At 37.4% G+C, this 72,089-nt stretch overlaps 3 protein-coding genes and 1 long non-coding RNA gene across 11 annotated transcripts; 3 read left to right on the forward strand and 1 right to left on the reverse strand.

Annotated features, from left to right (window-relative positions):
- Positions 1-16,762: 16,762 nt before the first annotated feature.
- LOC132644330 (uncharacterized) lies at positions 16,763-17,452 on the forward strand. Its single transcript, XM_060360918.1, has one exon. The coding sequence runs from the start codon at positions 16,763-16,765 to the stop codon at positions 17,450-17,452; it is 690 nt and encodes a 229-aa protein (XP_060216901.1).
- A 7,645-nt stretch (positions 17,453-25,097) lies between these two features.
- On the reverse strand, positions 25,098-47,551 carry LOC132645258 (GDP-Man:Man(3)GlcNAc(2)-PP-Dol alpha-1,2-mannosyltransferase-like). 8 transcript variants are annotated; one of them, XM_060362150.1, is made up of 10 exons: positions 47,411-47,551; positions 45,664-45,895; positions 42,882-43,038; positions 34,546-34,942; positions 27,767-28,062; positions 26,843-27,029; positions 26,367-26,435; positions 26,064-26,257; positions 25,679-25,788; positions 25,098-25,592 (listed from the first exon to the last, which is right to left on the reverse strand). In XM_060362150.1, exons 4-10 carry the CDS (start codon positions 34,849-34,851, stop codon positions 25,348-25,350), a joined length of 1,407 nt encoding a protein of 468 aa, XP_060218133.1. In that variant the 5' UTR covers positions 34,852-34,942; positions 42,882-43,038; positions 45,664-45,895; positions 47,411-47,551; the 3' UTR covers positions 25,098-25,347. The 8 variants fall into 8 exon arrangements, with proteins under 8 accessions (XP_060218133.1, XP_060218128.1, XP_060218136.1 ...); XM_060362145.1 differs by having other exon boundaries at positions 34,546-34,987; positions 47,411-47,550; XM_060362153.1 differs by having other exon boundaries at positions 27,767-28,053; positions 34,546-34,987; positions 47,411-47,549.
- On the forward strand, positions 35,810-37,882 carry LOC132644331 (uncharacterized). Its single transcript, XM_060360919.1, has 2 exons — positions 35,810-37,643; positions 37,707-37,882. The coding sequence occupies exons 1-2, from the start codon at positions 35,810-35,812 to the stop codon at positions 37,880-37,882; spliced, it is 2,010 nt and encodes a 669-aa protein (XP_060216902.1).
- Positions 47,552-67,814: 20,263 nt separating the features above from the next.
- LOC132645259 (uncharacterized) lies at positions 67,815-69,088 on the forward strand. Its single transcript, XR_009584057.1, has 3 exons — positions 67,815-67,951; positions 68,093-68,205; positions 68,675-69,088. It is a non-coding gene; the product is annotated as an uncharacterized LOC132645259 (long non-coding RNA).
- Positions 69,089-72,089: the final 3,001 nt, after the last annotated feature.

Genomic DNA, 72,089 nt, shown 5'->3' on the forward strand with positions numbered 1-72,089 from the left:
ATTTGAAACTTTACATAGGCCATCGTTTTCTGAAAATGGACCTAAGTTGTTTTTCTCCCCTATTTATTATAATATCTATTTCATAATTAGAAAATTTATAGTTTTAAAGAACTTCTTAAACTGTCTTAAAGAACAAATTATTTGGTATTGGAGCAAAGTGTGCATTAATATCTGACTCCAACTAGTCTGAGAAAGGGTTAAGTCAAATTGGTAAATTTTATCTTAGATTCCTATTGTGCTGGAAATGAGCAGGAGTGCTTATTTTTTCAGATATTTGCTTCAGATAGCTTTTTTGAACTGACGGAATTCACAAGTGAAGAGATCTTCGGAAGAAAATGCCGGTATGAGTTGAATATTGCTTTATATATCTGTAACTAAAATATATGGAGAGCATTGATACATCTCTTCAGTTCGATCGAGGAAGGTAGATATTTGGACTTGGAGCATAAGGCTCAAAACTACTCTTGTAATAATTGCAGAAATTAGAAAAATAAAATAAGCATTGCCTTTAATCTAGGTAGAGACTTAAATAGTTCCAGCCTATTGGAGGGCAGGCTTATGCCACTTGCCCAACCACATTTTTTGTTTTTTGTTTTTACGCTTTCCTTCTTTCTAGTGACCGCTCCAGAGACACCACGCCTCCTTTTGATGATCATTTCAAAGGTACCGTTCCACTTGCATGATCATTGCAGCGACGCCATGCCTCTTTTCTGGCCAGAACTTTTCCTGCATGATTCCTTTGATCAAGAATTTTCTGGCAAGACTCCGATGATTAGAACTTCTCTGATTATTTCCTTGAAAGCTTTTTCAGCAACCGCTACTACTTCGGCGGCTAATTACTTTTCTATGTTTGAGAAAAGAAAATCTCAAGCTGGTTTCTCTACTTTGAATAGTGTTAGATTATTACTAGAATATTAGAATAGTTAAGTTCTAAGGTTTTGTATAATGTCCCAGGTTGGACAAATATCATATGTTCTTGTGTTGATGCCTATAAGTAGGTTTGTCTTGTATTGCTTGCATTGTCAAATCTCCAAGAAATCTCTTCCTTTTGGTTTATTTCTGAGACTAGTAAGTAATACACTGCCTATCTATGCAAAGAAACAATGAAATATGATAATACGCTGTTTTATGGTTTTGCTCTGTGATTTTCTCCCACCGTGTGCATTTGAGCTAATAAGATTTCCAATTCTTCAGATTTCTTCAGGGACCTGAAATAGATCAAGCAACAGTTCAAAAGATACAAGATGCCATAAAAGAACAAAAAGAAAATAGTGTGCAATTAATTAGTTATACAAAGAGCGGTAATCAAGTTCACTTTGTATTTTTCAGAAGTGAAATGCAATGGAACATGCATTTTGTCTATTAACTAGAATTTACTTCACGTTCTGGAATTTATTTTCAGGGAAGAAGTTCTGGAATTTATTTCACTTGCAACCTATATATGCGTGATCCGAAGGTGATCTTTGTGTTTACTTTCCTTTAACATGCTGTAAGAAATTGACAATTTTTTTTGTTTGCTGATATATGCACTTTACATTTGCAGGGAGAACTACAATATTTCATCGGTGTTCAGTTAGATGGAAGTGATCATCTGGAACCACTAAGAAACCGCCTCTCAGAACAAACTAAACAACGAAGTGCTAAGTTGGTAAATTTTCTATCACTTGTCTTTGAGGAATCCGTACCATGGATGCTATCGTCAACAACTAGTAATTAGCATATGTTCTACCTGGGATGGCTAGGCTCTTTTCTTTCTTTATTTTCTCTATTGTGATAGCCATTCCATTTCTAGTCAATGTAGTAATGAATAAGAAAATTGACCCCATTTAGTGAATATTTGTAAAGCGAATTGTGGAAAGAAGAACACAAGTCTTTTGACGCGACAAAAATGCAGATTATTTCATTTTTCTTCCCTTTAATGAATCTGAATTATGCAAATGCATCCTCTCAGAGAACAGTAAAATTACACATTATCACCTAATTAAATGCTAGAAATTTTAAAAGCTTGCATATGTAATGTTACGGGCTGCCTTCATTGTGCCTTGGCGCCCATAACCCCTGCGCGGCCCGAGCGGGCCAAGCGAGTGTCAGCCGCGCAGGCAGTGTCAGCCGCACAGGCAGCGTCCGCCCCACAAGCAGCGTCAGCCCCACATGCAGTGTTAGCCACGCAGGCAACGTGCGCTGACAAGGGGTTCCAACAGGCGGGGCTCAACAAGCATCTAGATATGCATCATTGCATATCCTAAGAGTGCCAGAGAAGTTTAGCAAGGATCTGGGATGAGCCCACGGTTCGTCAAAGGACGAGCGGCCCCGTGCGAGCTTGAGTGTCAGTCTCGGGCATTTTCGAGCTATGGATGGAATCTTGGGATTTCGGGTGAACACACCCTTCCTAGGATGTTATGGAATGTTCTTACCAAGTTTGGCATCATTTGAACATCATTTACCTAAGGGCTTTACTTAGCCATGAAGCAGTGTCAGTGTCAAAGCTTCTGAAGGTTATATCTCGTTCCACGAGCATAAGGATGGGATGAAACTTCATGGAGGAGTGAAGGAAGTCAAGATAAAGAGTTAGGAACAGACGGCGCTTCATTTGGAGTTCGAATAATTGAGAAAGGCCAAGTGTGATTCTCGGGCAGAATCATCTCTACTGGGGAAACTTGGGTGTTTCTTTTTAAAGCATATATAAGGGGGGCACAGGTGTCTCAGCTCAGCCAGCCTCCCCCGTCCGTGCCACCATCAAGTCGCACCAAGTGAGCGACCTTGAAAGGAAACCTTAAGGGCTTGCCTAGGTATCCCCATTGGATCTTAGGTACCCATACGAGTTACGCAACTCTATGGGCGGCGCTCGACCACAGGCCAACATAGGGCGCCCAACGAGGGCCGGAGGCTTGACGTATGGACCGATCATGCCCTGCGGGCTATCCTTAGGAATGATAAATCCCTCAGTGCCGATTGAATACTCGAGGCACCTCTCTTAAGAGTCTCGTGTGTTGACTTGTGAGCTTGGCTTAGGTTTAGCCTCACGAGCAAGGGTCCGTTGGCTTAGATGTGCAGTCGTAGGGCGACGCTGAACCATGCAGGATGGAAGTATGTCGCGAGGGCTATGTTTAGCAATGCCTCAACATAGACATACTACAAAGGACACACATGACAAAAGCCAAAGATTCAAGAGTTGCCCTACTCGGGCGCCGCACCGGCCACGTGTACAGGCACCAAGCCAGTGTCAAGCTTGAGAATTGGACTGTGCGCGCACCAACGACGCTCAGCGCCAGGCGAGGGACTGTCGTGTCCGTAGCTAACCCCAAGTGTGCGTGCAGACAAAGTCCCAACATATAAAACATGCCATAGGGGCATACTAGTAAGGCAAGGCCAAGGCCTTAACATCAACCCAGCGACACTGCTGAAGCTAAGCCTCCGAAGCCACAGCCACAAGGTCGTGCCATGAGTCCTAGGACTATCATTAGGCTGGCTCGTAGTCCGCCTGGACTACAGGCGCCGCACGGGCCATTAGTGTGCCATTGACACGAAGAAGGAGGCGGCCCGTGACAGTTGGTATCAGAGCACAGAGATCATATCATCAGTGCATTTTTGAATGTCAGTGCAGAGTTCGTATCAAGGCAGGAAGCGATGTTCTTAATGCCAATCAAGTCAGCTAACCAGATGCCACTGACTAAAGGGGATTGGTTGTATTCAATTTCCGTTAAAATTTTCTTCATCAACCATGAACTACATTTTTCAGAATCATGTCGTGCCACAACCGTTGTTTCCGCCATCGGTTGCATAAGATGATTTCATGTTGAAGCATCCGAATTTCATCGACGTACCTTCAAGGATGTCTTTCACACAATGAGCACTAATTTTAGAGGAATTCCATTGAGACACGTCTGGTCAGAAGGTAGCACTATTACGTTATGTTGTTGGGGATGTGTCCACATCCGTCAGTGTTACAAAAACTCTGTTGACAATCGGTTAGCAGCTTCGTTCAGCGAATCATGGACTCACTAAAACATGAGGTAGAGACGGTGAGTGCATCAAAACTTTCCCAATCAAGGTCTCTTTTCCATGTACGTGAGAGCTGCATTTTCTTCATGTGTCCTCCCGGAAGGGTGGACCTCAAGTATTGCCTGAGGGTGCATTATTGCATGTATTACTACCACAGATGCCTAGCCACCATAAAGGTCGCCAGAAATGGAAGGTGAGTCCATCAACATCCAGTGGGCTATACGCCTAGAGCAAGGGGGGCAAGCCGCAACATGTAATCGATCATCTGGGCTATGTGTTGCGAGAGGCGAGCTATCGCCAATAACCTATCATCATAGAAGGAGAGCAATCTCTAATGTTGAGCTCTAGACATTAGGTGATATTGTGCTAGAGCGGGGCGCGCCAATGAGCCACGACAACGTAAGGAAGGACCTGTGTGCAGGCTTATTTTCGGGGAGTTCATATGTCACAATCAGGTGGAACCAACCACCTCATCTGTAAAGGAATGCCAAACCAGTTAAATGGGGAGGCCGAATCAGGAAAGAGCCGAACTACACCATGTAGGGAGGCGATGCCATTGAAGAGCAGAACCACTGAGCTTGGGAAGGAACATGTCACATATTGTGTTGTTAAACCGGTACACAAAGAAACACCAAAATCAGGATGAACCACGACTCGTGGGGTTAGCGTTACATAATGCTGAATCACTGAGGTGAGGAGGCAAAGATCATTGACCAACATAAAAGTGGGGAATAACTAAGCTCTAAGTTTGAGAATGTGATCTACCCAAAGGATACCGAATAACTAGGACGGTCACACAGGTACTACACGGGAGAATCGGGTATCAAGCATGGAAGGACCAATTTGAGAACAAAGACCTATGGTCACGTATGTATTAAGCTATCTCCCTTCGATCAAAATTAAGTACTCACCAGGGCTGCGTCCCAAGAGTTCTTCTTAGTACCGTATGGTACCAAGCATACGAATCGCCGAAGAAGCCATGGTGCAGCATGGTTTTTCCAGAGGCCACATTATATGCAAATTGGGGATACAGTTGAACTTTAAACAGCCACCAGTGCTAGAGAACAAGCAAGTCGTTATGTAAACCGCAATTTGTCCACCAGAGCATTGGCTCAAATTGCAAGTTACTCTGAGTTATGATATAGGTATTTGACCTTGCTTATACACCCAACAAGGTGAGTTGCCTACAAGGAAGAAAGGGTCCCTAACAGCATGGTTGGCGGAAGCGCCACACCAAGGGATGCCCATATTGGCCATCAGGCCATCATAAAAACACAAGCCATCAGGCTATCATCACAGTATTTGGTGCCATACCAAGGGATGCTCACATGGGTCACCGTGTTGTCGTTCTCAATCTAGGTTGGCAACCGTCATCAGATCATCGGCAGACATACTGTCATTAAATAATCGACAGACATACTATCATCACATCATCGGCCAGCAGGTCGTTCTCACATCATCGCCCGCCAAGGGCTCAGCCATCATCCGTCGAGAGCTGCATCGCCTGCCAAGGGCTCAGCCATCACTCACCTAGAGCGCCATTGCTCGCCAAAGGCTCCATCGCTAGTGTGTCACCAAGAGATGAGGACATCTTGGAACATCGGCATCAGCACTTCAGTACTGCCACCACCCATGTGGAGGAGTATTCGCCCATTGCAACAACATTGGGCCCATGCATTTCCAATCGGATTTGCCATTTGCTACAATTACCATGTGGCTAGCAAGAGTGCCACCACTTAAAGTTAAGCTACCAGAGGATGCATCAGTTGCCGTGAGGATCATGGCATGGTTGACAACTAGTTCACGACGAAGTTAGCCACCAGAGGGTGCAAGCGCGGAGGCGCTTTCCAAGTGAACACCGGGAGGTGAAGTGGAGAGACACGCTTGGAAGAAACTTGAGGGAGAAATGCACGGGCACGACTCCATTTTCAAGAAGAACACACATGGGCTGCAGACCCATAGGATTTGGGGCCGCGATGTAAAACACCCCAAGAGGTCAGACTCTGGGTTGTCGTTGACGTTATGAGGCATCGAGGACGATGCCTAGCTTGAGTGGGGGAGAATGTTACGGGCTACCTTCATTGTGCCTTGGCGCCCATAACCCCTGCTCGCCCCGAGCGGGCCAAGCGAGTGTCAGCCGCGCAGGCAACGTCAGCCCCACAAGCAGTGTCAGCCGCGCAGGCAACGTGCGCTGACAAGGGGTTCCAACAGGTGGGGCTCAACAAGCATCTAGATATACATCATTGTATATCCTAATAGTGCCAAAATTTTTTAGCAAGGATCTGGATGAGCCCACGGGTCGTCAAAGGATGAGCGGCCCCGTGCGAGCTTGAGTGTCAGTCTCGGTCATTTTCGAGCTATGGATGGAATCTTGGGATTTCGGGTGACAACACCCTTCCTAGGATGTTATGGAATGTTCTTACCAAGTTTGGCGTCATTTGAACATCATTTACCTAAGGGCTTGACTTAGCCAAGAAGCAGTGTCAGTGTCAAAGCTTCTGAAGGCTATATCTCGTTCCACGAGCATAGGGATGGGATGAAACTTCATGGAGGAGTGAAGGAAGTCAAGAGAAAGAGTTAGGAATAGACGGCGCTTCATTTGGAGTTCGGATCATTGAGAAAGGCCAAGTGTGATTCTCAGGCTGAATCATGTCTACAGAGGAAACTTGGGTTTTTCTTTTTAAAGCATATATAAGAGGGGCACAGGTGTCTCAGCTCAGCCAGCCTCCCCCGTGCGTGCCACCATCAAGCCGCACCAAGTGAGCAACCTTGAGGGGCAACCTCAAGGTCCTGCCTAGGCATCCTCATTGGATCCTAGGTACCCATACGAGTTACGCAACTCTATGGGCGGCGCTCGGCCACAGGCCAGCGTTGGGTGCCCAACGAGGGACGGAGGCTTGACGTATGGACCGACCATGCCCTGCTGGCTACCCTTAGGAATAAGAAAGCCCCCCATGCCGATTTGACACTCGAGGCACCTCTCTTAAGAGTCTCGTGTGTTGACTTGTGAGCTTGTCTTAGGTTCAGCCTCGCGAGCAAGGGTCCGTTGGCCTAGACGTGCAGTCGTAGGGCGACATTGCACCATGCAGGATGGAAGTATGTCGCGAGGTCTATGTTTAGCAATGCTTCACCATAGACATACTACAAAGGACACACATGACAAACGCCAAGGATTCAGGAGTTGCCCTACTCGGGCGCCGCACCGGCCACGTGCACAGGCACCAGGCTAGTGTCAAGCTTGAGGATTGGACTATGCGCGCACCAGTGACGCTCAGCACCAGGCAAGGGACTTTCATGTCCGTAGCCAACCCCAGGTGTGCGTGCAGATAAAGACCCAACATATGAAACATGCGACAAGGGCATACTAGTAAGGCAAGGCCAAGGCCTTGACATAGACCCAGCGGCACCGCTGAAGCTAAGCCTCTGAAGCCATAGGTGCAAGGTCATGCCATGAGTCCTGGGACTATCATTAGGCTGGCTCGTAGTCTCCCTGGACTACGGGCGCCGCACAGGCCATTAGTGTGCCATTGACACGAAGAAGGAGGCGGCCCGTGACAGTAAGCATGACTTTTTCTTTTCTTTCCATCAAGACAAAATGAACTCGGATGTTCAATTGTGTCACATACTCCTCCACCACACAAATGGGCTCGCCTATATGAATCCTTTGAACAAGGATCTGCCATTTAGAATTTCAGTTTTGCCTCTTGATCAGGAATGCATCCAATGCAATCTTAAACATGCTACGTTTAGTGTTCTGTGAATACTCTTTTCATCCTGATTGAAGAGATATACTTTCTTTTGTTAATCTTAAGTCACTCCATTCCTTAATTGGCATAGTTTCTCTCCTCAAAACAACCAAAATCTTTTAAAACAATGAAACTTGTTTCATTGAAGCTTTAGCTAAAAATCTTTGTCAACAAAGTGCTTTATTTTCTGATGTTCTTACAGTTAATCTTGATATATCCTTCCTCTAAATAAGGGAACATTCTAGAGTTATTTTTCTTACCCTCATGTGCCAGCCAATTGGATTACCTCAACTGGACATGTGAATATATGACCTTCTAGCCTAACTCAATTTCAAAAGTTAGCTCATGAGGGTGAGGGTGTTTGGTATTAAGGAAAACATTTTCCAATTTTTTCATGTTTGGTTGGTCAAAATGTTTTGGGAAATAATTTTTTTTTTTTTTTTTTTTGAAAAACAAGTTCCTTAAACGTAAGGAAAATGACTTCCCGAATAGAAGTAGGGAAAACAAGTTCTATAAGTGACATTACCCCGCCTCCCCCACTCCCCACCCCTATAGTGTTTTGCTAGATTACATATAATTCTCTTGGGATAATATTTTTTGCTAACTTAACCAGCACTAGAAATTAAGTAAGAAATACACTTATTTTTTAAGAAAATATGTTCTAGGAAAACAATTTCCTTCATACCAAACACAGCCCAAGGGAGGAATTCCCAAGACCATATAAGGAGAACACAACTATTCCCTCAACAAATGTGGGACTTGACACTCCCCCACACGCCCGGGATTGAACCTTAGCGTGGATAATATAACGGGGGTGCCCAGCATTGCGAACCACAACAACAAACTGAAGGAGTAACTTAATAATATCTAAATAGTTAGCTAGGACTTGTCAAATTATTTTGTTTCTAATTGGAAAGTACAGATCTTTTTAGTTACAGTTAGTAATCAACAGACTTCTCTTGCAGGTCAAAGCTACTGCAACAAATGTGGATAAAGCAGTTCAAGAACTTCCCGATGTCAATTTGGTAAGGCATTCCTTTCACTCCGAATTGGATCTAAGATAATCTTTCTCATGGGGTATTTTGTCTAATCCTGATTATTATGCATCATTATATTTTTCATGGTTAGTGCTATGTTAAAATGTTCATACATTTTAAATTGTCAATAGAAGTTACTCCATATCAATACTATCTTTTTAGCATTTAGCATTTCATCGAGACTTTCAAAAGTTTAGATAATTAAGCTGACATGAACCCTTTAATACTTTCAGAGACCTGAGGACTTGTGGACTTTGCATTATCTACCTGTCTATCCACTGCCTCATAAGAAAGGAAGTGTTTTATGGACCGCAATACATAAGGTAAACAATCTTTTGTGTTGTCCCTATCAAATCTACTGTTTTTCCTTTGCCTTGGGAGAACTGCTGATATTTCTTTGTTGATGATTTAAGACTATATAAGCCACAAAAATGATATATTTCTTTATTTGGCAACAATTCAACTTTAAACTTGAGCTTTTACGCTTATCGAGATGATCATAACCATATTTTTTTTTTTGAAACTGGTAAATTTTTAATCCATACCACATATTATCTCCTAGCAAGTGTAAAAAGTCCAAATACTTCTCCATCCTATATATAATATTGCTATTACACCAAAAGTACAAATTTTTAATGCATTTGTTATGTACTCTAGAAATCTGTAACTTCTTCCCATCAAAGCATGCCTTGTTACTTTCCAGCCATAAGGCCCACATTATGCACTTGGGAATAGTTCTCCATATTGGTTTTAAGCTCTTTTTAACCTTCTGAGATTGTGATTACCATCAGCACACATATACCAATGATGAAGCATCAAGAACAGGAACGCAAAATGCAGCAATACGGGTAAAAAGAGAAGAAGGAACATACAATACAGATATCTCAATTCTTTTCGAGTTCTTCCGGAGTTAATTCCTTTTCGTCTGATGCTGTCACCACCTATCAGAAACTCATAGTTATTTTAAAATCAAAACACAATAAGGAAATAAAAGAAATTTTATCCTAATATGCCTCAGACAAAATACCTCGAGAGACTCTTATTTCTTTTTTACAATTTTTCGTTGTCTCATGTGATTTACCCTCCAGCTCAACCTACAACCGTTTTCATTCACATAAAAAGTATATGAATTTTGAATTTTCAAAAACAAAATCAATTAGTACATGAAAAAGCTAACTATAATCGGTTATAGAAGAATTGAAGATAGATGTACTAAAAAGAAAAATGCATAATATGGCAATAAATCTTATAACGGGGAAAAGGGCAGACCAAATAAGAAGAAAAAACTTTCCATGAAGAGATTTTATAATGAGAAGAGGAAAAGCGGGGGGTGGAATTAAAAGAGACTTTTGGATTATTTATTTAAGGATTTAGGACACAAGTTTTAAAAATTGGGTAAAAGGGACTCTATTATAATTAGGTATTAATGGGGTTATGCTCATTTTAAAAAGAAAATTTTTATACGCCCCAAAGTTTTTCTATTTACAAACAAGCCCAACATATAAAAGGTTTTATTTGGCCAAAAGGGCAACAAAAAATCCCATCTAATCAGCTCATTTCAGCGGGAGAACCAGCCCTCCCCACATTCATCTTCATCTTCTTCCATATCTTTTTCTTCTTTTTCAATCTCAACACATTCCAGCCTTCCAAATGCCTTGTTCTCTTCAAACTAGGGTTAGATTTATCTTCATTGAACAAAAATGAAATCTGCATTTGCCTTCTTCTTCATCACTAAACCAAAGATTTTTTAATTTGTGTTACTTCTCTGTTCTTGATAGTAATTTGTTAATACACTGTTTGGGAATTTGCTTCAAATGGGATAAACAGTTCATCTCAGTGATTTAAGGTAATAATTTAACGTTCTTCATCATTTTCTAAATTAAACATTCTGTTCTTCTAGATTGTTAATAAACAACGTGTAGTTCTTTATAAACAATTGCACGTTGTTTATAAACAATATGCAGTTGTTTATAAACAACTGCATGTTGTTTAAACAACTGGATGGTGTTTACACAAAGGACATGCATTGCACATGGTGTTTACATAAACATCATATATTTTTTAAAATTGTTGTGTTTACACTAAAAAACTGCACATCCTAATGTATTTAAATATGCATATGTAGTTTAAACAACCGCATGATATTTATACTAAGAGTTTGCACTGTACATGCAGGCTCCATGTAAGCAACCAAACTTTGTTTAAACAACCACATGTTGTTAACACTACGAGCCTGCATATAAATTCTCCATGTATAAATACCGAGTAGACTATAATATGGTCACAAATTCTAATATGTATCTTTGTAATATCCGCCAGGTGTTGTGACAATTAATGGGGGACAAAATACTATTAGCAGTTGATCTACATAGTGAATGGATAGAGACCAATGAGCATTATAGTTGGAAGTCGAAGGGTGGTCTTACAATACTGATACTAGTGAGGAGGGATGTTACGTATGATGAATTTGTTGATATCGTCATTACTAGGTGTAAGTTATGTTGTGCGCCGAAGGATCTCTCAATCACTTACATGCTCAGCATTGTTGCAATTGAAAAAACACATTTTTCTGAAATAAAGGATGGTGATGATTTGTTCACTTATTTAGCTGATGTTGACAAAGATGGTCGTCGTTGGGCCATTCTAAGGGTAAATGTGGTTGAAATTGGGCCAATAGAAGTTCCAGAATCTGGAGAAGCAGTTGGAGTGTTCCCTGGACTTGCTAGCAATGCAGTAGGGCATGAAGAAGCTGGAAATTTTTCTGGATTTGATTACAATACAACGGGGGTAAAAGCTACTTCAGAGTTTCTAGAATTTGATTACAATACCGTAGGGGTAGAAGGGGCAAAAGAAGATACAGATTCTCCTATTAATCTGAGCAATACACAGGGGGTTGAGGGCTCAACACAATGTAGCCACAGTCATGAAGATGGCGCAGGATTTTTCTCGGGTCTAACTTTCAAGAAGAAGCAAGAATTGAAAATCCCGTTGAACCTTGCTGCCGTGAAGAATACTTTTAGTTTTGAGCATGTAAAGAACAGAAAACAATTCTACAATGTCAAATGTGTAGATAAGAATTGCAAGTGGCCACTGCGAGCTATGAAGTTTGAGGGTACCGATAGGTTTCGTATTACCACAGACCATAATATGCACACATGTGGAGTACAACATCTTACAAGCCATCATTGACACGCAACCGCTGAAGTCGTTGCTAAACATATTGAAAATAATTTTATCGAGGGGAACAGCCTATCTACAAGAGAAATTAAGGAAACAATTCGTGTAGAATTGGGACGCAAGATTAGTTACTGGAGTGTCTGGCGGGTAGTTATATTGCAAAATCTTTGACAAGAGGAACACCAGAACACGGATATGAAGTTATAGATAAGTACCGTCATATGATTCATGCTACAAATGAAGGAAGCAAGACAGATTTGAAGATTGATTCTCGTGGTAGGTTCTTGTATTTTTTTGTATCCTATGAAGCTTGGATAAACGGATTTGCTTATACAAGAAAAGTTCTAGCTGTTGATGGAACACATTTGTTTGGAAAGTATGGCGGAGTGTTGTTGTCTGTTGTGGCGCTGGATACCGAAAATCACATATTCCCCTTGGCATTTTATGTAGTAAATTCTTAGTATGATGCCTCGTATCAGTACTTTTTTGAACAATTGCTCGAGATTGTCCCCAACACTAATGAGTTGTGCATAATTTCTGATAGACATCCATCTATAAAGAAAGAAGTTTCAAAGATTTATACTGAAGCTCATTAGGAGCTTGCATGAAGCACCTTGGTGAAAGCATCCATAAAAACTTTCACTGTGGAGATTGGATGCACCATTTTTATGATGCAGCGAAAGCATATCGGAGGGACGAGTTTAATGATCATTTTCAACAAATCAAAGATTTGGATATGAGCGTCGCCAAATATCTTGAGGATGTTGGTTTTCATAGATAGAGTAGAGCACACTTCCCAGGCAACAGGTACGTTATAAACAACCAGTTGTTATACCCTATTTTAACCGGAGTCAAAATAGTTTACAACATCCCGATAATTCCGAGGTTAATACACCTAAAGTTCATTAAAGTTATTTTTCTAAATTTAACTCCGTGTTAAGGTCTACTAACTTAAGATTCTAGGTAAGGGTTCATTTAGTCTAAAGAGAAGGTATTAAGCATCCTTTAAGACCCATTAACAATAATTAACCGATCGGACTTGTGTTAATTTAAAAAGGTTATGTGCGAGGCTGTAAAAGTTATGTCAAAGGGTGGACAATATTCAAAACTAATGCTCGGAAAATATTTTGGTTTAGATCCACTTTGGTAAGACGGACAGAAACTGAAAATGGTTTTTGTAAATACAAAGCTTCTGCATGATGAAACAAATACAACTTAGCATTAGTAATCTGAAGATCCATTTTAGATTAAAGGAAAGTATGAGTCGTTAGAAAAAGAAAACAAAGAAACAAATGGATAGTCTTTAATAGGACACTTGTATTAAACTACGACCGGCCAAATACGAATTTGGAAGACCAATTCTAAAATCAGTACAATGTGGTAAACTGTTCACTTATTCAATTCCATATGTCTAAATGTCGTGTTCAGCGTAAAAAAGGAAGTACTCTATTAATATCTAGAACAAAACCTTAAATGAAACTTAGCCTTAAATTATAGTAACTTAGGTCTTAGGAATTAGTCACGCAAATACAAATAGGGGTTAGTCACGCCAAACATATAAACAAGCATCGGAGAATGAAAATGAGATGATTAAAGCCATATTTGGCTTCCGTAGAAGAGTAAAGTTTTCAGTGATTCGCCATTTAGCTAGCCACTCTTTTTGTTTTCTGTTCAAATGAATGTCGTGAGAATGAGAGTCGAATAGGAAGACGCATGCAAAGTCCAAATGCCGCAGAATCTCAAAACGAGACTGTTCGGATCATGAGTCTTTGTGAAGACCCCATATCGCTCCGAAGTGTACATGTAAACAAAGAAAAGAAAATAAGAGGAATTAGCAAATGGAGATTTAATTCTTAACGAACTATGAAGAGTGAAATAGATGCATCCAAACAATTAATTCCAAGTTAATGTCCACCAAGTTCACCATGTTTGGTAGCACTATTACTAAACTATCACTGTAGAGGAAAAATAAGACTGAAATCATAAACGAGAATATTTCTGAGAGATCATTAATCACATCGACAACAAATGAACCTATATTCACAGTCAACAAAATTCTGAAAGAGCTACTGTATTTTTTCTTAATGCCGGTTAGTCTATGTTTTTTCTGATTGGATCCCTTCATTCATTTCCATTCCAGCCGTGGGCATATAGAAAAGGAAATTCCAGAACTGGCTATACCATGACCCAGTAAAAACTAATCCCAAAATCAGCTTCATGCCAACCATTGACAAAGCTACTCAAAACTAGAATCACGTTACCAACGTCTATATCGAACTAGTGCACAAACAACAATTTTGTTTTTCTTCTAATAAGCAAACTCAGTATTCTAACTTATCCTAATTCAGACAGCCAAGCAAATAAGTACTGAAACTCACTAGTCACATAAATTAGCGTGAACATCAATGAAGAATCCCAACAGAGATGAAACTAGTTAAGACTGCCTAAAAACCAAACCGTGAATCTGATAGAAAAGCGAAAACGAAGGAGAAGCGATATCACGTTTTATGAGTGCAATGAACTATGGAAAATATATTAAACTCGAATGGAATTAATCCTTATGCATACAAGCAAATAGTTTCCTTTATGCTAAAGATTTACCGTGAATGATTCCTGAACAAAACAGTCTTTTCTGTCCCTGACTTTAACTAATACTTCAAAGCAATTACGAAATAAAGGAGCAAGTTCATGATTTGCAAAAAAATAATTTGGAAATTCATGCAGAGTAATCCTTTTGTAAATCCTAATTTCCATACATGCAAGATAAAACCCCCATACAAGATTTCTGCAATCAGGAATTTATTTTTTCAGGACCTCATTAGTGGTTTAAAATTTGTTGTTTAACACTTAAAGAGGCGACATGTATGAGATTACCAGGGACAATAGAGTATAAGCAGCTATCGAATTAAAACCTCTCTTGGCACAGATCATTTCATGAAAACAAATTCAAGAGTCCAACTAGCTTTTAGCATATTCAAGTATTTCGTTTGTTGGCAAGTTATTTAGACAGAAGCACATCCACTGAGTCTGGCATGTTTCAAGCTCAAATTATGACTAAATCCCTTAAAGTAGACTGGATTTTAAGCTTAAACAAGACTCATGACAAGATTACACTACCACAATGAAATTTGGGCAAGGCATGTAGATTTCTTAATCATACGTCTTCTAAGCTTAAACATTTACCCTAAACATAACATGCTTGAATGCAATATACTTAAATATTAATCAAACCATGGACATTAAAGGGAAATGACGATCAGAGGCTTCAACAGGCCAACAGATAAGTAGGCAATATGTAATTTAAGCAGGTTTTGAAAAAAAAAAGATTAATCAGTTCATAAGACTGGCTGACCATTTAAAATACATACACTTAAACCTGAAGCAGATGATCCATGACTAACCTTTATTAATTAAAATCTAGAGAAACTATGCTAAGTTAAACCAATAACTATCCCAATCGGTGCGCGAGACTTTTATTTGTAGCTAAAACAGGACCAACATTATATGATTACAACTAACCTACGTCCACATTAGACGAATAAGCCATAAACATGCTAATCACTCATTAACCAACACTAATCACCCGCTAAAACACAATAATCACAAATAGTTAAAGAATTAAAGACTGAAATTAGAAGGAAAGAGGTTGGGGATTGCTGACCTTTTGCGAGTGCAGCGAAATGGGGCCTTGCTTAAAAACTCATGCGTTTGTATTTATAGGGTAGGATTAGGGTTCGCTAACATTTTTGCGGGATTTCACCATCTCCGATTATTTCAAAATCCCTTTCAAGGTCAGTCCAAATTAAGACAGAAAGCCGAATCTCTGTCACAATATTTGAACGTTAGGGACCATTCACGTGATTTGTACCCGAAATGGACCGATTTTCTCTGGTCTTTGAGGATCTGTTGTGTTTGAAGCGAGAAAAGGAATCCTTTGCCATTTCAACGACAGGACAAACGCGAGTGAGCAGACGTGAGGACAAATTTTGCGTGGAAATGGAAAGACAGGACTGTGCTCGGTTAAAGGAGACTAGGGTTTTGCTAGAAATGGAGAGGGAGAGAGAAAGTAGAGAGAGGGGTTGTGCGGCTAGGGTTTATTTTCCCTTAGTTTCAACTGATTAAAGATAAATGGGCCGGGTCAAATGAAATGGGTAATTGGCTGGTCTGATAAAATTTAAAACATGGGCTGAACGGATAGTGGGCTACGGATTGGACCGGATGAAATGAGCTGATAAAAATGGCCAAATGGTTAACTACAAAACCTTGCCAAATTGTAAATAAAATGTCCCACTCTTGTTTTGAAAATCCATTCTTTTCATATTTCTTTTGAGCTTCTAAATTAGATCAAATATATTATGTAGTAATAATGACAATAATAATAATAATAATAATAATAATAATAAAGCAGCATTAATATAATAATCTTATCATTAGTATATAAATTATAAGCAAAGTAATAATAGAGTAAAATATTACCCAAGTTATATCTTATGATCAATACATAATAAGTAAGTAACGATGTACGACGTATTAATACTTAACAATATAAATATAGTAGTAGAAATTATAGTAAAGTAAGGGCGAAAAATAACATATTTTATTTATTAATAACTTAGAAGCTCAAGAAAATGAATTGGAATAAAGGATGGACGAAATTGGGTGTCAACACCAGTGGTTGCTTAAACAAATTATATTTGATTACACTAAACAACAAGAAGTTGTTCAAGCACTTGCTGATTGTTTATAGTGCAGATTCTTAGTTAATATGTATGTATTTCTTGATGGTCTAGGTATGATGTAATGACCACCAACATTGCTGAGTCAATTAACTCAATGTTCTTGGTGGAAAGCGAATTCCCGATTACTACTCTATTCAATTCTATAAATAGGAGGTTTTCTCAAAAGTTTCACAAGAGGCGTATGGTGTTGGCCAACACATCAACCATATGTTTCCCTTCCGCTGAAAGAAAAATAAGAGAAAATGTGACGATAGGCAATACACTATTGGCCCATCAAATAAGCTTCCACACTTTTAGCATCATTGGTCACGGTGCAGTGGCTATGGTTGGTCTAAACAATAGAACATGTTCTTGTAGAGAGTTTGACTTGGACAAAATACCTTGTCCACATGTTATTGCAGCGATAAGAACCCAGTTCGGGGATGATTATGGATTAAGAGTTTATGATTTTGTTTCTCCATATTATTCAGTATGGTCATACAAACATGCATATGAAAGATCAATTCATCCAGTGTTATCTGAAGAATTTTGGGAGCTTCCTCCAGAGCTTTTGGAGAGTAAAATACCTTGTCCATATGTGGTGTGCAAGTCAGGAAGAAAGAAGAGAAAGCGGGCACCTTCATTCTTGGAGCGAGGTTCAAAGAAGAAGAAAAATAAATGTTCCATATGCAAAAGAGCTGGTCACAAAAGAACTACATGCAGTCTCAGAGAGAGACAAAATGAAGAAACAAGCAGTAGTGTAGCTTCTTAAATTCGTACTTGTAACTGAATCAATCTGTTTTGTACTTGCAACTGAATCAATGTACTATGTTGGCTGTTTTTGCTATTGGTCTTTACATGTGGATATTGTTTGTTTACAGTATAAGGTTTTTCCCTTAAAAAGTATGTAAACAACTAGTGGTTGCTTAAACAAACATTAGTTGTTTCAGAAAATATCTAATTATTTATACTGGAAAATTATTGCTCATAAAAAAAATTGGTAAGCAACTACTGATTGCTTAAACAAATAATTGTTGCTTACAATAAACAACATGATTATTCAGGAAACTCATATTTTACAATTAGAACTCCACTACGTGTGAAAAGTCAATAAACAATTGTTTAAACAAATAACGATTGCTTATAATGAACAACAAGAAGTTGTTCAAGCAACTCCTGATTGCTTATACAATAACCTTGTTGTTCAAGCAACTCCTGATTGCTTATACAATAACCTCGTATCTCGTAAAAAGTAGGTAAACAACTAGTGGTTGCTTAAACAAATAATTGTTGCTTACAATAAACAACAAGAAGTTATTCAAGCAACTTATGATTGCTTATACAATAACCTCATATCTCGTAAAAAGTAGGTAAACAACTAGGGGTTGCTTAAACAAATATTGATTGCTTATAATAAACAACTAGTGGTTGCTTAAACAAATACTGATTGCTTATAATAAGCAACAAGAAGTTGTTCAAACAACTCCTGATAGCTTATACAAGAATTTCAATTGGACATTACTTGATTGATCACAATTGAAAATTAGTTAATATAATAACTCTGTTTCTTGTAAAAACGAGTCGTTTGATAATTATTAAAACCAACTTAGTAATTTGATCACAATTGATCATCAACTGATTGACTTTACTAATAGTATAACTATAACTTATTGATCAAGTGATAATGGAATCAATGTTGTTTGATTATATGAATATCTGAACATCAACTTATTGACTTGACAACAATTCAACATCAAACGAGTCGTTCAATGAGTAATTAAACACAACTTAGTAATTTGATCACAATTGATCATCAACTGATTGACTCTACTAATAGTATAATTATAACTTATTGATCAAGTGATAATGGAATCAATGTTGTTTGATTATATGAATATTTGAACATCAACTTATTGACTTGAAACAGCTGAACATCCAACTTCCCGTTTGATGGGTTTTAAAGTAAACAACCAATAGTTGTTTGAACAACTTCTTGTTGTTTATTATAAACAATCAGTATTTGTTTAAGCAGCCACTAGTTGTTTATTATAAGAAATTAGTATTTGTTTAAGCAACCCCTAGTTATTTACCTACTTTTTACGAGATATGAGGTTATTGTATAAGCAATCGGGAGTTGCTTGAACAACTTCTTGTTGTTTATTGTAAGCAACAATTATTTGTTTAAGAAATCACTAGTTGCTTACCATTTTTTTATGAGCATATTTTCCAGTATAAATAATTAGATATTTTCTGAAACAACTAGTGTTTGTTTAAGCAACCACTAGTTGTTTACCTACTTTTTAAGGGAAAAACTTTATACTTTGTTTAAGCAATCACTGAATGTTTAAGCAACCACTGAAACTGTTAAACAACATCACGTTGTTTTAGTAAACAACCACATATAAACATCATAAAAAAGACTGAATGTTTAAGCAATCACTGAATGTTTAAGCAACCACTGAAATTGTTAAACAACATCACGTTGTTTCAGTAAACAACCATATATAAACATCATAAAAAAGACTGAATATTTAAGCAATCACTGAATGTTTAAGCAACCACTGAAACTATTAAATAACATCACGTTGTTTTAATAAACAACTATATATAAACATCATAAAAAAGACGGCCAATATAGCAAGAATTTTTTTGTATGTCCATAGCATATTCTACAAGTTATCCATAAATAGTCATCATACTTACACATCATGAAATAGTCCAACAAAAAGATCCACCACAAATTTTTCAACATACTTCCAAATCCCTAGTTTATGGTTTCATTCTTTCTAGACATCTCCACAGCACCTCTCTTGGAACTTTTTCGTAAGCCTTTTCTAGGTCGACAAACACCATGTGCAAGTCTTTCTTCTTATCCCTATACTGCTCCACCAACCTCCTCACAAGGTGAATGGCTTCCGTAGTCGAACGCCCAGGCATGAATCTGAACTGGTTCTCCGAAATAGACACTATCATCCTCATCCTTGCTTCCACCACTCTCTCCTAAACTTTCATTGTGTGACTCAACAGCTTGATACCCCTATAGTTGCAGTTTTGGATATCCCCCTTGTTCTTGTACAATGGGACCATGGTGCTCTATCTCCACTCTTCAGGCATCTTCGATGTCCTAAAAATAACATTCAACAACCGCGCAAGCCACTCCAAGCCTCCCTTGCCCACATTCTTCCAAAATTCTACCGGGATTTCATCAGGCCCGGTCGCTAAAACAAACACAAAAAATTAAGAAAAAAAGGCAGCCCGATGCACAAAGCATCCAGCGTTAGCAGGGTCCAGGGAAGGGCCGCACACCAAGATAGTCTAGCTACTATCTTTAAGTAACATGAAAAATAATTTTAGGGTATTTGATCACTATCATATGCTAGTTACTTTGTATAAGATGTTTGTAGGAGGCCATATGCATCTTAAAGATTTCTCATTTTGAGAAAGGCCTAAGATATATTCAAATATTACCTGACAGGCCTGGAACTCTAACATTTTCTGGTTCGCCATGCATGTTCTATCGAGAAAGCAATAATTTGCAAAGCTGTCGTTGAGAAATTCAAGAAAAGCATTTTTTTTCAGGTACTTGCAGCTCCCAATTGCTTAAACAACAAGTTTCTGCTTCCTAACAACAAAATATGGGTTTTACTGATGGTTCTTCTAATGCAAGAGAGGACAATTCTATGTGATTATGCGGAGACCTAAGGCACGGAGAGGAATTGTGTAAGGCAAAGGTCACAAATAAATGGCAACCAGTTGTTGGTGCTTAGGCTGCTTTTTTCTTCAAGCGACTAACTCAACATTGAGCAAGGAGTAAATTTCTTAGGATGCATGATCAAAAAGGGAGGAGGATCACTAGACACAATTGAGCAGTAGGAGTGTCTACTCACATTTGTTAGTGAAGATGAAATTTATAACACGCTGGCTAGCATAAAGCTCCATGCCCTGATGGTTTTACAGCATTTTACCAACACAACTGGCTCTTAGTGAAGGCAGAGACAAATTGTATCGTTCAACATTTTTTTGTAAACATTGGCAATGAGCTATCTCATGCTCTTGATTACACTACTCCCTCTGTGTAATTTGTTTGTCTTACTTTCCCTTTTAGTCCGTTTAAAAAAGAATGCCTCTTTCCTTTCTTGGAAACTCTTTAATTCTAACTTTCCACATGACATTTTTAAAACCACAAGATTAAAGAGCATTTTGGTAATTCAACATATATTTAGTTTAAGACCACAAGATTCAAAAGTCTTTTTTAATTTCTTAAACTCCGCATCAAGTCAAAACCAAACAAATGAATTGAAACAGAGGGAGTACTATTATTCAACTCCTAATGTGTAGACAAACTCCTGCATATGGTATTCATCGACCTAGAGAAGGCATACGACAAAGTCCCAAGGGAGGTTCTATGGAGATGCTTGGAGGCTAGAGAAGTACATGTGGCATACACTAGGGAAATGAAGGACATGTTTGATGGAGCCAAGACCAGAGTTAGTACAGTGGGAGGAGACTCGGAGCACTTCCCAGTGGTGATGGGGTTGCATCGGGATTAGCTCTTAGCCCATTTTTATTTGCCTTGGTGATGGATGAACTAACGCGACAAATTCAAGGTGAGGTGCCATGGTATATGTTATTCGCAGATGACATCGTTCTGATTGACGAGACTTGCAGCGGAGTTACCACTAAGCTGGAGGTTTGGAGATAGATCCTAGAGTGTAAAGGGTTCAGGTTTGTAGGACCAAGACATAATGCTTGGAGTGCAAGGTCGGTAACGTAACACATGACGCTGGCGGGGAAGTGAGGCTTGGTACTTAGGACATTCAAAAGAAAGGAAGTTTCAAGTATCTTGGGTCCATTCTCTAAGAAAATGGAGATATTGACGTAGATGTCACACATCGTAATGGGGCAGGGTGGATAAAATGGAGGCTCGCATCCGGAGTCTTAAAAAGGTGACACCAAAACTTAAAGACAAGTTCTACATAATGATGGTTAGACCAACTATATTGCATGGGGTGGAGTATTGACCAGTTAAGAACTCTCACGTTCAGAAGATGAAAGTTGCGGAAATGAGAATGTTACGATAGATGTGTGGGCATACTAAGAGATATAGGATCAGAAGAAATGAAGATATCCGGGACAAGGTGGGAGTGGATTTGGTGGAGGATAAGATAGGGGAAGTGAGGTTGAGATGGTTCCGGCATGCGCAGAGGAGATGCACGGATGCCCCAGTGCGGAGGTGTGAGAGGTTGGCTATGGACAGTTTCAAGAGAGGCAGAGGTAGGCCGAAGAAGTATGAGGAGAGGTGATTAGACAGGACATGGCGCAGGTCCAGCTTACCGCGGACATGACCTTAGATATGAGGTTATGGAGCACTCAGATTAGGGTAGAAGGTTAGTAAGTGGTTTATTGTTGTCCTATTTATCCTTCATACTAGTTAGTCGTAGTATTATTCTTGTAGTTCCTTGTCTTTCGATTTCTGTTAATATTATTGCTTCTTGTACTTCGATTATCTTATTATTTTGTGATAGTTACAACTTTTTTTTTTCCAGTCAGCTTTCTCATGCTTTCTATAGTATTTTTGCCATGACTTTTTATACTGCTTTGCATTGCTTGTTCTGGTGCCGAGGGTCTACGAAAACAGCATATCTACCTCTCAAGGTAGAGGTAAGGTATGCGTACACTCTACCCTTCCTAGACTCCACTGTGTGGATTTCACTGGGAATGTTATTGTTGTAAGGTGTAGACATTACAAAGTAGCACTTCCAGCCTGTAGCTCGAATGAACGTCAGTTACACACTGATTTTCAAGATTGTTACTAACAGATTGAAACCGCTCATGAAATCTTTGATCAGTAATTGTCAGAATGCTGTTGTGTAAAGAAGCAGCACAACAGATAATATGCAGAATTACCATTACAATCATGGGAAACATAGGTCCAATGAAGGTTGACATTGTGATAAGTTGGTATTTTATACTTTTTTAACTGAGACCTTTGTAGTGATTATCTAGAAAAATAGTGCATTTATTATGGTTTATTGCATTTTGCATGTTACATGTGTTTGAGAAGAGATTTGTAAGAAAAACAAATCAAAAGGAGCAAAAATGAACAAAAGGCATACATTCTGCACAATGATGGCTTTATGCAGTCATGGAGAAGACTCATGAGGTCCTGATGGTCAAAGAAATTGGTCTACGCGATAACAGACATTGGAGCACGAACACGTAGAATTGCTTGGCTGAGCGAAAGTATGGGTCGAGTGGAGAAGAAATTTTTGGTCATTTTTTTTTTTTTTTTTGACGCAACCTAACAATTTCTTCTTTTTCTTTTTCTTTTTCTTTTTACGCAACCTAACAATTTCTATTTCCTGCTGGAATTGAATCCTGGTCACCAAGGTTTGCACCCACATCATTGACCACTACACTAGACCAGCCCCTTCGGTGTTGATAAGTTTGTTTTGTTTGGTATTCACAAATATTGGTTTAGTCTATTTATATTGCCTAAGCAGGTGACCAGAGCTATCTCACAACTGTTGCAAGCCTCTCCATGGGAAGGAGTCGATCTAAAAGCTACAGGGGCAAAGTAAAATAGAAGGATGTAGGCATACCTTCAGAAGAGGGTAGCCTGGGAGTATCTAATATCCAACTCCCCAACAATACAGCTATTCCTAAACAGATTAGGAATATCTTCTAAAAATGATTCTTAGGGTATCTTTGTGAAGCCAGCTATGAAATGGATTACGGCGTAACTACAAATAATTAGACTATTTGGTCCATTTGTCTGGTCAAGTAATTAGTTGTTCAGTGTTGATTGGATGTAATTGAATGAACGCGATCACACTCCAATAGGATGGGTATGGTAATTGCATGGTATAATTACATTCAATGTGAGAGCATTTAATGGGTGCATTCAGTGTTAACTTAAGAAGTAAAAATATTTTTGGTAGTCTCAATTCCTCAAGTTGCTCGTGGCATTAAACCCTGTAATTTAGACTTCCGATTCAATATCATATTGGACATGATTGTGACGTTTTTTTATTTTGTAGTTCTTGGCATTCTTTAGGACCATTGCACTTGGTTTGCTCTCCTAATTGCTGTGATAGTCATATCTGTCTCTAAAATAGCTGATTTGACTAGGGAAGATGGATAGTATTGACCAACTAGAATCAGAGCAATGCACCACTTTAGTGGAGTTTCTAATGGTTCGTTTACCATCCATAATGACATAAAGCAGAGGCCTCAAGCATGGACTACAGTGCTTCGTTTTGTAAAATGTATTCCATGGATGGCTTCATTCTTTGGCTTGCTATTGTAGATAGACATCACAGACTTAGCACTTCGGCACGACCCAAAACATGGAATACTTTGGACACACATACTCAAAATTCAGTTAACAATGATTCAAGTAGGAAAAATTGAGCTATCTGCCTTGTGTAGCAGCATGTAAGAGTTTTTACCATGTCTAGAATTATATTAATGGCGGAATATTAAAAGAGCGTAAAGAAAGAATGGGCTATACAAGAAATGAGAGGAAGAGAAAGAGAAACATACAGTTGCTGAAAGCCCTGCAAGTACCTGAAGGAAATAGCTATGGACTCCTCCCTTATTTTGGTCGCCTCAAGTGAGGAGTTGAAGACCCAACCATGAAAAGTGCTTGGGAGAAATTAACAGTTGCTGAGGAAGTCATTAGGGACTGTGCACGTGGGGTCCCCGATATCATCCTCCAATATATGTTTCCTAAGGGGATCTGAATTACTATGATCCAATCCTTTCTCATGAAGACAAAACCAACCACCAAAGATGCTAAGAGAAAAAAATCATTTCTAAAAGTATATATGAAAATTCAAGAATTTTTATAAGGATATATGGGAATTAGATTTTTTTTTTTTTTTTACGACTATGCAAATTAAGAAATCAAACTTAAAATATTCCATAAATGAAAGTCAACTTTAGAAGTGTTGGATGCTAATTTATTGACTATTATAAACTTTTTCATGTCAAACACATCTAATTTCAAAGTTTATTTTAGAAATTCATTCGAATTATTTAAAATTAATATTTTTTACTGAAAAGCAAGTAATCAATTTTTGGACGGAATGACCATCTTATGTACTGTCCTGTTATTGTAAAAGAAACTGTCAAAAGAAAAGGGAAAAGAAGCATGTTAGAGCAATTCCCTTGGGAAACTCACTGTTGTTTGTTTAATAAGTCCCTCCCTCCTCCCCACCTGCCAAACGATAAGCAAAAACGAAACAGAATTCTCTAATGTGCTTAACGCAATTTCAACATGAATTAAAAAGAATTGGGTTCTTTTCACCAGACAGAAATTAGACCCAAATTTACCATTCCCTTCATCTGTAACACCCTGCCATGCTTGTATATATGACTATCTACTTCACGTAAAACTAAAGAAAGGAGAACTATTTCTTCAATTCTAACCGCCAAACTGGAGGCAAAATCTCTTTCTTTCAATCAGTAACTTTAAGGTCGAAGCCGCAGAGCACAAATACAATCAAAACTAAAATTTATAAAATTAAAATACAAGGAAAACTAACAACAACAACAAAAAAAAAAAAAAAAAATATATATATATATATATATATATATATATATAAGACAAAGTCTAACTATGGTGAAACAAAATTGATCTTTACGGAAATAAAGATTTTGTAATCATTTGGTACCATCATAAAAGATTGGTCGTACAGCAGCCTTAAAATCTTCATAAAACCTTTGCTCTGAAAACATGGAGGCTCGTTTCCTAGCAGCAGCAGCCATCTCCAGCCTCTCATTCTCTGTCATCTTAATGACTTCAATGATGGCTTCAGCATATTCCACTACACTCTGGGCAAGAAATCCAGTTTTCTTTCCATCTTCTGGTAACACAATGTCCATCCTTGGCCCAGCTGAATTATGTGCTGATGAGACCAACAAATTTGAAGTTAATGAATGAGTTCAGTGAATCAAATACAGAGCAAGAGAGAAACCACACAACATGACTAACCAATTGGTATAGCGCCAGCAGCCATGTATTCCACCACACTTATGCCGAAGTGCTCATCTGTCATGGAATGGATTCCAGCTACAGCACCACCCAGAAGTCTGATCAAATCACTACACCAACCATATATTAAAAATGAGAATGAAGCTTTTACTCCGAAAATCGATTATCTACTAAACCTTTCACATTCTCTTTCTAAAGCTAACAGCACTAACAAGATATCCAGCCAATTTCTTCATCCTTTTTTTTTTTTTTTTTTGTGGGGGGGACTCTTACCTTTACAAATAGCTTCAAGCAATAAAAGAAAAGGTCTGGTCCAGACAATGAGTAAAATCATGCCTTGGAGTTCAAGAATTTCAGAGTACCAAAATGGAGTTGCACTACTAACCTGTACAAGACATTCTTATGGAACTCAACATGATCATCCACATTCAGTTTAATTGCTAGGTCCTTCAAATTTTGCAACCTTTTCTCATCTGCTTCATTCCTACAACTACCCACTAGTTGGATTTTCGGCCTTGGCAGATCTTGGTCCAACTTTTTGAGGGCAACTGCAAACGCCTCAAGTTGGAGTGGGTGTGCCTAACACAGAAAAACAAGTTTTACAGGACATCAAGATTGCAATATACCTTGAAACGCCTGCATAACTATGGGTACCTTGATTCCATAAGGACCACATAAAAATGCCCACCTTCTCTGGACGGAACTGAGCCACAGATACTATCTTCGGAGGCTTCATTGACTTTTCCAGTGGAAGCGCCTGTCAGGAGCAACATCATTTTTGTAGCTTATATAGCCATGCAACTGCTTATAATCCAATCAGACTGAACACACTAACACAAAAATTAATAAGACCTTCAAAGATGGAATACAGTAATATCATTTCCCTAAATTTTCATAAAAGCAAGACCATGAAAGTCCAATAAGACTGAAAGGAGAAATTTGTCCAGAAATCACACTCATCCTACTCCTGTCATATACTTAATAAATTCCAAAACGCAGGACAGTACTTATAGTTTAAAAAATATTGAAAAGGCTAATAGTAAAAATATTAACTTCAACTTATTAAATTAAACAAACCTACAGAAAAGGGGGGAGCATTAACTTTAGGCATCAGGAGGAGGAAGAAGGGTTATATTAACACCAAACGAGTAAAAAAATACAGACCTGGAGCCTAGAAGTATCACAAGGAGGATACACACGCCTAATTCGAGCTCCTATTCCCCACAACTTCTCGATATGAGATTGAGTCCATGAAGAATTAACCATTGCAAGGTGTGCACAAGAACCAACGATGCTGTACAGCCAGCTAAACAATGTATAATAAATGACCTTGAACCGGGATAGTAGCGCACTGCAAGAAAAGCAGTTTCATCAGCTTCATGCAAGGATACAATACAAGCGGAAGAAAAGCAAAGAATTTAAAATCTTATCAAATTCAGTCCCTTGAATATATAATTTCACAAGACCCACTAATGCATCTAGATGTACACGTTCATGGAGAAGGGAGTAACATCTTTCCACGATATGCAACATATCTTCTTACCACTGTCAGTTAGTGTATGAACACATTGATTCGATAACAAGATATACATACATGTGACAAAGTCTAACTGACAAAATTGCTAATACTGGAAGGGGAAGATAAAATATACAAGCAGATCAGCAATTTCTCATAGCGGGCCTAGGCCCCACTTAGTTGACAGACAATAACAAAGGCTCCAAACTAATTAGGGTCTTTTCCTTTATGATTGAATAAACATTCTTATTGTCTTCAACAAGTTAGCTAAACCTTCAGGTGCTTAGTTCCACGTGATACCACCAAAAATTTCCATCCAAATGACATGGTCTTGGTCACTACCCAGTGTAATCCCACAATAGTGGGGTCTGGGGAGGGTAAGATGTACGCAGCCTTACCCCTACCCGGGTAGGGAGGCTGTTTCCGATTGACCCTCGGCAACCCTCCTCCTTTATCCGGGCTTGGGACCGGCAATGTGAGCGAGCTCACACAGGCGGAGTTCTCCATCCAAATGACATCTTATCACGAAATCCTATAGATGGCATATGCTGATATAAGGTGGTTGAACTTACCTCTTGGCAATCAAAGAATCATTGTTGTACATTGAGCTGCGCCCACGAACACGAGACAGCATGTCTAAACTGATAGTTGGATAATGAGTATAGCAAAAAACTTTGCATCCAAATACACGGGCAACTGGATAAGTAAAAGCATATCCACTGGTATCAAAGTAATATAAAGGTGTATATTTGCACAAAGCTTCCCAAGCAAGGTAAATCGATCCAAAGCTTTGACCAATCATTGTGAAACGAGGGTAAGTGGTTTCTTCGACCCACTTTCTCCTATGCAGATGGACCACCTGACGTAACTACAGGATATCAATAATCTTGAGCAAAAATGACACTAAATGTCAATACATCAAAGTTCGGGGCGAACTAAGACATTTTGTAGCACTTATTTGTACAGGGTATATATGTGATTGTGATTACCATCATTTTTTATTTTACTTTTTTGATACGTAAAGATTTCACTAAGAAAGAACCAAGTTGGTACAGGAAAAAGTACAGGACCTAGCAAACTCTTTAATCCATACCACATATTTTTTTTGAAACTGGTAACTTTTTAATCCATACCACATATTATCTCCTAGCAAGTGTAAAAAGTCCAAATACTTCTACGTCCTATATATGGTACTGCTATTACACCAAAAGTACAGATTTTTAATGCATTTGTTATGTACTCTAGAAATCTGTAACTTCTTCCCATCAAAGCATGCCTTGTTACTTTCCAGCCATAAGGCCCACATTATGCACTTGGGAATAGTTCTCCATATTAGTTTTAAGCTCTTTTTAACCTTCTGAGATTGTGATTACCATCACCAAACATATACCAGTGATGAAGCATCAAGAACAGGAACGCAAAATGCAGCAATACGGTAAAAGGAGATACAATACAGATATCTCAAAGTACAAACTAACATAAATAAATATCAAGTACAAATCAAAATAGATTGAGGAGGATTACAATGTGTTATTAAGGCTGTTGATTTGTGAATATCTGATTATGATCAGATCTGATTTTATCAGATCAATTGATTATGATCAGACCTGATTTTGTAAGATCTTAATTGATCTGATAAAATCAGATCTGATATGCTATTGGATGTTTTAGGAAATTAGATCAAATAAAATCATCCCTTGATTATCAAATATGCTAGAATCAAGGGATCAGATAGCTAGTTTGTTTGTTTGTTTCTACTATAAATTTGTACCCCTACAGATGAATAAAGTATGCAACTTGGGTACCAAAACTTTCATGGTATCAGAGCAGCTTTATTCTTGTGTTGTTCATGACTAAAACAGCATTTACTGTGCAACGTCACCCAGCAGCATCAACAGAAGCTGAGAATTCTGTTAACAAAAAACTATGAACCAAGGCGGAGATTCCTCTCATTTGTCTTTTCAGCTTACTTCTCACAAGCTGAATGGCAAGAATTATTTGGAATGGGCGCAGTCTGTTCGTTTGGCAATTGATGGTCGAGGAAAACTTGGGCACCTAACTGGAGAGACAAAAAAGCCTGAACCAGGAGACCCAAAAATGAATGCCTGGAGATCAGAAAACTCAATGGTAATTGCTTGGCTACTGAACTCCATGGAAGCTGCCATAGGTAAACCATATTTGTTTCTTCCCACTGCTAGGGATGTTTGGGAGGCTGTTAGAGAGACTTATTCTGACGTAGAAAATGCTTCTCAGATTTTTGAATTAAAAATTAAACTGTGGAAAGCTAGGCAGGGGGAGAGGGGTTTTACTATTTACTATAATGAGATGGTTTCCTTATGGCAAGAATTAGATCAATGCTATAATGATGAATGGGAGTGTCCTAAGGATAGTGTAAAAGCAATGAAAAAAGAAGAAAATGAGAGGGTATATCTATTTCTAGCAGGATTGAACCAAGAATTCGATGAACTTCGTTCAAGAATTCTTGGAAAAAACCCACTGCCAACTTTGAGGGAAACTTTTTCTGAGATTAGGCGAGAAGAAACAAGGAGGAATGTTATGCTAAAATTAGAGTCTAATCTGGAAGGAAAAAATATAGATTCCTCTGCTCTAGTTACTGCGAAAAATGAAAATGACAAGAAAAAGAAGTCGTGGTGTGATCTTTGCAAAAAATACTGGCACACTCGTGAGACCTGCTGGAAAATCCATGGGAAACCACCTAACTGGAAGAAAAAGGGGGCAGACAACCGTGGCAGCCAGGCCTTTCAGAGTTCCAGCGAAGAATCAGGGCTGCAACCTTCTCTAGAAGTGCCACCATTCACCAAGGAGCAATTAGAGCTACTGCACAAACTTCTCCAATCTCAGCTCCAAACCAGTAAACTCGATCCTTCCACTCCCACTTGTTCTTTTTCCCAAACAGGTACTGTACCAACTGTTTTTATGAGTACAAATTCAACAGGTGTGAGTTTTTGGATTATAGATTCAGGGGCTAGTGATCACATGACATGGAATTCCCATTTTTTCTCGACTTACACTCCTTCTGCAGGAAATAAAAAAGTCAGAGTTGCTGATGGTTCCTTCTCAGCAATTGCTGGAAAAGGGACAATCAAATTAACCCCTCATTTGACTCTTTTTGATGTCCTTCATGTTCCAAAATTGTCTTGCAATCTGGTGTCCATCAGCAAATTGACTCGAAACCTTAATTGTCGTGCTATATTTGACGATACTTCATGTGTATTTCTAGACAAGGTCTCGGGGAGGACGATTGGCAATGCTAGAGAGTCTGAAGGTCTCTATTTTCTTGAAGATGGTGACAAATCAGCAAATTTTAGTTCAACTTGTTTGAATTCGGTTCTAGTTGATAATAAAGTCATGTTATGGCACTATAGACTTGGTCATCCCAGTTTTCATTATTTGAAACTCTTATTACCTCAGTTATTTATGAATAAAAAGTCCATCTTCTTTCCAGTGTGAATTTTGTGAAATGGCTAAACACCGACGCTCATCTTTTTCTTCTCAAAAATACCATGCCACAAAACCCTTCAAGTTAATCCATAGCGATGTTTGCGGACCTTCTAGGGTAGCAACTGTAAATGGAAGAAGGTGGTTTGTGAGTTTCATAGATGATCACACTAGACTAAGTTGGGTGTACTTATTGAAAGACAAAAGGGAAGTAAAACATATGTTTGAGGCTTTTTATGTTATGGTTGAGACACAATTTAATGAGAAGATTCAAATATTTCGGAGTGATAATGGGAGAGAGTTTTTTAATGACCAGCTAGGCAATTTTTTCACTTCCAAGGGAATAGTACACCAAAGTTCTTGTCCTGATACACCCCAGCAAAATGGAATAGCCGAGAGAAAAAATAGGCATCTTATGGAAGTAACCAGAGCCTTATTATTCACAAGTGGAGTCCCTAAATTTCTTTGGGGAGAAGCTATTTTGACAGCCACCTATCTTATTAATAGGATGCCTTCCCGTGTTCTAGATTTTAAAACCCCTTTCAGTATGTTCAAGACATACTTTCCTGCTTCTAGATTGACTGCTGATCTAGCTTTGAGAGTTTTTGGGTGTAGTGCATTTGTTCATGTTCATGATCATAATCGGAATAAACTTGATCCACGTGCTAAAAAATGTGTTTTTGTTGGCTATGCTCCTAGTCAAAAGGGATACAAGTGTTATGACCCAAATTCTAAGAAGATCATTGTCACAATGGATGTCACTTTTTTTGAATCTCAATTGTTTTTTGGAACTCATCTTCCGGGGGAGAAACATAGTGAAGAATCGAGGGATAATAAGGAACCTCTTGACCTCATGTGTGACAAACAAAATGACCCAGGTTTTATCATAGACATTGGAAATAGTACTTTTGGTAATAACAACCATGAGAAGGTAAGAGATCACAGCTTAAATAATGAAAATGAAAAAACTGAGTCAATAGAGCCTTTTCATGATACAAGTAATGATAAGAACAGGGAACAAACAAGGGAATTACAAGTTTACTCGAGGAGAAACCGGAACCAAAAAAAAGAGATTAAAGACTCTCATCAGAACCAAACGTCCAGCCCGCAAGATCTCACTGAGATACAAGGTAATTCTCTAGAACCTAACTCTGATTTACCCCTTGTTACTTTAGACCTTGATCTTCCGATTGCCAAACGTAAAGGGGTAAGAAAAGCCACCAACCATCCCATGTCAAATTTTGTGTCATATAAAAACTTGTCCCCTTCCTATGTAGCTTTTCTTTCTCAATTATCTGGAATGGAGATACCAAGAAATGTGCAGGATGCTTTGAAAGTTCCCGAATGGAAGGAGGCAATTCTAGAGGAGATGAACGCTCTTGATAGAAATGAAACCTGGGAAATGGCGGAACTACCACGAGGAAAGAAAACAGTGGGCTGCAAGTGGGTGTTCACTATCAAGTTTAAATCAGATGGGTCCCTAGAGAGGTATAAGGCACGTCTGGTAGCAAAAGGGTTCACTCAAACCTACGGGATTGACTATCTCGAAACGTTTGCTCCAATTGCCAAGTTGAACTCAATCAGGGTTCTTCTAACCATTGCTGCCAACCTTGATTGGCCACTTCAACAACTAGATGTGAAGAATGCATTCTTGAATGGAAAAATCGAAGAAGAAGTCTACATGGATCCTCCCCCGGGTTTTGAAGAAAGGTATGGACCTAGAGTCTGCAAGCTAAAAAAATCTCTCTACGGGCTCAAACAATCTCCAAGAGCTTGGTTTGAGAGGTTTACTCAGTTTGTGAAAAAACAAGGATACACTCAAGGGCAAGCAGATCATACCATGTTCATTCGACATTCACTTGAGGGAAAGACAACTATCCTAATAGTGTATGTTGATGATATCATACTTACAGGAGATGACTTGTCAGAAATGAAAATTTTAAAAAATCAGTTGGCCACGGAGTTTGAGATCAAAGATTTGGGCCAATTGAAATATTTTCTTGGCATGGAAGTAGCGAGATCAAAAGAAGGCATTATGGTGTCACAAAGGAAGTATGTGCTAGATCTTTTGAACAAGACAGGGATGAGTGGTTGTCGTCCAGCTGAAACACCTATTGATCCGAATATAAAATTCGGATACAAAGAAGGAAATTTAATTGACCAAAGTCAATATCAGAGACTAGTGGGAAAGTTGATCTACTTGTCACACACTCGGCCGGATATAGCTTTTGCTGTAAGCTTAGTCAGTCAATTCATGCACTCTCCAAAGGAAGAGCACCAGGAAGCGGTCTATAGGATTCTAAGATATCTGAAAAGTTCACCGGGGAAAGGGTTGTTTTTCAAAAAAAAAAACAACAAAGGAGCATTGAAAGCTTTACAGATGCGGATTGGGCAGGTTCTACTACTGACAGAAGGTCTACGTCTGGATATTGTACATTTATCTGGGGAAATCTCGTGACTTGGAGGAGTAAAAAGCAGAATGTCGTAGCCCGTAGCAGTGCCGAAGCTGAATACCGATCTATGGCTCATGGGATCTGTGAGATGATTTGGCTCAAGAAGATGATGGAAGATCTAAAAAAAACATTTGCTCTACCAATGAAGTTGTACTGTGACAACAAAGCCGCCATAAGTATTGCTCACAATCCAGTTCAACATGATAGAACAAAGCATGTTGAAGTGGATATGCACTTCATAAAAGAGAAGATTGAAGAAGGAAGTGTGTGCATGCCTTTTGTCCCAACAAATAAGCAGATTGCGGATGTTTTCACAAAAGGACTCTTTAAACCAAAATTTGAAATTCTTGTAAGCAAGTTAGGCATGACAGATATTTACATGCCAACTTGAGGGGGAATGTTGATTTGTGAATATCTGATTATGATCAGATCTGATTTTATCAGATCAATTGATTATGATCAGACCTGATTTTGTAAGATCTTAATTGATCTGATAAAATCAGATCTGATATGCTATTGGATGTTTTAGGAAATTAGATCAAATAAAATCATCCCTTGATTATCAAATCTGCTAGAATCAAGGGATCAGATAGCTAGTTTGTTTGTTTGTTTCTACTATAAATTTGTACCCCTACAGATGAATAAACTATGCAACTTGGGTACCAAAACTTTCAAAGGCTAAATTCTCGAAAAAGCCAACATAGAGAATACGCAAAGCCTACATTATACTATTGAAATTCCTGCTAATAAAAAGCCAGTCACATAGCTAGGAGTTCCCCTGATCACTACAACACTTGATAATCTACTGTTGTAAAGAAATGGCGGGGTTTGAGACATGGGTGGGGGGAGGGGAAGAAGATGAAGAAAACAGGGGCAAAAGTGAAATAGGAAGTTGTTTGTTTAGCTAAACACAAAGGAATATAGACCCATCCTTTTCCTTCTTCTTCTTTTTTTTTTTTTTTTTGGAAAAAGGTAACAGGATGGTAAAAAAGGAATATTGACCCATCCTAATGCTGGATATTTGGAACAAAGCTGTCATCATCACACCTACACACTACATGCTATTGCAAAGTATGGCATGTGGATGAAACGGACACATACTTGAGGAAAACAAAAATTCGAGAGTGGACTAATTTGACTAAAATATCTTAAACCTCGAGGAAGTACTCCCTCCTCTCTGTTGCAATTTATGTGATGATCTTCTATTTGTGACTTCCAAAATTATACTACTTTCACAACTATTAAGAATTCAAATTAGACATTTCCAATCAAAATTAGCTTTTCAACCATTACTTAATATTCTTCCACCATCAGTGTTATCATACGCAAGTCAAATTAACATCTTAATTCATGTCAAGTAAAAAATTATCATACAAAATTGAGAAGAAGGAAATAATATTATGTAAGCAAAGAAAAACACACCAGATGTAAAGGAGTACCTTAGGAGGGTGTATTAATTTGACTCCAAATCGATCAAGGGCACGACCAGTAAGGCTGTCAGGAGAAGCATCATGATCTCCTGTATATATGACACAATCTAGATTTGGGTTTTCATCTTGGATTGCTTTCACGGCGCACCACAAGACTCGTTCTCCACCACCTCCATCGTTGGTGTATGGGTGGAAGACCCCAACAGCCTTCTTTCTGTTTCTCCACCCGTTGATTACCATTAACACTAATCTTACTGCTTGAGCAATTACCGTTGTTACGGTAATAACAGCACTGAGCACAAGCCAATTTGTCATATTGCAATTACACTATACGTTGCTGGAGTTACGGATTATTTTCGCTTTTTTATCCTCTAAAACGAAATCTAAGATCCCTGAAATTCACCTTCTGAAATAGAATTATATCAAAAGATCAACAATAGGGACCCCTAAACTGCAAAATAGATAGATAGGATCAACATTTTGCAGCTAAATGGGTGAAAAACAAATCCAAAATAAACTTCAAGATTTTTGCTTGCTAAAATTTTGGAAGAAAAAAAACAAAGAGAACTGGATCAAGTTATTGACGAGGGCATTAAGAAGCAAACAGTGTTTTCTAAAAAGTAATTTTTTCCAATTTCTTTCTTTTTATTTTAGTCAAATATTCTCTTTTTTTCCTCAAAGACAAATAACTAACCTCTCAGAGAACTCTAATTTGGAGATTTTCCTTTAACTTTTTAATAGTTTTACTCTTGAAAACGTTATCACTAAAAGTAGCAAAGCAAAAGGAAAATAAAATATTTATTACCTATGAAGCAAATTTTACCTAATTCATTGTAAGTTTGAACATGACAATTCGCAAATCAAAATTCAGTCGCATAGAGTTACAGGTATCCAATCATAGGAACAACCCATAAAAAGGAAAGAAACAAAAACAAAAACAAAAAAGATGATGCCTTTTTAAAGTCTGAATACGGTGACTGTCGTCGGTGAATTGCAATTAACAATTGCAGCAAAACAGAAATGAAGAAATAGCAGCAAAATACCCTTTTTCCCCCCTTTTTTTGTGATATAGTTTAACTCGGCAAGAGTTTAAGAAATAAATGAAACTTTTGAATTAAGTTGTCGAAAACAAGCAAAAGATATTTGTGTGGTTATGATCATCTCGATAAGCGTAAAAGGTAAAGTTTAAAGTTGAATTGTTGCCAAATAAAGAAATATATCATTTTTTTATGGACAAAAAAAACGTGTATCACATAAATGTGTTACACAAGAGATGCTAGATCCAATTGAGGGGAAAATTATTAGTTTTCTTCATGGAGAGCCAACCATCACTTACACAAAGAAAGAGTTTGAGAAACTTTCTATCAGACAAAACTTGCCATTTGCTGGTGTAGCGAAATTTTCTTATGTAAGGCCGTATCTGAATGAGTTGAGGAAGATATTGCCGATTCAATTAGAGATCAAAGGAACTTGCCCCATGGGCTACTTGGATGAGAGACGCATACTGCTTAGACTTTCATTATTGGAGGATTATGCAACTTTACTGTCGAAGGCATGTGAATTAAAGGTGCGGAACAGATACTTTCCTATTAGATTCTTGAAATGGGACCCATGGTTCAATCCCGAGGAGGAAACAACCATAGCCATTGCGTGGATTTCATTTCCAGGGCTGCCAACAAACTTATTCGACAAGGAGTCAATGTTTTCCCTTGCAAGTGCAGTTGGAACACCACTAATAATAGACAAAGGCACTCACAATCGAACAAGACCTAGTTGTGCGAGGGTTAAAGTTGAAGTTGATTTACTAAAGGAACTTCCTAAAAGGATTCAAATTAATTGTGTGGATGCAGAGACAGGAGAAGTGAAATCAAAGTGGCAAAAAATTCAATATGATTATCTGCCAAAATATTGCACACAATGCAAGTTGCAAGGTCATGATTTAAATGGATGTTGGGTATTACATCCGCAACATAGAACAAAAAAGGAGGAGCAAAGGGATGAAAAGAAAGAATTAGAGAAAGGAAAAGCAAAAGAAGAAAGCAGCAAACAAAATGGGAAGCAGGACAGCAAGGAGGCAACACATAATGGGGTATACAGAAATGGAAAATTGGTATATGAAAATTGGAATGTGGTTCAAAACAGGAAAAATAAGGGCAATGGCAAGGAAACAGAACAACAAAGAGGTAATAAGGCCAAGGAACCAACAACCACAAACAAGTTTGGCACACTGGTGGATTTAACTGAGGAAATGCAAGAAGAAACCAACATGGTCAATAAAAGTAATGGTGATCTAAAGGAGACTTCTAGGCCTTGGGTGGATAAAGTTTTTCGCAAGATGGATGACCAAGCCAATGATATAGAGAATAGTAGTAAAGAAGATGCAGTGAAAGTCAACCAAAGTAATGAAGGCAACAGCAAAGAGAAGAGTGACAGTGCAAACAGTGATGAACAACAAGGGAACACAAGCAAGGAACAGCAGACAAATTTAAAAGGAAAGTCACACAGCAACATAGAGGAACAGGAAGTAAATACGCAGAACAGTGAATGTCCAAGGGAAGCAGCAGAATGTCCAGTACAATTCAATAATCAGCAGCAGGTGCAAAAGTTCTCACCAATTGAGACTGAAGATTTTAGGCACTGTATTGATGCTTGTCAATTGATGGATCTTGGATTTACTGGGAGTATATTCACTTGGTGGAATGGAAGGTCAGATGAGGCTTGCATTTTTAAAAGATTGGATAGGTGTTTAGGGAATCAAGCTTTGCAAAACACATATCCAAATCTTCAAGTGGAGCACCTTATCAAGCAAGGATCAGATCATAACTCATTGTTGATAAGTTTGAAACAAGACAGTGGACCAATTCAAAAGGCTTTCAGGTTTTTAAATTTCTGGGTGGAGCATGCTAACTTTTTGGAAGTGGTGAAAAATAATTGGGACCCAAACTACAACTCAGACCCCTTTTATAACATTCATCAGAAGTTAAAAAAGGTGAGCAAGGCCCCGTCCATTTGGAGCAAGGAAGCTTATGGAGATATTTTCAGACAAATTGCTACTTTAGAAGAGGTGGTACGAATTCACGAGCAAGAGCTCGAACAACATCCCAGTGGTTTGAATAGGTAGAGATTGCAGAAAGTCCAAGCTGATCTGATAAAGTTTTATGCTATTGAAGAAAAGTTTTGGAAACAGAAGGCAGGGATGCAGTGGTTTAAAGATGGGGACAGAAATACCAAATTTTTTCATGCTCATGTTAATGGAAAAAGGAGAGATTACAACTTCAGAGAATTCAAGATAGTGTGGTGGAGCATGGCTGGAAACAGAGGAAGACATAGAAGGAGAGGCTATTAGATTTTTCACTAATCAATTTAGTGAAGAAAATATGCCTGATGATTTTGAGATGCTCAAGCACATACCTCAAATGATCACTGATGCTCAAAATGAAAAGATGCAGGAGTTACCAGAGGAAGAAGAGGTTAAAAAGGCTGTTTTTGGGTTGAATGCAGACAGTGCTGGTGGTCCGGATGGTTATACTGGAAGATTTTTACAGTCATGTTGGGACATCATTGGCAAGGATATGACAAAGATGGTGAGATCTTTCTTTTGTGGTCATGAACTTCCCAGGTACATTACATGTGCTAATTTGGTATTGATTCCAAAAAAGAAAGAGATCACTACTTTCTCAAACTTAAGGGCCATAAGTCTGAGTAACATTACTAGCAAGATGTTTTCCAGAATAATTCATGATAGAATGGTGGAGCTATTACCAGATCTTATTTCTCCATAACAATCTGGTTTTGTCAAGGGTAGGAGCATTGTAGAAAATATTTTGTTGGTGCGAGAGTTTATTCATGATATAAGGATCAGAGGCAAGCCTGCCAATGTGGTCATTAAGCTTGACATGACAAAAGCTTATGACAGAGTATCTTGGTTATTCTTGACCAAAGTGCTAAGGAAGATGGGATTTGGGGAAAGGCTGATTCATATGATATTCAGGATTATTTCTAATAATTGGTATTCCATTTTGATAAATGGACAACCACATGGCTTTTTCAGATCCACACGAGGGGTGAAACAGGGAGATCCATTATCTCCTACTCTGTTTATCTTGGCTGCTGAATGTTTAACTAGAGCTTTAAATGCATTACATGGGAAAGAGGGTTTCAAGGAGTTTGGTATGCCAAAGTGGAGTCCTTACATCAACCACTTGGCATATGCTGATGATACAATTATTTTCACTTCAGCAGATGAACTTTCAATGAGATTGATTATGGAGACTTTGACAGATTATGAGAAGATCAGTGGGCAGAAAATCAACAAAGGGAAAAGTGTTGTTTATATGCATCATTCTGTGTCACAACATGTTGATCTAGTGAATAATGTGACTCAGATTCCACGAAAAGAATTTCCTTTCATCTATTTGGGGGTTCCTATTTTTTACGCTAGAAGACAGTATGTGCATTACCAAGAGCTAGTGGAGAAAGTGCAAAACAGGCTTAGGCTTAGCTCTTGGACTGGAAAGCTACTATCAGTGGGAGGAGGAACTACCTTGATAAAGCATGTATTGCAAAGCATGCCGATTCACCTTCTATCTGCTAGTGATCCACCAGCTGGTGTTTTAGCTCAAATACACAGGTTGTTTGCTAAGTTTTTTTGGAGCAATTCTGTTGGGAACTCTAGCAGACACTGGTTACTTGGACAACTTTATGTCATCCACAAGAGGAAGGGGGAATGGGTTTCAGATGTCTACAAGATATTTCCAAGGCTTTATTTGCAAAATTATGGTGGAATATGAGGACCAAACGCTCATTGTGGAGAACTTTTATGAGTAATAAATATTTGAAGAAATTTCATGCAGTAATTGCACCTCAGAAGAATACTGGTACATATGTAAGGAAAAAAATGCTCAAAGCTAGAGAGGAGATTGAGCAGGAGATTTGGTAGAGAGTTCAGCAAGGAAACTCATACTTCTGGATGGACAATTGGACAGGACTGGGAGCTCTTTATCATATTATTCCCCCAGAGTTTGAGTGGGACCCAACAGTGATTCTAGTTAAAGAAGCAGCAGAGGATGGACAGTGGAAGGTGGATATGCTGAAGGAAATATTACCTGAAGATCTGGCAAATCACATTCTGGAAAATATTACACCTCTAGCTGAACACAAAGAGGTGGATAGAGCTTATTGGAAAATGGAAGCTAGAGGAAAATTCTCAGTGGGATCAGCATTTCAATTATTGAGACAAAGGAGGGATCCCAGTGCTTTGTATAAACAGATGTGGATTAAGGGGCTTCCTATCAAGATTTCATTTTTTATGTGGAGATTCTGGAAATTCAAGTTGCCTCTGGATGACAAGCTTAAAACCTGGGGAATTCAATTTCCTTCAAGGTGTTTTTGTTGTCAAAATCCAGAAATTGAAAATATATCACATGTTTTCCTGCATGCTACTGATGCACAGATTATTTGGAAGCATTTTTGTAGGCCAGTTGGGATAGACATTCAGAATTTACATATTACTTAGATCATACACAAATGGTGGGAGTTGCCAGTGAAATCTGAAGTCAAATATATTTTTCAGGTTGTCCCTGCAATTATACTTTGGGAGATTTGGTAGAGAAGAAATAGGCATGAGGGGAAAATGTCAAATACAAAGCTGATTTATCAGGTTATGCATACTCTGATATCTTTCATGAAGGTGAGGAGAAGAAATTTCAAATATGCACCATATAACTGGAATTCTGTAGTGGAATCTTTAAATAGGTATTCTCAACCTATTAAAGCCACAACAGTAGTATGGAGATTACCTGATAGAGGGTGGCTTAAGGTTAATACTGATGGTGCATCTAGAGGGAACCCTGGAAGAAGCCCTTGGGGATTTTGTGTGAGAAATGAAAGAGGTGATACACTGCAGGCACAGGCTCAGGAACTGGTGGATTCATGGAGTACTAATACTCAGGCTGAGGCTATGGCTATTCTTAAGGCTCTTAAGTATTTGGATGATAATCAGATGGATAACTTTGTGATAGAAACAAACTCCTTATTGCTTAAGAATACTAGTATTCGTACCCGCGCAATGCGCGGTCGGTATCAAAGGAAATTAGTACCACTTTGACATATTTAAAATTAGTTAATTTGTGATAGTAAATATAAATATTAATATACTATATTTTGTGGTTTTGTTGTACTAATATAAAGCGAATAATAACATCTTGACCCTCTATAATTTTTGTCAATGTGCCAATAAAACTTCTAAAAGTAATTCCCATGAATAAGTAGATTTAAAATAGAAAATCAATTGATTATTAATATTTGCACATCTTTATTCACATAGAGGGGATCTTTGCAGTAACGACATAGTTGTTTTTATCCCATTGCTGATGCGAGGGATATTCCTATTCAAATACAGATAATGAAATGAGTTATGATATACACTCACATTCAAGGATTATTACCACTTCGAAACAAACACACAATACCAAACTCACATTCAAGGTAAAGAAGATGTACTCACATCCAATGCATCTGTTTCCTTGTCACCAAAACACTAAACTACATGCTCCTACTCTTTCACCATCCTCATCACTATACATGTTAAGATATTATAACTCTTCAAGAATGGGAGTTGCATTCATATATTTCTTAGAAAATAAGTACTGTCATATTTCTTATTAGTGACTACTGCCAGTTCCTTAACCAACAAAAATACTAAACTACATGTTCCTACTCTTTCCAAATTATTTTGAGACTGTTCTAGTTTAAAAATAATAACTACAGTTCTAATACGACATTAGTTAGTACGTAGAAAATAATTATGAGAGTCTCATTGAAACCTGAGTCTTGTGGCTTTGCAAGTCGGTAAGCCTTCCAAAGATGAAGAGATGAAATATTCTTTGTCAATTTTGCTGCAAAGAAACTATAAATGCCTCTTTGATAGTGATGTTTCAAGGAAACTATCAAAGCAACTAAAGAATCATGATAGCCAGTTGCTTCTCCTACAACATATGAATACATACCCAAGTAAAGGACTCATACTGGAAGATGAGGAGATTCAGAAAAGAAGGAACAGAGAGACTTGGAGTGAAAACTACATGAAGAAGAATTGCTGGAAGAAGAATATAATGATTTGAGAGAGGAGTTGCAATATAAATGTAATTTGTGGCGTAACTGCTACATATGATTAAAACAGTTACAAACGGTTATAGTGACTTCTGCTTTTCTAATATGGAACAAAAATAGGGAAAATAGGGATAAAAAACAAAAAACTGTAAAAAAAGATAAACATGTATTCCTAAATTTTAGCAGATTTATCTTGAGCAGTTTTTCATCGGAACATGAATGGAATAGGTGAAATCATGGGTGAGATACTTTCAGATTTTTTTTAATTAATATTTTCAGCTCCAAATCTTTTGGAGCTTTGTCCTAAAAAGCGTCACTTGTCTTTTTGTGGTTATGCCACTTGGCTTAATGTGGTGCTTTTTTCCTCAGCTTTTAATAATATATATATAGATTATTCAGAGAACTTGGGAAGTACCTTGGCAAATTGTTACTACAATGGAAGAAATATGGAACCTTATGGAAGGAAAGACAGTGGTCGTGGAACATATTTTTAGGGAAGGCAATAAGGTAGCTGATCATCTAGCTAACCTTGCTTTGGACAAAGGTGATTTTGTAGCCACCAATTTCATGGAAATGGCTATCCAGGGAAGGAAGTTGGTGAACAGTGATAAGATGGAAATTCCATACATCAGAATCAGGAAATGCAGCAACACCTTATGATAGGAAGAGAAGGGAGAAGATTTAGAGGAGATCCATATATTCAAACCCTCTGGGGGAAGAATATAGAGGATCTATTCTTTGCTAACAGTGTGTTCTTTGATGCAGGTACAGCAGGTGACAAATCATTGAGGAAGCATAAATTCAGAAGGAAACTGGCTAATAAGTGTGGAAAACAGGTGACTTTTAGCAACATTATCAGCACAAGTTTCATACTAATCCATCTGGTTGTTGCATTTTGGGTGGTATTAGTACCATTTGGTTCTCATCCCCATGTGCAAAAATTAGAATGAAGCAACAAACATATGAATGTCGCTATAGTCACAAATCAGCAGAACATCAACAAGAAGGGCAAAATGGGAAACACAGCAAAAGGAAATGTGAATCTCATGAGTTCGATTTCAGAGGGTTATGGAATACATGCTTCAATACACAGAAATTAACTTTACACTTGGAAAAACAGAAGAATGACAAAGCAAACAACACCCACCAACATCAGCAACACCAGGAAATTAGATCGGGTATGCAGAGAATTGAAAACAAGATGACAACATCCAAGCACAGATTCAGCAACAAACCTGGGAACGGGAGTACAAATCGTAACATCAAGGGCAACATCAGCAAGATTAAGCTCACAAAGACAAGATCTAAGCTCACACCGACGTCTCCACACCAGCTCAAAGACAAGGAACACGTATGGAAATGGCGAGAATTGAACCCAACAACATCAGCAACCTTCGATTGCAAGCTCACACACCATAAGGACTCAAGAAATTATGGCCAATGTTTATCTCTATTGTTGTGGATTTTTAACTTTACTTTCAGCTTTTCCTTTGTGGAAAAAAAAGAAAAGAGGAAGTACAATTTACGGGAATGGGAACTTTTTTCCTTCTCTTATTATTTTTTCCTTTTGATAATTTATTGGGAAAAAAAATATTTGGAGAAGGGAATGGAAACACACATATTTGTTAGTCTAGCTTCTTGCAGCAAAGCCTGTTTGGGTTAGATGAATTTAAGTAGCTTTTAAGTGACTGAAACGTAATTTTAAGTGTTTTGGAGTTACATGTATATTTTTTTGAAAATGTAACATTGAAGAGTTACATATATATATGATTAAATAAGACAGCTCCTCTTATTCTAAGATAATCCAAGTTGCAGCGGCACCTCACAAACTTCTTACTGGAGCAGTACTATAATAGTTACACGTTTGGATTGAAGTGCTGGAGGTGAAAATAAAAAAGCTCTTTTTCTACTAAACTGATTGAAATAACAGTAAGACTGTTAAAAGTAAAAAATAAGCTTGTTATTTCAACTCTTTGAATTTTAAACTGAAAAACTTGCTTGCGCTTCGCGCAGTCATAAATAACATCACTTTATAAATGAACTAGTGAATTTGCTCGCAATTCGCGCGATCGTAAAAAATCAGTTATGACCAAATAATTATTATAATAAATATTTAATAGTTATTCTTTGATCAATTTTATCTTCCCTAATATAATTGCAGTCTCAAGATTGATTTTTTTTTTTTAAATCAAGCTTTACTTTTTCTATGTAATATGGAGGCATAGAACTTTCGACTTCATAATATACACTATATTCCTTTTCAAGAATATTAATATAAAATTTTAAATTATAATGCAAAATTCTTGATTTATGGAAATAAATTTAGATAATTAATTAATTAGATAATATATTTTAACAAAAAATAAAATATTATCTATTGTGTTGTTCCTTGTTATGCCACTTACGATAATTGGATGATATCTTGTATCATAGTAAACAAAAATGATATTAGCAGAATTGAATAATTCAATTTAGAAAATAAAAAAGCTATAAATATGTTATATTTCTTATGGTATAAGATACTGAACTTAAAAAATTAAATACAACATATAGTTTCTTATGCATTGTTATATTTATTTTTTGGAAAACTATGATATAATATTAATTTCAAGAGTAAATATAAAAATATCACCACAAGGCTTAGTTTTATCCTTTTCTTATTCGTTTTCATCCTTAGTATTATTTATTCATTCACTCTCTTCTTTAGTATTTTGGATTCAGAAAAAGTATAAGATGTAAGAAAATGAGAGAAGATATTGCTTTTAAAGTTCTAAATAGAAATTGTGGAGCATCACTTCTAAGATATTGAAAGCAAAAACGTAACACAAATGTAAAAAAAAATTTAGTGCATCTCTATTATATTTTGTGTATATGTGATCATTTTATTAATTTCAAGAATAATAAACAAAGTAACTTCCAAACAATCAAGGCAAAAACTTTAGAAGGCTCATTCTTTTTAATATATATTCCTACACGAAAGAAAATAATGAATAAGAAAATGAAAATTGCCAAGCACAACATGTATGAATGTCATACATTTTATTTAATCATGTAATTTTAGAATTGCAATGAATGTTTTAAAAAATTATAAGTACATCAAGATAAACAAAAATACATCATCCATTAATGTAATATTGGGCTAAACTTCACTAAAAGGTTTATGAATTTAACAAAAAATAGTTTTATATATGTGCACAAACACAAACACTGTGAGCACAACATTATGACGAAAAAGCAAGATACAATAGCTACTTGCGGATTTTGGATCTTTATAGGTGTTGCATCCTCTGTGTTTTCTTTTCCATAAGATTAAAATGAAATAATTCAGATCCGATAAATTCACACACCGACCAATTTGCAAAAAACAAAAAACCTAAAGTCAATAAATTTGAAATATAACAAAACAAAAAAAAAAGGAAAGAAGAAAAACCAGAAACTAACACTCTAAGCACATTTAAAATTCAATTACAATAATTCAATTGGAAAAGCCTGAAACAAAGATCAACAATACAACATCCCAACTAAAATTGATAAAAATAGGAAAAATAACCTAAAGGAGGGATAACAATTGATATTCTAATTGTAAGCACTCCTAGTTGGAAAAAGTATCAAATACATACCTGAACCACAAAATCCATCTAAAAAACGTCTCAGATACATATTTAAACACAAAATCTATCTAAAATCAAGTAAGTGGAAAAGAAAAAAAAAAGAAAAAAAGGTGCAGATAAAGAAGGCTGGAGATTTGGAAGAAAACGGAAGAAATAGTAGGAAGAGACGGGGATTTTAGCAAAAAGAATTAGATTCTTGTATTGCAATTAAAGATGCATTCATCCTACTCTTTATTACTCCATCATTTACTTTTCTTTATGGCATTCACAACCTCCAGGTAATGCTCATGCTACATTACTATTCTTCATTATTTCATTTAATATTTATATTTACTACAATTTTTATTGCCTTTACAATAACCAGCAAAGAAAATTGAACACTAAGTTAATTAAGAACAACGCTTACTGTTGGATCTTTTACTTGGTTTTTTGTTCTTAACATTCAAATCTTTTCTTGGTTCAGAGTTTTTCTAAGCCTGATCACCAGCCATCACCTTGAGGATTTAGCTCTTCAATGGTGATTTGCTTCCCATAACCTTATCCAGCAAACATGTCGTTCCAACCACAAAATGGTTTAGTAAAATTGAAAATGGATCATCAAAGAGGTCTTAAACTCCAAATAGTTTCGACATTCCACACTGTTAAAGAAGACGTTAATGTGAGCAAATTGCAAAATAAAGCAGTTTTTCAATTTTTTTTGTTAAAATAAATTTGTGTTTGTTGCCCAAAGTGAAATGGATTTCTTAAGCTAGGTTCTAAATGAAATTTAGAATAGCTATTAGCACCAATATTAAGAATTGCGAAAATGTAGAAGCAACCGAGGAAAAGATTAATTTCATAGTTAGAACAAACATGGATCTCTAACAAAAAAGAAAATAATACAGTGCATTGGTATTCAAAATGACAATAAGCAACATAATTCAAATGGCAGACCTGAGCATATTTTTTGGTCAATAGTATATAATACCTGACAGTGCTTATCAAGTGTTCAGCTTACTGCTCTGTATATAAACAACATGGGATAGAGTAACAATGGATGACTAATCAATGCAGAGGCAGATTGTAGACGATAATTCGGAACTTCAGTAGCATTAGTCTTGCAACAAACATGGTAAAGCATACTTCTTAGACTAATAAAGTTTTTCAAACACAGGCTTACCGCATAGATCCATCTTTGATTAAAAAAAAGTATGTGATCTAAATCAGGCACAACAAATGAAACAACTTGAAAACATCCTGCCACGCCAAAAATATAGTGTAACTGAATTTCAGAGTTAACGAACGGGTGGCTCTCGAAAGAAAGCTTTCGACCTTTGGAAACAGAGAAGTTAGAACGAATGTTTTAAAAGGGATGGTTAGACTTGTAGGGACGTGAAGGTAGAGTGTGATTAGTCATTAAAAAGGAGTTAACAACTCCGTATCCATAGCAATGTAAGGATATTTATCGATGATTTCTCGGATCAAAGCAAACTTTTCTTCCAGCAAATTTGAATCAAATTGTGCGGATCTACCCTAATGATAATTTTCTTCACCAAATCCCAGAATACAAAATTTCAAACCTCAAATTGGAAAACGTCTATTGGAAATCCTCAAAGATCTGGAACAAAAACTAAAAATCTCCATATCCGAATGAAAATAGAATGTCCACATAAAAACAAAGAGAAAATAGACCAATTGATCTCAAATCTTACCTTGTAACACATAAAGATTCTATCATCATCCAATCAGGGAAAAATAAGACGATTAGTAAGAGAGGGCAAATGAAGCCAAATCTCGTACCGGACCTGATCATGGAGAAAGAAGTAAGCTTTCCATAAAGAATTTTTTTTTTTCTTTTGGATGTCCCTTCACTCGAAGCATTCGATAAGGTGGCCGTTGGTAATTTCTTATAAAGAATTTTGATAGAGGGCATACGAAAATTCATGAAGGGCATAGTCCCCGCATTCGTCAAACTTTTTCTCTATTGATCACATTCAAAATTAATTAAATCTCACCAAACGGGCAACAAAATCACGGTAAGGTGAAAATTTATTTGGGACAACAAACTAAAATCAAGGAAGAAATCTGAATATATAGAACACATAAAAATATGAAACACCAATAAAAAATGGATGAGAACTACAAAAACTAAAAACACGAAAGAGCAGATTTACCGTGAGAAGAAGAGCAAGATAAATATTTTGCCGTGTAATGGAGGAGTAGATTGACCTATAGCGTGGCAGGAGTAAGGTGCCTTTCCAGTGAAAATGGTTCTGTGGGGAAACGTGTGGAAACCCCTTAAAAGAAAATCAAAATTATTAGGAGAAAATAGATAAACAGGGTTTATGGGATTTTTAGAGCGTCACATCAGCGGACCTATATCCTGTTTTTATATAAATATAGATTTTCTAACATTATTTTATTAAATTTCAATAAAATGTAGGCATATCTAAAAATAAAAATTTAGTAGCTTTTAAATTTTGAAAGTGTTTTATTAGTAGCATTTACATACCTAGATATTAATTATTCTTAAACCAAGATTAGAAACTGACATTCAAATTTACAATCTCATTCTTTCACTTTAATCCTAATACACTTGGATTATTTGTTGAAGGTAGCATTGGAGTTAATATATACACCACCTCTTAAATACACAACAACAACAATAACAATTAGAATCTCTAAAGAAGGAAAAAAATAAGAGTAAAATTTATCCAAAATAATAATAAAATCTAAATGAAAAACAAATATCATAACTTTAGTTTCCTATGTATACATATGTTTGATGTAAGAATATAATGATGCAGATTAGGATCATTAAAGGAATTTAATAACGATATTAATTAATAAGGTTATAATAAGGGATATGAAAAGTTGAAGCAATGTCAATTCTTTTTTAAAAGTAAAAATAATGAAGAAAATAACTAAAATCTAATGTAAATTTAGTACAATTACTCCTACAATTCAAAATAAGCATTTTACGCCTAACAAAAGGCAAAGTATTATATTTAAATTAGCACTGTAAATTACAAGCCAGCAACAAATTAAAAGAATAATAATATATACATCTATCGACTACCAAAAAAAAATACATATAACTTTTTTCTTTTCGAGTTCTTCCGGAGTTAATTTCTTTTCGTCTGATGTTGCCACCACCTATCAGAAACTCATAGTTATTTTAAAATCAAAACACAATAAGGAAATAAAAGAAATTCTATCATAATATGCCTCAGACAAAATACCTCGAGAGACTCTTATTTCCTTTTTATAATTTTCACTGTCTCATGTGATTTACCCTCCAGCTCAACCTACAACCATTTTCATTCACATAAAAAAGTACATAAATTTTGAATTTTCAAAAACGAAATCAATTAGTACATGAAAAAGCTAACTATAATCGGTTATAGAAGAATTGAAGATAGATGTACTAAAAAGAAAAAGGCATAATATGGCAATAAATCTAATAACGGGGAAAAGGGCAGACCAAATAAGAAGAAACAACTTTCTATGAAGAGATTTTATAATGAGGAGGAAAAGTGGGGGATAGAATTAAAAGGGACTTTTGGATTATTTATTTAAGGATTTATGACACAAGTTTTAAAAATTGGGTAAAAGGGACTCTGTTATAATTAGGTATTAATGGGGTTATGCTCATTTTAAAAAGAAAATTTTTATACACCCCAAAGTTTTTCTCTTTACAAACAAGCCCAACATATAAAAGGGTTTTTTTGGCCAAAAGGGCAACAAAAAATCCTATCTAATCAGCTCATTTGAGCGGGAGAACCAGCCCTCCCCACATTCATCTTCATCTTCTTCCACATCTTCTTCTTCTTTTTCAATCTCAGCACATTCCAGCCTTCTAAATGCCTTGCTCTCTTCAAACTAGGGTTAGATTTATCTTCATTGAACAAAAATGAAATCTGCATTTGTCTTCTTCTTCATCACTAAACCAAAGATTTTTTAATTTGTGTTACTTCTTTGTTCTTGATAGTAATTTGTTAATACACTGTTTGGGAATTTGCTTCAAATGGGATAAACAGTTCATCTCAGTGATTTAAGGTAATAATTTAACGCTCTTCATCATTTTCTAAATTAAACATTCTGTTCTTCTAGATTGTTATAAACAACTGCATAGTTGTTTATAAACAACTGCATGTTGTTTAAACAATTTGATGGTGTTTACACAAAGGACCTGCATTGCACATGGTGTTTGCATAAACATCATATATTTTTTAAAATATCCATGTAGTGTTTACACTAAAAACTGCAGATCCTAATGTATTTAAATATTCATATGTAGTTTAAACAACCGCATGATATTTATACTAAGAGTTTGCACCGCACATGCAGGCTCCATGTAAACAACCAAACTTTGTTGAAACAACCACATATTGTTTACACTATGAACCTGCAGATAAATTCTCTATGTATAAATACCGAGTAGACTATAATATGGTCACAAATTCTAATATGTATCTTTGTAATATCCGCCAGGTGTTGTGACAATTAATAGGGGACAAAATACTATTAGCAGTTAATCTACATGGTGAATGGATAGAGACCGATGAGCGTTATAGTTGGAAGTCAAAGGGTGGTCTTACAGTACCGATACTAGTGAGGAGGGATGTTACGTATGATGAGTTTGTTGATATCGTCATTACTAGGTGTAAGTTATGTTGTGCGCTGAAGGATCTCTCAATCACTTACATGCTCAGCATTGTTGCAATTGAAAAAACACATTTTTCTTAAATAAAGGATGATGATGATTTGTTCACTTATTTAGCTGATGTTGACAAAGATGGTCGTCGTTGGCCCATTCTAAGGGTAAATGTGGTTGAAATTGGGATAATAGAAGTTCCAGAATCTGGAGAAGCAGTTGGAGTGTTCCCTAGACTTGCTAGCAATGCAGTCGGATATGAAGAAGCTGGAAATTTTTCTTGATTTGATTACAATACAGCGGGGGTAGAAACTACTTCAGAGTTTCCAGAATTTGATTACAATACCGCAGGGGTAGAAGGGGCAAAAGAAGATACAGATTCTCCTATTAATCTGAGCAATACACAGGGGGTTGAGGGCTCAACATAATGTAGCCACAGTCGTGAAGACGGCACAGGATTTTTCTCGGGTCTAACTTTCAAGACGAAGCAAGAATTGAAAATCCCGTTGAACCTTGCTGCCGTGAATAATAATTTTAGTTTTGAGCATGTAAAGAACAAAAAAAAATCTACAATGTCAAATATGTAGATAAGAATTGCAAGTGGCAACTGCGAGCTATGAAGTTTGAGGGTACCGATAGGTTTCATATTACCACATACCATAATATGCACACATGTGGAGTACAACATCTTACAAGCCATCATCGACACGCAACCGCTGAAGTCGTTGCTAAAAACATTGAAAATAAGTTTATCAAGGGGAACAACCTATCTACAAGAGAAATTAAGGTTAAGCATGCTTGGGTGAGAGTAACATTAGGATGGGTGACCCCCTGGGAAGTGTACAGGAGTCCTACAAATTTAGACATAAGATACAAATGGGAAGCTAAGATAGCCAAAAGGGAAATTGGAGTATGTGAAATGGTCGGAAACCCTAAAAAGGTCGCGAAGGATGAGGTGGATTAGACCGGTAAAGAGAAAGAAGGTGCATCGTAGCTCTAGAAATAGGATAGGCTTGAATAATATTTGGAAATATTTTGTGAGCGAGGCATTAGTAAATGTATATATACATATATAACCTTCCGCAGGTGGCTACGTTAACCAGCATGTGTGCTCGGTAGATGATGTTGGGATATATTAAAGGTATTAATCGAACAGGGTAACGGAGATCAAGTGGCAAATGCTACAGGGTGAGTTGATGTTGTTTCCACTAAAGGTTAGAGTTGGAAAATCCTATTGTAATAACTTCAGGAAGAGGGAGAAAATGAGTAAATAGAGAAGGATTAGAACAATCCGAGAAAAGGGAGAAGTGTAGGGTACGAGCGCAAATGAAGCTTCCAAGAGAGATGATGGTCAAGGCAAAGGACTATTTGGATGAAACTCAAGGATAGATAAGTGAACAAGGATGAAGTAGAGTAGTAGGGAACAAGAGATGAATGTGCAAGGTCTGAAAACAGACTCCGACGAGTGGAACTAAAGGATAGCAACCACGAATAAGGGTGTGAATTAAGAAAGGATGATCAGGTCCAGCAACGATACTAGGGGACCCTCCCCCCCCCCCCCCCCCCCCTCCAGCTTTTAAGGGATAACTAGAGAGATAAGTCCGCAGTTATGCTAATATAATTACCTCGGAAGGGAGGAGCCTTCCTAAAAGATGATTTAGGAATATAACAGATTTGCACTTCTGAAGGAATATTTTACGAACACTATCAAATGACAAAGTAAAGAAGAGCGCTTCGAAGAAGAAGGAACTCGAGAAAGGTCCTAAGGATGAAGGCATGCGAAGTACACCAATGGACTGATTAAGGAAAATCGAGCAGTCATTAAGCATAAGAGAAAGGATAATGAGATAACAAGGCTAGCTAAGAGGTAGTACATCAATGACACGGGACAAGGATAAGGAGTACCGAGATTCACTTATAAAAGAAAAAAAGATAATGACGTGCGGGGAATATCTACGATTATGGACCAGTCTCGGCAGCAACAAGGTGGAGAAAGGAGAGGTATATTTGTAAGGATCTCACGATAGAAATAAGAAGTGACATGGTACTGGAGGAACTACAGCATATAACCGTGATGTAAATAAGTGGTTAAGGAAAATTACGGGTAAGTGAGCTAAGCGAGAAAAAAAAAAAGAGGATTGGTGATGGAAATGGAAAGGTGTAGCATATTAATTCTTAATGGTATATTATAGCCATAAAGCGGGATTGGGAATCCAGAGTAAGGAGAATTTCAGTGATAATAGTCACGGAGAAAGACAAGGGATAAGCGAGCAAAGTAGGATCGAACACTCCATAAAACGTGTTAGGGAATTCTAATGTCCTTATTAATTTGTCGATTCGGGAATTACTAGTAAGAAAGATAGAAGTGGAAAGATCTTAAAGAAGGTAGCAGAAATGGGTCTGGTATGCATAAATGTTTCGGTTAAATACAAAGCCCTTAACTAGCAGAAAGGAAATAAGTCAAATCATAGGACGAGGGGACTCCGATATTATGAGGAACAGAGAAGTCAAAGGATTTCTAGGGTTGGCTGATGATTGTTGACACTAGGATTTAGTAGAGTGTAAGAACACCCTTAAAAGGGGGGAAAAGTAGATTTAGTCCTAAAATGAGTTATGATAACGTCAAAATTTCGAAGAGAGGAATATGGGGCCAAAGTTCGAGGCGTAGTAACATATCAGGAATGTATCGGGAGGAAACAGAAGCGGATTGAGAATCTACATATTAGAAGGTGGGTATGGAAAGGAAGTGTGGTAGAAAAAGTAATAATAAGGAGATCACCGGATCAAAGAGGATGTTTCACGCGGACGTAAGATATAATAGTTCTAAACCAAGGAAATTTGCGCCGCACCTAAACATGCAGCAACACATTCAAAAGGGTAATAAAATGAATAAGAAAGGTCTTCAAGTTAATTACCAAATAGAAGGATGAGAAGGATGGTGACTACAAAGGACACTTTGAGTTACAACGAAAGAGAATCTTGACGCTAGAAGGGGAGACATTTTTTTATAAAAAGAATAAGGATAAGCGATTGTCAAAGAAAGGGAAAGCAATGCCCGCGCAAATAAAAAGATAGCATTACCACCAAATATTAGAGAATATCTTACGGGTTGTTAACCATACTGAGTGGAAGATAAGTATTATGGAACTAAATGAACTATTAACGTGAGGCTATGCCTAATAAAATTAAAAAAAAGGCAACGCCGGAAGATCAACGAAGAATAGCAGCTAATTAGGTGATCACTGGAATAAAGAAACCAAAGGTAAGTGTACCTAGGTTGAAAAGAAGCTGTGGTAAAGTAAAAAATTTGCCTTATCTTTATAATTATAAGTTACATTGCAAGATCCGAGGAAAAGGAATTAAAGGAGAAGTTTTGATAGGGCCTCGAAGGCATTGCGAGCTATGAATTAATTTGAACTATGATTATTGGTTTAACAAGCGTAACCCTGCTACGAGAAGTAATAAGAATGGTAAGGAAACATCATGTATGTGCATATTGAAGAAAGCGTGTTAAAAGTATTGGAAGGGGAATTAAAGAGGATGGCTTAAGGAACATAACTGCTAAGAGTAGGGATTTATTGGTGACAAAGTACAATTGAACAAACAATTGGATGTCGGTACAAGTAATATTACGAGAAGGTTGTAAAGAATCGGAGAGCCTGACTAATGAGTCACAAGGGTATAATATAGTGTGTATATAAGATCGACAAATATAAAAAGGGGTAGTCCATAGTAATACCGAAGGAGGCAACAAAGGAAAATGTTATATTCGGGCAAGGGAGTTATCCACCAATAATGAAACGGGGAGCGAAGAAGAAGAAGTGCTCGCATAACGGCTAGTAGCCGCGGCATGGCCAGTCAAAACTACGGTAATGGAGATAGAACAAAAAAGGATATTAATTGGTTCCTGAGTAGGTACATGAAAACAAAAAGTGGTGAAATGCACAAATGAGTCAATAGCAGTTATCGCATGAGGAAGTCCCTGTGGCCATATCAGATAGACAAGTTCGTCGACTACGCACTAAGGATGTAGCGTCTGTTAAAGTACTCTGGAGAAATAATAATGTCAAAGAAATTATTTGGGTTGCTGTATACAGGGCGGAATGATATAATTGCAGGAAAAACTCTGGCAAGATTTCTGCAGAATCCCTAAAAGTTCAACATTCGAGGACGAATGTTTCTAAGGGGGAAGGGATGTTACACCTCGTATTTTCAGACATAACGCTCGTTAAGTCTAAGTACAAGTAAGTGGAATTTGGAGCGAGAAAGTCAACTTTTGGATTTAAGAAATGACACAAGTATTAAGCATATGCATGGACAAAATGACATATGAGGTTATACGTGCCTATATTATGGTCATGAGGGTTTAAGATTATGTATGAGAGGTATCAGAAGGATTGGAAGTCGAACGGGTGAAGAACGAAAATATGGTCGAATTGGGCAGAATTGCCCTTCACGTTCGCGGGATGGCCTCGTGTTCGCGATGGCCGAGAAAATTCCAGACCATCGCGTTCACGAGGGTACCTCGCGTTCGCGAAGCCCAATTATTAAGTCGGTTTCCACCAACTTTGCCACCTATTACAGGGGTCCAAACCCCTCTTTTTCATCCAAAATATTTCAAAAAGGCTCAGCATACATACAAGGGCAAATATGTCATAATAAAGTTGAGGGTTTGAGTGATTTTCAAGTGATTTTGGTTAATCAAGGCTCGGGTAACGCATGGTTGTGGTCCTAATATCATTTTGCGGGGTGGAATTTGGCTTGGATTCAAGGTGAACATCGGAGATATCATCGTTTTGGTAAGAATAAGGTATGAATATCTTCCTATTTACGTTAATATCGGTTTATTCTCGGAGAAAAAGTCGTTAAATAATTGTATAGTAAGTTGGTTAGTTATGGAAATTGGAAAACAGCGTGTGGGATGTTTTATGACACATATTAGTGTTGGAAATGATGTTGTTGATGTTGGTATTATTGTGTTGTTGATATTACAATTTCGGGTTAGGCATATAAACAGGGGAGATGCTGCCCGAATTTTGGCAGAATTTAAAGAGAGATTATTTTAAGGGCTTAAGGTAAGAAGGTCCTAATAGTAATACTAATTTTCTTGAATATAGATTGACGAGCTTGGAAAGGCAAGCGTGCAGTAGCTAGAGTTAAGGCAACCAGAAAGGTATGTTAAGGCTAAACCCTTTCTTTCTAAAGGCATGATTCCTACGTTAGGATTCCATACATATTTTCCCTGACATTCTTACCTTCCAAAGTTAGTAACTCATGATTTGAAAAGCTCTTATGATGTTAAATGTAAAATGCTCTATAATGATTGTGACGATGATAATGATTCTATTCTAGAAATTCCGAAGCTATGATTCGAGGGCACTATGAGATTATTGAGCTATTCCATAAATCCCTTGATCTTACTTTATTGTTGATAGTCTCACCTCATGTTACTCGTTCCTTCGAGGTGAAATATAGCGAAGATAATGATTCTATTTCCAATGCTATCTAAGTTCCTGATTTTCGATACTCTCATGACATCGTCGACTTCACCTTACGATAGTTGATCCTGCAAGGAATGATATAGTGATAATGATAATGCTAATGATGATGTTGATGTCATTTATGTATTTTTATGTTTAGGTATGTGTGTGTGTATGTATGTATTGCACTCCACTGATCAGTTGGGAATACCATTGAGTCCCGCAAGGGCCGAGTAAGAATACTATCGAGTCCCGCAAGGGCCGAGTAAGAATACTATCGAGTCCCGCAAGGGCCGAGTACAGATATGATAGATGTATGTATAGTAAATGTATGTGAATGAAAATGTGCGTATATTGTGTATGGATGTGTATGAAATGTTTTTCCTATAGACAAGTAGTTTATATGAAAAAGATCGCAAGAGGAGTATGAGGTATAATTACTCACTTTATCTTATGTTATCTTCCTTCTTGTATCATACTACTATTCATGCCTTACATACTCAGTACATTGTTCGTACTGACGTCCCTTCTTGTGGACGCTGCGTTCATGCCCGCAGGTGTAGATAGACGAGACGAAGATCTTCCAGCGTAGGCTGTCCTCAGGTACCAGTTTGATTGGTGGGCTCCACTTCCTCCTGGAGCATTACCGAGTCGGAGTCTTTATATATATATATATATATATATATATATCTATGAATTATGTCGAGGGTACGTCGGGGGCCCTGTCCCGACTCGTATACGTCAGTCATGTTCATAGAGGCTTTGCAGACAGTTCCTGTGTACAGTCTAGTTATGTTGTGTCGGTAGTTATGTTGGCTTCATAGCCTATTTTACATATATTTATGCATGCCATTATGTTCATATATAGCCCCTTAGTCTGATTTCACCATTCGAGATATGAAGGACGAGAGTTATAAGTTGGCTCGCTCGGTTCATGTAAGGTGTCGGGTGCCAATCACGCCTTACCAAGGGTGGGGTGTGACAAGTTGGTATTAGAGCAGTTCGTCCTAGGGGTTTTCTGCACAATCGTGTCCAGTAGAGTCTTATTTATGGTGTGAAGCGCACTAAATTTATAAACAGGAGGCTACAGGGCATCTAGGGTGGTTACTCTTCTTTCTTATCTTAGATTGTGCGGTAGAGCTACGTCATAGGTTATGAAGCCCTTAGTTATAACCCCGGGTGTCTTGGTTATTTATAAGTGATTGCTTGCTTGGTTTAAGGTGATTGGTAAGGATTGATGTTCGTATCAGAAAGGTATGTTTTCCGTCTATTGGTGCTGATATATGAGAAGAATTTGATATAGCTGAGCTATGGATCGTTTGTATTTCTATGGTTGCCCTGTGAGACGCTGGATATATTTTCTGGGTTGTGTACAGGGTTGAGATAATGAGAATTATAGAGGAGACTCTGCAGAAATTTTTCAAAATCTGGCCATTCGAGTAGGTACATCTAACAAGAAGAAGTGTGAAAAGGAAATATAAGAGATGGACAAAAAGTGGGATGTGTTGCTTTAAAGGAGTAATGGATTTGGTATGGCCTGAAGAATGATCTATGAGGAAGATGACGAGGGCTAGACTAGCAGATGGTGGGTGGACGATGACGAGCATACTCCACTTTATAGCCCACCAGATCAGGTTCGGGAACGGTCAGCTACGGGTATATGAGTTTTCTATTGAAATTTCTTCTAAATATGTGAAGTTATTGCAGGATATTAGCTAGTAATGATGAACGGGATTCCGAAAGGGACCAATAGCCAAAGTATTTATAGGTAACTGTGATCCTAGGAACCTTGAGGGTTAGGAAAGAAAGGCAGTTGTGTGCGTTGATTGACAGTTATTGTTGGAAGTTCCAAAGGTTAGAATGGTATGTGCTCAGTCAGGAAAGTAAGGGATCCTTCCAATTCGGAGGGAGACCCACTACGGGAATTTTATTGGGATCCGTTGGAATTTCAAATTGTTTTAGGTCATGTGATAAAGGTCGTGTTGTAGGGTGGATGCGATCATACCAGCACTAACACACCGGATCCCATTAGGACTCTAAGGTTAAGCGTGCTTGGGTGAGAGTAACATTAGGATGGGTGACCCCCTGGGAAGTGTACAAGAGTCCTACAAATTTAGACATAAGAGACAGATGGGAAGCTAGGATATCCAAAAGGGAAATTGGAGTATGTGAAGTGGTCGGAAACCCTAAAAAGGTCGCGAAGGATGAGGTGGATTAGATCGGCAAAGAGAAAGAAAGTGCATCGTAGCTCTAGAAATAGGATAGGCTTGAATAGTATTTGGAAATATTTTGTGAGCGAGGCATTAGTAAATGTATGTATACGTATATGACCTTCCGTAGGTGGCTACGTTAACTAGCATGTGTGCTCGGTAGCTGATGTTGGGATGTATTAAAGGTATTAGTCGAACAGGATAACGGAGATCAAGTGGCAAATGCTACAGGGTGAAATGATGTCGTTTCCACTAAAGGTTAGAGTTGGAAAATCCTATTGTAATAACCTCAGGAAGAGGGAGAAAATGAGTAAATAGAGAAGGATTAGAACGATCCGAGAAAAGGGAGAAGTGTAGGTTACGAGCGAAAGTGAAGCCGAAGGATCTCTCAATCATCCTATTGATATCGTCATTACTAGGTGTAAGTTATGTTATGCGCCGAAGGATCTCTCAATCACTAACATGCTCAGCATTGTTACAATTGAAAAAACACATTTTTCTGAAATAAAAGATGATGATGATTTGTTCACTTATTTAGCTGATGTTGACAAAGATGTTCGTCGTTGGCCCATTCTATGGGTAAATGTGGTTGAAATTGGGCCAATAGAAGTTCCAGAATCTGGAGAAGCAGTTGGAGTGTTCCATGGACTTACTAGCAATGTTGTAGGGCATGAAGAAGCTGCAAATTTTTCTGGATTTGATTACAATACAACGGGGGTAAAAGCTACTTCAGAGTTTCCAGAATTTGATTACAATACCGCAGGGGTAGAAGGGGCAAAAGAAGATACAAATTCTCCTATTAATCTGAGCCATACATAGGGGGTTGAGGGCTCAACACAATGTAGCCACAGTCGTGAAGACGGCACAAGATTTTTCTCGGGTCTAACTTTCAAGACGAAGCAAGAATTTAAAATCCCGTTGAACCTTGTTGTTGTGAAGAATAATTTTGGTTTTGAGCATGTAAAGAACACACAAAAAAAATCTACAATGTCAAATGTGTAGATAAGAATTGAAAGTGGCGACTGCGAGCTATGAAGTTTGAGGGTAGCGATAGGCTTTGTATTACCACATACCATAATATGCACACATGTGGAATACAACATCTTACAAGCCATCATCGACACACAACCGCTGAAGTCGTTGCTAAACACATTGAAAATATGTTTATCGAGGGAACAACCTATCTACAAAAGAAATTAAGGAAACAATTCGTGTAGAATTGGGATGCAAGATTAGTTACAGGAAGTGTCAGGCGGGTAGTTATATTGCAAAATCTTTGACAAGAGGAACACCAGAACACAGATATGAAGTTATAGATAAGTACCGTCATATGATTCATGTTACAAATGAAGGAAGCAAGACAGATTTGAAGATTGATTCTCGTGGCAGGTTCTTGTATTTTTTTGTATCCTATGGAGGTTGGATAAACGAATTTGCTTATACAAGAAAAGTTCTAGCTGTTGATGGAACACATTTGTTTGGAAAGTATGGCGGAGTGTTGTTGTCTGTTGTGGCGCTGGATACCGAAAATCATATATTCCCCTTGGCATTTTGTGTAGTAAATTCTTAGTGTGATGCCTCGTATCAGTACTTTTTTGAACAATTGCTAGAGATTGTCCCCAACACTAATGAGTTGTGCATAATTTATGATAGACATCCATCTATAAAGAAAGCAGTTTCAAAGATTTATACTGAATCTCATTAGGAGCTTGCATGAGGCACCTTGGTGAAAGCATCCATAAAAACTTTCACTGTGGAGATTGGATGCACCATTTTTATGATGCAGCGAAAGCATATCGGAGGGACGAGTTTAATGATCATTTTCAACAAATCAAAGATTTGGATATGAGCGTCGCCAAATATCTTGAGGATGTTGGTTTTCATAGATGGAGTAGAGCACACTTCCTAGGCAACAGGTACATTATAAACAACCAGTGGTTGCTTAAACAAATTATATTTGATTACACTAAACAACAAGAAGTTGTTCAAGCACTTGCTGATTGTTTATAGTGCAGATTCTTAGTTAATATGTATGTATTTCTTGATGTTCTAGGTATGATGTAATGACCACCAACATTGCTGAGTCAATTAACTCAATGTTCTTGGTGGAAAGCGAATTCCCGAATACTGCTCCATTCAATTCTATAAATAGGACGTTTGCTCAAAAGTTTCACGAGAGGCGTATGGTGTTGGCTAACACATCAACCATATGTGTCCCTTCCGCTGAAAGAAAAATAAGAGAAAATGTGACGATAGGCAATACACTATTGGCCCATCAAATAAGCTTCCACACTTTTAGCATCATTGGTCACGGTGCAGTGGCTATGGTTGATCTAAACAATAGAACATGTTCTTGTAGAGAGTTTGACTTGGACAAAATACCTTGTCCACATGTTATTGCAGCGATAAGAACCCAGTTCGGGGATGATTATGGATTAAGAGTTTATGATTTTGTTTCTCCATATTCTTCAATATGGTCATACAAACATGCATATGAAAAATCAATTCATCCAGTGCTATCTGAAGAATTTTGGGAGCTTTCTCCAGAGCGTTTGGAGAGTAAAATACCTTGTCCATATGTGGTGCGCAAGTCAGGAAGAAAGAAGAGAAAGCGGGCACCTTCAGTCTTGGAGCGGGGTTCAAAGAAGAAGAAAAATAAATGCGCCATATGCAAAAGAGTTGCTTACCAATTTTTTTTTATGAGCATACTTTCTAGTATAAATAATTAGATATTTTCTTAAACAACCAGTGTTTGTTTAAGCAACCACTAGTTGTTTACCTACTTTTTAAGGGGAAAAATTTATACTTTGTTTAAGCAATCACCGAATGTTTAAGCAACCACTGAAACTGTTAAACAACATCATGTTGTTTTAGTAAACAACTATATATAAACATCATAAAAAAGACTGAATGTTTAAGCAATCACTGAATGTTTAAGCAATCACTGAATATTTAAGCAACCACTAAAACTGTTAAACAACATCACGTTGTTTTAGTAAACAACCATATATAAACATCATAACAAAGACTGAATGTTTAAGCAATCACTGAACGTTTAAGCAACCACTGAAACAGTTAAACAACATCAGGTTGTTTTAGTAAACAACCATATAGAAACATCATAAAAAAGACGGCCAATATAGCAAGAATTTTTTTGTATGTTCCATAGCATATTCTACAAGTTATCCATAAATAGTCATCATACTTACACATCATGAAATGGTCCAACAAAAAGATCCACCACAAATTTTTCGACATACTTCCAAATCCCTAGTTTATGGTTCCATTCTTTCTAGACATCTCCACATCACCTCCCTTGGAACTTTGTCGTAAGCCTTTTCCAGGTCGACAAACACCACGTGCAAGTTTTTCTTCTTATCCCTATACTGCTCCACCAACCTCCTCACAAGGTGAATGACTTCTGTAGTCGAACGCCCCAGCATGAATCCGAATTGGTTCTCCGAAATAGACACTATCTTCTTCATCCTTGCTTCCACCACTCTCTCCCAAACTTTCATCGTGTGACTCAACAGCTTGATACCCCTATAGTTGCAGTTTTGGATATCCCCCTTGTTCTTGTACAACGGGACCATGGTGCTCCATCTCCACTCTTCAGGCATCTTCGACGACTTAAAAATAACATTCAACAACCGCGGAAGCCACTCCAAGCCTCCCCTGCCTACATTCTTCCAAAATTCTACCGGGATTTCATCAGGCCCGGTCGCTAAAACAAAAAAAAAATTAAAAAAATGGCAGCCCGGTGCACAAAGCATCCCGCTTTAGCAGGGTCCAGGGAAGGGCCACACCCTAAGATAGCCTAGGTACTATCTTTAGTTAACATGAAAAATAATTTTAGGGTATTTGATCACTATCATATGCTAGTTACTTTGTATAAGATGTTTGTAGGAGGCCGTATGCATTTTAAAGATTTCTCATTTTGAGAAAGGCCTAAGATATATTCAAATATTACCTGACAGGCCCGGAACTCTAACATTTTCTGGTTCGCCATGCATGTTCTGTCGAGAAAGCAACAATTTGCAAAGCTGTCGTTGAGAAATTCAAGAAAAGCATTTTTTTTCCAGGTACTTGCAGGTCCCAATAGCTTAAACAACAAGTTTCTGCTTCCTAACAACAAAATATGGGTTTTACTGATGGTTCTTCTAATGCAAGAGAGGATAATTCTATGTGATTATGCGGAGACCTGAGGCACGAAGAGAAATTGTGCAAGGCAAAGGTCACAAATAAATGGCAACCAGTTGTTGGTGCTTAGGCTGCTTTTTTTCTTCAAGCGACTAACTCAACATTGAGCAAGGAGTAAATTTCTTAGGATGCATGATAAAAAAGGGAGGAGGATCACTAGACACAATTGAGCAGTAGGAGTGTCTACTCACATTTGTTAGTGAAGATGAAATTTATAACACGCTGGCTAGCATAAAGCTCCATGCCCTGATGGTTTTACAACATTTTACCAACACAACTGGCTCTTAGTGAAGGCAGAGACAAATTGTATCGTTCAACATTTTTTTGTAAACATTGGCAATGAGCTATCTCATGCTCTTGATTACACTACTCCCTCTGTGTAATTTGTTTGTCTTACTTTCCCTTTTAGTCCGTTTAAAAAAGAATGCCTCTTTCCTTTCTTGACAACTCTTTAATTCTAACTTTCCACGTGACATTTTTAAAACCACAAGATTAAAGAGCATTTTGGTAATTCAACATATCTTTAGTTTAAGACCACAAGATTCAAAAGTTTTTTTTTTAATTTCTTAAACTCCGCGTCAAGTCAAAGCCAAACAAATGAATTGAAACAGAGGGAGTACTATTATTCAGCTCCTAAGGTGTAGACAAACTCCTACATATGGTATTCATCGACCTAGAGAAGGCATACGACAAAGTCCCAAGGGAGGTTCTATGGAGATGCTTGGAGGCTAGAGGTGTACATGTGGCATACACTAGGGCAATGAAGGACATGTATGATGGAGCCAAGACCAGAGTTAGTACAGTGGGAAGAGACTCGGAGCACTTCCCAACGGTGATGGGGTTGCACCGGGATCAGCTCTTAGCCCATTTTTATTTGCCTTGGTGATGGATGAACTGACACGGAAAATTCAAGGTGAGGTGCCATGGTGTATGTTATTCGCAGATGACATCGTTCTGATTGACGAGACTTACAACGGAGTTAACACTAAGCTGGAGGTTTGGAGATAGATCCTAGAGTGTAAAGGGTTCAGGTTTGTAGGACCAAAACACAATGCTTGGAGTGCAAGGTCAGTAACGTAACACATAAGGCTGGTGGGGAAGTGAGACTTGGTACTTAGGTCATTCAAAAAAAAGGAAGTTTCAAGTATCTTGGGTCCATTCAACAAGAAAATGGAGATATTGACGTGGATGTCACACATCGTAATGGGACCGGGTGGATAAAATGGAGGCTCGCATCCGGAGTCTTAAGAAGGTGCCACCAAAACTTAAAGACAAGTTCTACATAATAATGGTTAGACCAACTATGTTGTATGGGGTGGAGTATTGGCCTGTCAAGAACTCTCACGTTTAGAAGATGAAAGTTGCGGAAATGAGGATGTTACAATAGATGTGTGGGCATGCTAAGAGATATAGGATCATAAGAAATGAAGATATCCGGGACAAGGTGGGAGTGGCTCTGGTGGAGGGTAAGATAGGGGAAGCGAGGTTGAGATGGTTCCGGCATGCGCAGAGGAGATGCACGGATGCTCCAGTGCGGAGGTGTGAGAGGTTGGCTATGGACAGTTTCAAGAGAGGCAAAGGTAGGCCGAAGAAGTATGAGGAGAGGTGATTAGACATGACGTGGCGCAGGTCCAGCTTACCGCGGACATGAGCTTAGATATGAGGTTATGGAGCACTCAGATTTGGGTAGAAGGTTAGTAAGTGGTTGATTGTTGTCCTATTTATCCTTCATACTAGTTAGTCGTAGTATTATTCTTTTAGTTCCTTGTCTTTCGATTTCTGTTACTATTCTTGCTTCTTGTACTTCGATTATCGTATTATTTTGTGATAGTTACAACCTTTTTTTTTCCAGTCAGCTTTCTCATGCTTTCTATAGTATTTTTGCCATGGCTTTTTATATTGGTTTGCATTTCTTGTTCTGGTGTGCCGAGGGTCTATGAAAACAACATATCTACCTCTCAAGGTAGAGGTAAGGTCTGCATACACTCTACCTTTCCCAGACTCCACTGTGTGGGATTTCATTGGGTATGTTGTTGTTGTAAGGTGTAAACATTACAAAGTAGCACTTCCAACCTGTAGCTCGAATGAGCATCAGTTATGCACTGATTTTCAAGATTGTTACTAACAGATTAAAACCGCTCATGAAATCTTTGATCTGTAATTGTTAGAATGCTATTGTGTAAAGAAGCAGCACAACAAATAATATGCAGAATTACCATTAAAACCATGGGAAGCCTAGGTTCAATGAAGGTTGACATTGTGATAAGTTGGTATTTTATACTTTTCTAACTGAGACCTTTGTAGCGATTATCTAGAAAAATAGTGCATTTATTATGGTTTATTGCATTTTGCATGTTACACGTGTTTGAGAAGAGATTTGTAAGAAAAACAAATCAAAAGGAGCAAAAATGAACAAAAGGCATACATTCTGCACAGTGATGGCTTTATGTAATCATGGAGAAGACTCATGAGATCGTGATGGTCAAAGAAATTGGTCTACGCGATAACAGACATTGGAGCACGAACATGTAGAATTGCTTGGCTGAGTGAAAGTATGGGTCGAGTGGAGAAGAAATTTTTGGTCATTTTTCTTTTTCTTTTTCTTTTCACGCAACCTAACAATTTCTTCTTTTTCTTTTTCTTTTTACGCAACCTAACAATTTCTATTTCTTGCTAGAATTGAATCCTGGTCACCAAGGTTTGCACCCACATCATTGACCACTAGACCACCCCTTCAGTGTTGATAAGTTTGTTTTGTTTGGTATTCACAAATATTGGTTTAGTCTCTTTATATTTCCTAAGCAGGTGACCAGAGCTATCTCACAATTGTTGCAAGCCTCTCCATGGGAAGGAGTCGATCTAAAAGCTACAGGGGCAAAGTAAAATAGAAGGATGTAGGCATACATCGAGCATGTGTTGAAAGGGAAATCATAGCTCTCCTCGATCATCCTTTCCTTCCAACACTATATTCATCATTCCAGGTAACTATCTAACTAAAACCATCATCCTAATGCAGGTGTAATTTTAGATTATCTGCATATATGCATGTCAATCTTGTAGCAATGCCACAATGAATGTTTGGATTTAAATCCCAAATCCGACCTTTGTAAGCAGGTTCCCAGGAAAGATTGGAGGGTCACAGCTGGACCACTTAAATACCAACCTCCTTAGACAGAACCTACTTACGCCGTGATGTAAGCGAAGAATAAATAGCACACACAGATTTATAGTGGTTCACCCTCAATGTGAGAGCTACGTCCACGTTGCTGCTGCAGATCTTATTAAAGAAGAAATATTACAAGTGTTTACAACAGTCAACCTCACAACCCCAATCCCAATTACACTCAAGAATTTTACCACAGAAAATTCTCTCAAAGAACTTCTCTTACTTAGGCCTTTCACTAAGAGTATTTCTCTTAGATTTCTCTCTCTCTTTGGGATGTGTTTAGCAAATGATCTTGATGATATCTTACAAATGAACCATAAGCTACCTATTTATAGGAATGAATTTCCTATGATGAGGTAAGCGCTTACATCACGACTATTATGAGGTAAGCGCTTACATCACGACTATGTGAACAAAAGAATTGACTTGTTTGGCCAATTCCACACCTAACAAATCTTCCACGAGGATCCATTTGACATCTTCAAATTAATGTCTCCCGTGCCAACAACGTCTAGCGGCTCTCCATCGGCTAAATAAACTTTGCCGAGATTCCCAGCCACGTAGTTTGTCATTATATCATGATGTGGGGTGGTATGAAAGGACGCTCCTGAGTCAAGCACCCAAGAGTCTATCGGGCTGTCAACCGATAGCAACAACGCATCGCCAATGTCTTCCGTAGCAGCGTTGATTCCAGCCCCCTTGTTGTCCTCCTTCTTTGGCGCCCTGCAGTTCTTCTTGAAGTGACCTGGTTTTCCACAGTTCCAACACTCAAATGTTCGTCCTGGTCTGGATTGACCCCTGCCATTCCTTGACTTCGATCTGCCCCTATTTCGGTTGTAGTTTCTGTCATAATTTCTGCTTCTGTTTTCAACATTAAAAGCAGAACTCGTCGATGCCTCTCCAGAATCTGTCCTGCGCACTTCCTCAGCAAGGATACGTTCCCTAACATCGTTGAACTTTAGTTTGTCACTGCCGACAGAATTACTAACCGCTGCTCTCATTGGCTCCCAGCTATTTGGTAGGGATGCCAACAAAATTAGAGCTTGCACTTCATCATCGAAGTCAATTTTTACCGATGACAATTGATTTACAATGGTATTGAATTCATTTACGTGTGCAGCAACATGAGCATTTTCCATCATCTTTAGATGAAATAGTTTCTTCATGAGAAATACCTTATTATTTGCCGAAGGTTTCTCATACATGTCAGACAATACCTTCATCATATCTGCGGTGGTCTTCTCCTTTGCCACGTTGTGAGCAACGTTCTTCGACAGCGTCAGCCGAATGACTCCCAGAACTTGTCTGTCGAGGAGATTCCAATCTGCTTGCTTCATCTCCTCTGGTTTCGGACTCAGAGGTTCATGAAGCTTTCTGCCATATAAATAATCTTCAATTTGCATTCTCCAGAACGCAAAATCTGTACCATCGAATTTACCGATGCCGTGCGTCGTACCATCTTCGCCTCCCATCGTTTCTAAATCACAACACAACCTGTTGCTCTGATACCAGTTGTTAGGATTTGAATCCCAAATCCGACCTTTGTAAGCAGGTTCCCAGGAAATATTGGAGGGTCACAGCTGGACCACTTAAATACCAACCTCCTTAGACAGAACCTACTTACGCCGTGATGTAAGCGAAAAATAAATAGCACACACAGATTTATAGTGGTTCACCCTCAATGTGAGAGCTACGTCCACGTTGCTGCTGCAGATCTTATTAAAGAAGAAATATTACAAGTGTTTACAACACTCAACCTCACAACCCCAATCTCAATTACACTCAAGAATTTTACCACAGAAAATTCTCTCAAAGACCTTCTCTTACTTAGGCCTTTCACTTAGAGTATTTCTCTTAGATTTCTATCTCTCTTTGGGATGTGTTTAGCAAATGATCTTGATGATATCTTACAAATGAACCATAAGCTACCTATTTATAGGAATGAATTTCCTATGATGAGGTAAGCGCTTACATCACAACTATTATGAGGTAAGCGCTTACATCACGACTATGTGAACAAAAGAATTGACTTGTTTGGCCAATTCCACACCTAACACCAGTAATATTCAAGCGAGGTTATATGGTGCATGTTATTCACGGATGGTATTGTGTTATTTGACAAAAAATATTCAAGCGAGGTTATATGGTGCATATTATTCACGGATGATATTGTGTTATTTGATGAAACTAGCACAAGTCGGCCAAAAACTTGAATTATGGAGAAGCACTTTAGAAAGTAAAGGTATATTAGGATAAGTGGAAGTAAGATACAGTATATCGTGTCCGCTGTTTGGCAAGAGTCTTTTTAGATTGTGCAAAGATTTGTATGGTAGGGATATAGTGTATTATGTAGAGAACCCAGGGGCGGATGTACCAAGAGCCCAGGGTGTTCACCCGAACACCCTGGACAAAAAATTACAGTGTATATCTAGGGTAAATTTTATGTGTTTATGTACATATATTAACTTTTGAACACCCTGAACATATATTACAGTGTATATTCAGGTTCAATTATTTTTTCGAACACCCTGAGTGAAAATCCTAAATCCGCCACTGAGAGAACCTCTACTATTAGAGAAATTCTGATTGACAAATTGTTGAGTATTGAAATGCAGTTCAAAGAAAAGAGCAGAATGGATATATATGATTTATGTAGCCAATTCCAACTAGTTTCAATAGAGTCATAGTTGTGTTGTTGTTGTCATAGCAGTCAATGGAATTTCACTCAAAAATTTAAAATAGCCAATGAGATTACTCTTAAGGTTTTTTTTTCTTCTTTTTTTTGAAATAGAAATAAAGGGAACTCTGATTTTGTTTCTAAGTAAAACAAATGAAAGCATCTTTGTATCTACGAGTTGCAGGCAAGCCTTGCAGCTAGGCAGTTGATCCATTCATTGCTAAATAGAGATCCTGCCAGCCGTTTAGGATCAAATGGTGGTGCAACTGAGATCAAACAGCATCCTTTCTTCCGTGAAATAAATTGGCCGCTAATTCGGTGCATGGTATTTAAATCTTTATCCTCTACCAAAAGACTGCAAATTTCAATTGGATTCGAGATTTTTCTGCAAGCCATTACACATTATCAGGACTTTATGTTTCCTAACAATGTCGTTGCATGCATTATATTTGTTCTTTGACTACAGACTCCTCCACCACTAGATGCGCCACTTCAGTTAATTGGAAAGGAATCAGGTACCAAGGATATTAACTGGAATGATGATGGAGTACTTGATCATCCAATGGACTTATTCTAGAGGTTTGCATCGAGCATTGACTAGATCTTAGTTTCAGACATCAGAATTCTGTTTACTTAAATTCGTCTTTCAACTTATTGGCATTGCTATGTTTTAACATCAAAACTTTAACAGCCTAAATTTTTCTTCCCGCAATGCAATCTAATCTTCTTTGTTTATTGTCTATGTTCTCCTTCCAATTCACTGATTTGACATGAGTTTTTGACTTATTTTGACGTAGGATCTTGACGTGTTATTAAACAGAACTGTGTAGGCAAAATTGATATTCAAATCATTCATCATCCAAATTATGAAGTATATGCTTTATGTAACTTGTTATATAGAGGTTAAAAACGCTATATGAGCAGAATTCGCATCAATCACGTATTCTCGAAGAGCAAATGACCCTTTTTCTTTCACATTAAGGGAGTATTAATCATTTTGCGTGCCTTTGTGTAATTTTGACCTTTCTTTTACACATGTAAATTGCAGGATTTTTTCAATCAACCATAAAGGACATGTATCTGGAACTAATTATGTGCAGTTCTAAAGAAGGGACCTTTCTGATGAAGGAATTTTATATTGTATAGAAGATGTTTTAGCCCCTCTTTTTGATATTTTGCTCTCATTTTGGCTTAAGGACCTTGTTCTTATTTAAGTTTGGAAGGCAATGAAGGCGATTTACATAGAATTTGTAGAATGGTGTGATTAGTAGGAATTAAAACCTTCCTTCAAAATTAGAATCAGTAGTTGTAGGTTTTGTTGGTACATAAACTTGGCTACTCTTGTATCATAGGGTAAAGATGTATTTGAGGCAAAATCAATAAGCTGCTCTCTTGTAAACTAATAAATCATATTTATTGTACTCTAAGCAGCTTCGACCAATTATTACTCTGCAAAATAAGTTGATAAAATCGAGCTATGATCACTTATGCAAATTTGTTTGTTTCCAGAGATGCTATTGTAGCGAGTCCGAGCCTAAAGGGCACTATTTTGAAGCCAAGGGTTGTGAAATTTAGGATCAACCAAAACGGTTTATCTCATATCCCTCAACGATTTGCAACAACGTTAACGACTCAGGTCAAACGTCGTTTGGTCTGTGGACCCCATAATTTAAAAAGAAAAAAACTATTATAAGTTGTGGACTAACCAACCATTTGCACTCTAAAATAAAAAATTTAGAGTACAAGTCGTTGGTCAGTCCACAAATTATAATAGATTTTTTTAGGGCGCACAGTCTAACGATGTTAGGCGTGGGTCGTCAAGGATGCTGCAAGTCGTAGAGGTGCATGAGATAAACCCCTTTTGGTTTATCCCAAATTCCTCAACCCCCTTTGGCCTTTTGGCTTCAAAATAGTACCCTTTAGGCTCCGGACTCTGATTGTAGTTTCATTTATAATCAACAATGTGTCAGACTAAACTAACAGAACATAGTAATGTAGGTAATTTGAGACATTATCAAAGTTGATTCAGATAATTATATCTATCATTTACTCTGGGATACATGTTTGGTTGTTTTGTATACGTGCATATGCGTACACAGACATATATAATACTTCTTCCAACCCAATTGACGTGATATGTTGAGCTAGCATTTTGATTATGAGTTTGGCAGAACTTAGTAGCTTTAGTTCAGACGTTATGTTTGTGTTTAAAGATTCAATTAATTTGTATAAATAATCTATCAAGAATCCAGTAATTTTATTCTTTTAAAAAAAAATCGAGAGCCCGTAAATTCAAATTGTAGCTCTGCCGTCTCTGACGTTCTCTATATATCTACCGACATAATAATGAGAACATGTCTAGTCCATTATATTGACTTATTTATCATAGAATTTATACATTTGAAAGATAAATTAAATAATCATATATATATATATATATATATATCACATTAAGATCTGTTATTTTATTGTCGTGTCATTTTAGTAATCTCTCCAACGTTTTCCTGTCCAAGCTGGTTAGATTGCGAAGAGAGCTTAATTTGATGTGGATGACAAGAAATAACTTAACAAGAATTATCAGTTAAACTGTGGGATAAAAAAGTATTATGTTATGGACTTACGTATAAAATAAATTAAAATTTATTTCCGACGTAAAAAAGTGAAAGTTATTATCAAAATCAAACATACAAATTAATACATTGAACAATTACTGGAAGAAATAGCAGAATAAAAATATTTTTTTTTGACCATACACTTATTTAATTCACGTAATACTAAACTACAAAATACATTTTATAACAAATTCATAAAAAAAAATTATACTTCGAATTTACTTAATTACAATTTAAAATAAGATATAGTAACTTAATTGCACTAAGGTGAACTAAAAAACCATGGTTAAATGTTTTTCAGCTTTGAGAAAATAAATTACACGTTTCAAAATTTCCATATTTGGTTCAAGAAACCTTTTCCGAGACAAAATCGGACAAGGTTAATATTTGCGAATAGTAATTTTGTTAGTTTTAGGGAACTTCCATACTGCACCTTTTCCTATACAAAGTTGGAAAAGATTAATGTGCCTATGTTAATGTATATATAATAGTGCACTTAGTTACTTTCTTTACTACTCTCTGATCACCTTTTCTTTCATCCACGTTAAAGCTTAGGGATCTTCTTGTATTGTGCAGTGTTACCATAATAGTACGTAGTTAGCTATGACGATGCTTTGTAGTTCTCAGTCAAAACAATTTGGGAGTGAGAATATTGCATGTTGTAGGAAGAGGAAGATCATCTCGACAGATGATTAACATATTGTTGATGTTAAGGAGTTCGAAAAAGATAACAAGATCCTTCGGGCAGCGATGTTGAAGAAACGCTACGCTAGTGTGATACTCAAATCTCAAAAAGTTCTTGGCAAAGCATTTGATGAAAAAGACATGAAGAATAAAACCAAGTTATGGGAGAAGCAATTCCTTGAAGAGAAAACAAAGTCGCAGCTACAAAGAGACAGAGAAGTGGCTAGGATGGCTATTGCAAGCATCAAAAGGACTGTTGATTTTGATGATCCTCTTCAAGCCAAAAGAGAATTGTTGGCCATGATCGGTAAGAAGCAATTGCTTAAAGAGAAAGTGAAGTCGCAGCGACAAAGAGATAGAGAAACGGCTAGGATGGCTATTGCAAGCATCAAAAGGACCGTTGATTTTGATGACAGTCTTCAAGCAGAAAGAGATATGTTGGCCATCATGGGCGCTCCAAGTCGTTGGTGAAAGGAGTTTACATGTTGTCTATGTATAGAATTGCTTCTTGGTTCCAATTATTACTATAATTTTTTTCCTCACGGATTTGTTACAGTACAATATCATTCTTTGCTTTTGTGAAACAAAATATCATATGTAAAAGTTTGAGTACCAAAGAGTTCTCGGTCACTTGTAGTTTACATTCCAAGCAGATATCTGGATTGATATTTGATACTAATATTATACAACAGTACGTACTATTTTAGTTTTTCCCGTTTGTTGGTGATCATGCATGAGAAGTCACTACTAAAAATTTTGTAGACAAACCAACAATTTGCACTCTAAAATAAAAAAAGTAGAGTGCAAGCAGAGGCGGAGTCAGGATTTTAGGTTTGGGGGTTCGGAATTTTAAGACAGGACAACGACCTCAAGCAAACGTATAACAACCAAGGGCGTCTCAATAAAATTAATGTCCTAAAGCTAAATTTTAAACCGAGACCTTAAATATATACTACACATACATAAAAAAATTCTAGTCTTGCATTTTTGTTTTTTTTTTTATAATTGTTGCATTTACTTCACATAGTAACATTATCATTAATGTTTATAATAGTGAGGATTAATTCAAGTTAATAAGATGTTTGTCATATGTTTTAAATACATTATCTTAGATGTTGTTGTAAAAACTTTATTTAATAATATGAAGATTTTGAGTAATTTAGTTCA

Source organism: Lycium barbarum, chromosome 6 (assembly GCF_019175385.1).
Source record: "Lycium barbarum isolate Lr01 chromosome 6, ASM1917538v2, whole genome shotgun sequence".
Lineage (NCBI taxonomy): Eukaryota > Viridiplantae > Streptophyta > Magnoliopsida > Solanales > Solanaceae > Lycium > Lycium barbarum.

What these genes read in the sequence shown, in the direction of transcription:
- LOC132644330 (XM_060360918.1), top strand. Translation starts at nt 16,763, where the DNA reads ATGACCACCAACATTGCTGAGTCAATTAACTCAATGTTCTTGGTGGAA.
- LOC132645258 (XM_060362150.1), bottom strand. Translation starts at nt 34,851, where the DNA reads ATGACAAATTGGCTTGTGCTCAGTGCTGTTATTACCGTAACAACGGTA. An exon ending in GATTCTTTGATTGCCAAGAG is followed by an intron (nt 27,030 to 27,766) that starts GTAAGTTCAACC and finishes CTTTTCTTGCAG; the next exon opens with TGCGCTACTATCCCGGTTCA. An exon ending in TGCTGGCGCTATACCAATTG is followed by an intron (nt 25,593 to 25,678) that starts GTTAGTCATGTT and finishes TGGTCTCATCAG; the next exon opens with CACATAATTCAGCTGGGCCA.
- LOC132644331 (XM_060360919.1), top strand. Translation starts at nt 35,810, where the DNA reads ATGCTAGATCCAATTGAGGGGAAAATTATTAGTTTTCTTCATGGAGAG. An exon ending in GCTCGAACAACATCCCAGTG is followed by an intron (nt 37,644 to 37,706) that starts GTTTGAATAGGT and finishes ATGCTATTGAAG; the next exon opens with AAAAGTTTTGGAAACAGAAG.